General features: G+C 40.0%; 1 protein-coding gene and 1 pseudogene across 2 annotated transcripts; both read right to left on the reverse strand.

Moving 5' to 3' along the window:
• Nucleotides 1-15257: 15257 nt before the first annotated feature.
• LOC121138638 lies at nt 15258-17198 on the reverse strand (annotated as a pseudogene).
• A 3340-nt stretch (nt 17199-20538) lies between these two features.
• On the reverse strand, nt 20539-56702 carry Ripk2 (receptor interacting serine/threonine kinase 2). 2 transcript variants are annotated; one of them, XM_005066813.4, is made up of 11 exons: nt 56295-56702; nt 51367-51520; nt 48727-48882; nt 38013-38170; nt 34248-34297; nt 33209-33370; nt 29286-29371; nt 25952-26038; nt 24194-24287; nt 21443-21604; nt 20539-20898 (listed from the first exon to the last, which is right to left on the reverse strand). In XM_005066813.4, exons 1-11 carry the CDS (start codon nt 56465-56467, stop codon nt 20561-20563), a joined length of 1620 nt encoding a protein of 539 aa, XP_005066870.1. In that variant the 5' UTR covers nt 56468-56702; the 3' UTR covers nt 20539-20560. The 2 variants fall into 2 exon arrangements, with proteins under 2 accessions (XP_005066870.1, XP_021080944.1); XM_021225285.2 differs by lacking the exon at nt 56295-56702 and adding an exon at nt 50470-50546 and having other exon boundaries at nt 51367-51485.
• Nucleotides 56703-58557: the final 1855 nt, after the last annotated feature.

The raw sequence follows: 58557 nt of genomic DNA on the forward strand, positions 1-58557 counted from the left end.
TTTTGAAGGTAAACCTTTATTTTATTTGTTATTAATTATTACTATTATGATGATGTCTGTATGGCATGTGGGTGGACACATGTGGAGGTCGGAGGACAAATTTTTTTTTGGTTTTTCGAGACAGGGTTTCTCTGTGGCTTTGGAAGCTGTCCTGGAACTAGCTCTTGTAGACCAGGCTGGCCTCGAACTCACAGAGATCCACCTGCCTCTGCCTCCCAAATGTTGGGATTAAAGGCGTGCGCCACCAAAGCCCGGCTTAGGTATGTCCCTTGTATCCCTAATCTTTCCAAGACTTTTTATCGCGAAGGGGTGTTAGATTTTGTTAAAGGCCTTTTATGCATTTAATGAGATGATCATGCATTCTTTTCTTTCAGTATATTTATATGATGGATTATATTTATTGATTTTCATATATTGAACCATCCCTGCTCTCTGGAATGAAGTCTACTTGATCACAGTGGATGATTATTTTGATGTGTTTTTGAATTTGCTTTGCCAATATTTTATTGAGTATTTGTTTTTTTGCATCAACCAATGTTCATAAGAGAAATTGGTTTGTAATTCTTTTTTGTTGATTCTTTGTGTGTTTGGCTATCAGAGTAACTGTAGCTTCATAAAATGAATTGGGAAACATTCCTTCTGTTCTATTTTGTGGCATTATTTGAAGAGTATTGACATTGACTCTTCTTTAAAAATCTGGTAGAATTCTTCACTAAAACTATCTGCCCCTGGACTTTTTTGTTTGTTTGTTTGGGAGATTTTAATGACTATTTCTATTTCATTAGGGCTTATAGGTCTGTTTAAATTGTTTTTCTGGTCTTGATTTAGCTTTGATAAGTGGTATCTATTGAGAAAATTATGCATTTCTTTTGGATTTTCCAATTTGGTGGAGTATAAATTCCAGAAGTATGCCCTTTCGGTTCTCTGGTTTTCCTTGGTGCTGTTTTTATGTCCCTCCTTTTGTTTCTGATTTTGTTAATTTGGAAATTATTTCTCCACCTTTTTGTTAATTTGGATAAGGGTTTGTTGGTCTTAAAGATTTTCTCAAAGAACCAACTCTTTGTTTCATTGATTCTTTTGTATTTTGTTTCTATTATATTGATTTCTGACCTGAGTTTGATGACTTCCTGATATCTACTCCTTTTTGGTGTGATTTCTTGTTTTCATTCTAAAGCTTTCAGATGTACTCTTAAGTTGGTAGTATGAGCTCTCCCCCGGTTATTTTTCTTTTTCTTTCTTTTTTTTTTTTTTTGGTTTTACGAGACAGGATTTCTCTGTATTGTTTTGGAGGCTGTCGGTCCAGCCTGGCCTCGAACTCACAGAGATCCGCCTGTCTCTGCCTCCCGAGTGCTGGGATTAAAGGCATGAGCCACCACCGCCCAGCTCCCCCGGTTATTTTTCATGCAGGCACTTAATGCTACGAATGAACTTTCCTCTTAGGACTGCTTTCTTTGTGTCCCACAAATTTGGCTGTGTTGTGCTGTCATTTTCATTCAATTTTAGCAAGTCTTTAATGCCTTTCCTAATTTCTGTTTTTCATTCAGTAGAGAGTAGTTCAGCTTCCATGAGTTAACAAGTTTTCTGTTGTTTCTGCTGTTGTTGATATCCAGCTTTAATCTATGGTGGTCAGAATGTATGCAGGGAGTTATTTCAGTTTTCATGTATCTGTTGAGACTTGTTTTCTGATCCAAGAATGTGGTCAACTTTGGAGACAGTTCCACCAGGTCCAGAGAAGAAGATGTATTCTTTTGTGTCTATTTTACATTGTCTGTTTGGGCCTATGGCAAGATAGCACATTATGATGGGAACATGTAACAGAGGAAACCACTTGTGTCATTGTGGTCAGAAAGCAGACAGAACAGGACTGGGGACTCAATAATCCTTTCAAGGGCATACTGCATACTCTCTTGGAACTGAATTCCTTCCACAGGCTCCATGTCTTGGAGGTTCTACCAACACTGCTACTGTGTGCTGGGAATCAAGTCCTGCCACCCCAGGCCTTTGAGAAGCACCTATCCAAGCCAAATTCTAATGCATTCCCATGTGCAGTCTCATTCAGTTTTTATGAGACTCCCACCAACCCAACACAGAGAGGAACCAAATTTTTCACTTGCCAAAATTCTCTGTGGAGAGGATCAGTAGGATGTTTCAGACTTCACATGGCGTTACTTTCATGGAGAGGGGGCCTTTCTAGGATGGGGCCATAAGCCACACGTGCCAGTAAAACAGTGGCAGACAGTGGGGATGACTGAAGTAATGGCCAAAGGCACATTCCTCAGGAGAAAAAAATGTAAGAGATCTTGCATTGTTGGAAAATTTGATAAGTAGCTCAGGAATAATAACACATCCAAATGAAGAGTTTCTTGTGGGCAGAAGGGAAAGTCTCCCTAGAGTCCAGAGAAGCTTCCCTAGGGTTTCTGTCCCCCGACCCAACTTCTCTTTGAACTCCATTAAGAAATTGCCATCCCAAAATATGAAAAATTGGTATGGTCTTTATTTTGAAAAAGTCAACTATGTCCAGTTTCCTCAACTGGGATAGTTAGGGTAATTAATGAAAGAGATTCTGAAGCAAGTATAGTGCTGTGGGCAGGAGTTTGACACCTGTGATCTGTATCCTATTGTTAGGCCCATGGACATGAATTTGTCACATTATGGTGAATATGTTGAATTGGAAAAGTTAGGATTGCAGATGGATTAATGGTTGCTGAAATTAAAAGAAATTTCTCTGAGTTTTCTCAAGAAGAAACAGGAGAGATGGAAAGTGTGACAAGCATTGTATCTGGTTTTATTGACCTTGAACTTAGGGCATAAAGAGCCAACGAGTGTAGCCAGCACTTAGAAGTTGGCAAGAACACTCAGATGGTAGCAATGTAAAAAAAGGACCTTGGTCTGATGACTTTATGAAACTTCAAGAGTGAGCAAGCAGGCTCAGACTCTCCTTCATTCCTATGAAGGAATGCAGCCCTGCTACGTCTGCATTTTACCCCAATGAGATATCTGCAGGCTTCTGACCTACAGGAACCACGAGGTAACAAATTCATGTGTTACGCTGCTAAATATTGGTGATTCTCCAAGGGAAACTAATAACAGTCACAAAACTCAGCCTTTACCCTCCTATTCAAGGCTCCCTTAGTATATTCTTCCTGTCAAGGACATCAGTTCTTCCCCAGAAACCTAAAGCTACACAGTCATCAGCTAGCCCCTGTCCCTCCCAGAATTGGTTCAGCGTATACTGTGAAGCGACCCTGTGGCACGGCTTTGGGTTCTGGTGTTGAACAAAGTACTTGAGCTGATAGTTTCGATGAAACTTGAGACAAATGCATTAGAGAGTGACAGAGTGATACCTTAATCCAGAGGAGCAAGAAGAGAAGTTCCAGAGGCTCCAGGTTGTGGGCTCAGGAAATGTTTGTTAGAACTAGGGATGAAATAAGAACTTTATAGTATGTGTAAAGGCCCTGCGTGTGGATGTTGTGAGCCTTTGCCTGCTCACTCAACCTGTCTTCCTTCCTTCTCTCCCTCCCTCTCTTCCCTCCCTTCCTCCCTCCCTCCTTCCCTCCCTCCCTCCCCACTCCCTCCCTCCTCCCTTCCTTACTTTCCTTTTTTTTTCAAGACAGGGCTTCTCTGTGTAGCCCTGGCTGCCCTAGAACTCACTCTGTAAAGCAGGCTGGCCTGAAACTCAGAGATCTGCCAGCCTCTGTTTCCTGAGTTCTAGGATTAAAGGCATGTGCTCTGCTTAGTTGTCTTTCAATTTTTTTCTTTTAAGATTTTATTTATTTATTATTAAGTACACAGTGTTCTGCCCGTATGCCAGAAGAGGGCACCAGATCTCATTATAGGTGGTTGTGAGCCACCATATGGTCGCTGGGAATTGAACTCAGGACCTCTTGAAGAGCAGCCAGTGCTCTTAACCTCTGAAGCATCTCTCCAGCCCCGTTTTTTAATTTTTTAAATCCAGTGAACATACCAGAAAATGCATTTAAAAAACAACAAAACCAGCAAAATTGTATTTGATTCTGGTTTCTACTGACTACTCTGGTATCAGCTTTTAGCCCCTGAACCTCACTCACTAACTTGTGATAATAATGATCTCTTGTTGATCTATTAAACACATGAAGCTTATCTCCCTTTAAGCTCTTATTCCATTTTCTGAATTCCTTCTTCAACCCATCACCTGCTGTGAATAAATCCCTGAGGATTAATCATTAACCATTTTAAAATCTAAAGTAGGTCCACCTTCTCCTAATCCTTCTGAGATCCATCGTTGTGCTTTGGTTTATTTGTGTCATAGATCACTATCTGACAGCATCCTACTCTCTTAAATCCACCCATTCATTCCTTTTTATTATTATTGGCCTTTCACACTAGATCTTAAACCCCTTGAAGATGTCAAACTCACCTTTTTAATTGCAGTCCCACTCTGTAGAATTTTACCTGATCCATAGTTAGGTTTCACTAGCAATTTCAAGAATGAATGAGTCTAAATTTCATCATTTAATTCCCTGTAGGGTAAAGGGTACATGGAGAACAAGTCAAGAAATATAACAACGTAGACAAAGCTTTTGGAGGCAATTATATGTGGTTTTCTCTTTATTCTTATCAGAACGGGCCCAGGATGTCAGTAAAGCTACTTATGTTGAACTCTTTCTTCTTCTGCAATCCCATCTGGGATCTCTAAGGTGGTTTCATGTGAAAAATATTCAGTTTCAAAGAACAGGCTAGGTTGTGGTAGTTGTGGGACCCATAGTTATGATAACTCATGGCTGATGAAAAGAGTTTGCCATTAAAAATGACATAGTGATCCTATGATGGGGTTAAGAATGTCCATGCTAAATACCACAGTCTACCAAATATAAAGTCAGGAATGGTTTACTTCTATTGGAGTTGTCCAGTAAGATTCCATAGAAACCAAAATATTCTAAGCTATTTGCTGTTGCCCTTGGTTACCATGTAGAACTTGAGGTTAAACCCTATTGTAGAAGATACCATTTACTTGAATCATAGAACACGAAGAAACAAGCTGGTTTTCTCCTGGAAGCTTTATTCCTACTGGATAGCTTTCAGAATACTACACCACAATACCAGAGGAGACAAATAATCAGTAATGTTATTGAACTGTAAGTTCTGAAAGTTACAATGATGTTGGTGCTGACAAGGTATGTCCATTGTTACAATAGTGGCATGAACATTATGGGGGTAACCAACCATTTTCTGATTAGATTTAAATTCCATTCCATGATAAGAACCTGGGGCTTGACAGGTCATAGGCTCTGGGGGAAAACTTACTACTAATACTCTATTAAAGAGAAATAATATTAAATCAACTCTTAATGACTTATTGTCATGCCCAAAGATGGTGCTTTTTAGAAGCTTCTCTCTCTCTCTCTCTCTCTCTCTCTCTCTCTCTCTCTCTCTCTCTCTCTCTCTCTCTCTCTCTCTCTCTCTCTGTGTGTGTGTGTGTGTGTGTGTCTTGAAAGTAGAAACTAATTAACAGAGACTCACAACCAGTCATGGTGCAGAGAACAAGAGACTTTAGAGACCATGGAAGTCTATATCACATCCCACCATCCCAGTCTCAGGGATTGTTCAGAAGAGGGTAATTGTAAGTGCCAGGAGGAGTGGATGACCACAAGGAAACTGTTATCTGGACGCAACAACGCAATCATACACGAGCTCATAACTTGGTAGCACACACAAAATCTGTGCAAACTCAAGCCAGACAAAATCCTAGCATGGAGGAAGAATGGTGAGCATGAAGTTACACCCCTAAGAGAGGAGTGACTGGTGACTGACAGTTTTTGGAGGGAGAGAACCAGTTTTCTTTAAGGATGTGACCCCCCTCCCCCATCCCACAGGCTGACCCTGCTCCAGTGACTGGTCACAGACCCAAGAGTATATGGGCAACACAAATGGGATTCAATGGGTTTATAAAAAATGAAGACATGAGCCGGGCATTGGTGGCGCACACCTTTAATCCCAGCACTCGGGAGGCAGAGGCAGGCGGATCTCTGTGAGTTTGAGGCCAGCCTGGTCTACAAAGTGAGTTCCAGGACAGCCTCCAAAGCTACAGAGAAACCCTGTCTCGAAAAACCAAAAAAAAAAAAAATTGAAGACATGAAGCTGGGTGGTGGGAAATGGGAACTGAATCTGGGAGGACTTAGGGGAGGGGAGTGAATCTAACCAATATAAGTATATAAAATTCTCCAAGAATTAATAAAAATAAAAGTACATCCATTAGAATTCATTTTATTGCATTCTTTCTACACTAACACATTCAATAAATCTATTTTTGTTTTTAAAGTTCAAAAATATTTAAGAAGTATTTTTGTGTACTTTTCATGGAGTGGAAGTATAATCACAACAAAATGTAAATTTTCCTGGATGCAGACATATGAGAAGTTTCTCTGAGTCTGGAAGCAATCCGTATTTATCATGATTAAAAAAGTTTTTCATCCAGATCAGATTTTCTCTATGGATTGCCACTATAAGCACATTGGACAGGAGGTCGATGAAAATAAATTACAGCAGAAAAAAAAACACAAGAAAATCCAAAAAAATCAATATGGTTTAGAAAATGATATAGTTCTCATTCAATTTTATTAAGACAAAAACTAAGGTTTAACATCCTAGAAAATCATATTCCCCTTGTGAAAATCTAGGGCATGAGATTACTCACTTTATCTTAACAAGTCACATAAAAAATAAGGTCAAGACATGTAATATTATTTCTGATTACAAAAGTACAGAAAAAGAAATCAATATTTTACCAATGTGCTTATATCTTTTGTGACCAACCAGAGCTCCTGACCATTTAAGTCACACCCATATTATCTAACCACAGTATAAATCAGTAAAGCACCATGGTTTTGAAATATAGTCAAAGGAGCCAGGCATTGATGGTGCATGCCTTTAATCCCAGCACTTGGGCGGCAGGGGCAGAGGCAGGTGGATCTCTGTGAGTTGGAGACCAGCCTGATCTACAGAGTGAGTGCCAGGACAGACTCCAAGCAATATAGAGAAACCCTGTTTCGAAAAACCAAAACAAACAAACAAACAAACAAAAAAAAAAAAAAGAAAAAGAAAAAAGGAAAGAAACATAGCCTAAGTTTCATAGGTTGAAATTCTTTAGCTATGTATGGTTTGGAACTCCCAAAAGGAAAAGTGTGCTCCAGTTAAAGTTGTCTTGTGTGGTTTGAAACCCGTAGTTACAAACTTCCTCTTGGGGAAAACCCAATCATGCTTTTCTGTCCCTGCTAATTTGAGTAGGGCATGAGCTGAGTCAGATGACAGTCTGTGACCTAGGCAGAGCAATTCGACTAATTAACAAAGACTTGTCTTATCAACATGATGTCAGCATAAGGGGTGATCCTGATGCCACTCGGAAGCACTGATGGAAGCAGTGTCGGTTGCTCCGTGTTGTTTTACAATGTAACACAATGGGGGCACAAAGAGCACCGAACCTTTTGTTTGTATACCTGTGAAATGTTACTGGTTAACAACTTATCTCTGGCATGGGCTTTTTGTTTATCTTTGGTGTCTCTTAGGAGTATTGCTACTCTGTTATAAGGTAATCCATTTGACTCTTTTTAATAAATGCTTATGTATTTATTTTAAGAAGCTTTTATAGTAGTTTGTTTCTATAGGACTCTGTCTTTCTCTTTCAGTGTCCGTCTCTCTCCCTTCCTCCCAGACAGTTTCTCTGTGTAGCATAGGCTGTCCTGGAGCTTGCTCTATTGACCAGGCTGGCTTTGACCTCAGAGCTCGGCTTGCTGGGTCAAAGGCATGCAGCAGCACCACCTGACTCCACAGGACTTTTTCAAAAGGTCTTTAGTCATCCATCCATATATTCCCTCCTCCACTGTTCAGTCACATCCCCACCCCATTTAACCCTTCTGTTCAGTCACTCTCCTTTCATCCTTTATACCACCCCGTTCTCTCTTTTTCCCCTCAGAAGTGACATCCCACAGCCTCTTACTAAATTCCTTACCACTGTGGGCAATGCAAATGAATTATACATATGTAGAGATTCAAAGTTAACACCCCAAGAGGAGAAAGCATGCAACCTTTGTCTTTCTGAGTCTGGGATACTTTACTTCTGAATTTCATAATTTTGTTTTCTTGACAACTGGATAATACTCCATTGTGTGAATATACCACATTTTCTTTATTGCCAATACCCATGCTTGCCCTCCAGAATTTGACAGCTAGACCCAACTGCCAAATACACTTCATAAATGAGTCATAGAACATGGAGAACTTAACCTGTTGCTGTCCTGGAAATTTTAATCCTACTAGCTAGCTTTCACAGTGCTGAATTGCTATGCATGATACCAGAGAAGAAAGATAATCATTAATCTTATCTAGCTCTAAACTATAAATGCTACAATAATGACTGTTCTAGCAGACATGCGCATCGGTGCAATGGTGGCATGAACATTGTGGGGTAACCAATGACTTTCTGACTGTGTGGTACCAATACTTGGCATCATTATCAGGGCCAAGAACCCACTGCTAGTCATGTCACAGGAACTGGGTGAGAACTTAACTGAACCCAAGGAACCCAGTGACAGAGAGAGAGGAGTGATGAGCAAATTGGCAAAGAATGGGCTGGCAAAACCAGCAGAGACAGCTGAACTGAACAGGGGAGAGCTCTTGGACCCCAGACTGACAGCGGGGAGCAGCATGGGACTGATCTGGACCCCCCAAATGTGAGAGTCAGTGAGGAGGCCTGGGCAACCTATAGGGCCCTGAGCTGTGGATCAGTGTCTATCCCTGGTATACAAACTGTCTTCGTGTGCCTATAGCACAAAGAGAGATGCTCTCTCAGCCTGGACTCTTAGGGGAGTGCCTGGACCCTACCAAGAGTAAAATGACAGACTCTAGATATCCCCTATGTGGAAGGATTTGGCAATAGGGTGGGAGGGAGGGGGGGAAGGGGAGTGCGGGAGGAGGGGAGGGAGAGGGAACTGGGATTGACATGTAAAACAAGCTATTTAAAATTAAAATAAAAAATGATAAAAAAGAAAAAAAGAGAAATAATAATAAACCTACTCTTGATTACTTATTGTCATGCCCATAGATAGCGCTTCTCTCAAACCTCATCAAAGAAACTTCTTTTTACAGTAGAAGGAGATTAACAGGGACTCATAACTGGCCAAGGTGCAGACAATAAGAGACTGTGAAGTGCTTAGCTCTAAATGGAACACCGATGATCACATTCCTTCTCCTAAGAGTCAGAGACCATTGTAAGAGGGAGGTAGAAAGACTGTAAGATCCAGAGATGGTGGATAATTAAAAGGAATATCTATTTATGGAGAACAGTCATAGTTTGGGTCAGAAAATGAAAAAAAAAAACCAGAAGAGGAGACATGATTTTTAAAATTGTATATTATGTATTATTATTAGTGTGTGCATAAGTATCTTTATGTGTGGTATAATTGTGTGTGTATGTGTGTGTGTGTGTGATGTGGGTGAGGGCACACACGTGCCACAATGGGCAGGTGAAAATCAGGATATAATTTTGAGTTGATTGTCCGAATTGTTGAGGTAGGGTCCCTCTTCTTGTTTCTGCTACATTAAATACTCAACTACAGTCGGCCCGCTAGCTTTCAGTTGTTTCTCTTCACTCTGTCTCCCATCTCCCTGTAAGAGATTCAGGAGTATAGTGCAAGCCACCTCATCTGGCTTTTTACATTGGATTCAGGAATAGAGCTCAGATCGTCAGTCTTGCATAGCAAAACTTTTACTCATAGCTGGGGTTTTCATAAGCCAGCTTGTCAGTCACAGTCGATTTTTCAGATTGAAAATGGTCAACGTAATGAAGGACTTTCTTTTTCAATGTAAATAAAGCTATATTAGTTTCCTTGGAAATCTACAAACTTTTCTTACTAGGAAAATGATGCACTGGCCTTCTTGTCTTGATGGGAGCTTTTTGCTCTGTCTTAGTCTTACTTTTCTGACTTGACTCTTGATCAGGAAATCAAATGCTTATGTTGGGGAGTGGTGGTGGCAGTGGTGAAAAAGTATATATGGTAATAGGGGAGGGACAATCTTTTGGTTCTTCTGTTTATTGGCTTTTGGATAGTCACCATCATCTACAGTATCTCAGTAAAATATAAAAAAAATGGTCCCTCTAGTCTTATCACCGGCAACCCCATTCATTTTCATGATATTAGATAATAGTTATCAATAGATCGATGGCTTAGATTTATTTACTTGTCTGATGAGTCTTGTGCTTTTCACAGTTTGGACTTTTCATTGCAATTTCATGCTCTGCACATCCCAATCTAAACTCTTGACGTTTTCACCTCACACTGGTTGGTCCCACTTTTTTCTATCTCAAAAAATAGAAGCAGTATTTAGCCACATTTTACAGCTAAAACCTGTTGACAGAGCACCTTCTCTCTCACTCTATATTTTCACAGGCAACACAAAGAAAAACTTTTGCTGTTCTGTTCCCAAAATGTACATGGGCTCTGCCAGTTGACTCTTCACCATCAAGAAGGCCCTCCTTTGTGTTCAGCATGGATTCCCAGCTGGGCTTCCTCAGTGGCTCCTCCCTTACTTTCCACTGTTACTCCACAGGCACACACATGGCTCTTGCAATTTTTCCAAATCATCAACCTTCTCTAAAAGCACTCCAAGAGGCTCCTTTTTAAAGATGGGGATTATGTAAAAGACCCTTTACTGTTCTGTAAAGCCCCTTGTCTTCTTTCTCCACTACCTCTTCTTATTTTCTATCTTTCCTACTTATATTCTCCCTCCTATATATTGTGAGACAGCATCTCATTATATACACTAGCCTTGAACTCACAGAGGACCACCTTCCTCTGCCACCTGAGTGCTGGGATTCCACTGGCCTTCATTTTCAGTAATTATTATTGTTTTAAAGGTTTTCTTATTTAAGATTATATTCCTGATTCTCTCAGGATGACTAGCCGGTCATATCATAAGAAAGTTGCTTCTCATTTAGGATTCAGTTTCAGTGACTTGCCGTTATGAGGCTTTCCCCCATTACTCTGTTTAATGCAAATCTCTCAATTAGTCACATCACCATTCCCACCTCACTGACCATCAGTACTCTAATAACAAGTTACATTTAGTTTATATGTTGACTGTGGTCACTATTTACCTCACTACAATGAAAGTTCCTAAAGGCAGAGATGTCTTTCCTGGTGGCCACTGAAGCTCATGACTCAGCAATAAAGAAGAGGTGCTCACCTGTTAAAATACCAATAACAACTTTATATAACTGTTATATAACTTATTTTTTAGCACAGTAAATTTGACTTTCCCAATGTCTGCACATTGTCACCATGCTGTCCTTATACAAGAAAGATGTATCCCTTGCTTTATTATGAAAATAAAAGCCTTATATAACTATATAAAATTTTAACAAACACAGAGACATTTTAACTAGCACCACTGGCTGGTGAATAATACTGATTTGAATTTGAACATACAGACTGCTCTTACTCTCACACCCTGTGTAAGAGTCTGCCTTGCTAGGTGCAGTAATGTGGCGGGGGACATAGCTTGATAGTCAAGCACTTGCCTGGGGTGTATGAAAATCTGGGTTTCAACACTTAAAAAAAAAAGCAGGACTATGACTATGGCCATGACTATGATATTGACTCTAGGACAACTTAAATGTTTCTCTTTTGGTTAAATAGTATATTTTTCTATTACAAAATAAGTACTTGTTTGTTGTAGAAAAAATTTCAAGATAGTTTAAAATGTTAAAATAAAATGATCGCCGGGTGGTGGTGGCGCACGCCTTTAATCCCAGCACTCGGGAGGCAGAGGCAGGCAGATCTCTGTGAGTTCGAGGCTGTGAGTTCGAGGCTGGGCTGGACCAATAGCCTCCAAAACAATACACAGAAACCCTGTCTCGTAAAAAAAAAAAAAAAAAGATCATTAGCCCATCACATAGAGATAACTGTTATTAAATATTTTATATGTTCTATACCATAGTACATTCATAATCTAATTTTTTTACTAAATATAGTAGCTGTATAGCAGATGTTCTACTCAAATTTTAATGACACTAGGCATTTTTTCTATAATTCATGCTGGTTTTAAATACATGTTCTGTTGTTCATTCCTGCCATAACTTAACAATAGTTGAGAAATCATATTTGCACATTTGAGGCAAACGCTATACTAACCTTTAAATTTTAAAATATTTGTAAGGTGTGTGTGTGTGTGTGTGTGTGTGTGTGTGTGTGTGTGTGTGTTCAGGGACCCACAGAAGCCAGAAGAGAGTGACAGATTTCCCAGAGCTCCAGCCACAGACAGTTGGGAGTCTTCCCATATAGTACTGGTAACTGAACCCCCATCCTCTGCAAGAGCAGGAAGCTTTATTAACTGCCGAGCGGCCTCTCCAGCAGCCCTGCTAGGTCTTTTAACATTACTGTAAATAAGAAATACTTTTTGTTCTGGAGGTTTACTGAGGGATATAGACCCATAGGAGGCATCTGTAAGGTAAACAGTTAAAACTGTAACTGGGCAATTTTACTCTGTTTCTTGGTGCTGTGACAGGTTACTATGAATTCGGTGACTTAAAATGGTACAGGCTTATTTCTGTCCATTTCTGGAGGTTGAAAGCACCAAGATAATTTCCCTGGGCTAATGTCAAGGTGTCTGCTGGGATCACCGGTTCCTTCCATCATGATTTAGTGGACGTCAGTTTCTCTCTCTCTCAACTTCCAGAGCTGAATTCCTTGACTCTTTCAGTCTTAAAGATATCAGTGTAGCCTGGCGTTGGTGGTACACACCTCTAACCCCAGTGCTTGGGAGGCAGAGGCAGGCAGATTTCTGGCAGTTCGAGGACAGCATGGTCTACAGAGTGAGCTCCAGGACAGGCACCAAAACAATACAGAGAAACACTGTCTCAAAAAACCACTGTGATTCCATTAATGTCCACTCCTGAGATCCTAGATAACCTCCCTGTCTCCAGATCCTACACTTGATCTATAAAATCTCTTTGGTCATCTGTGGTGAACTTCACAGGTTCCCAGGGTTAGACAGATACTCTGGCTGTCATCAGTGAGGAAAGGGACCTAGAGGCACATGGACTTATAACCCAGGGTCAGTGTGGCTGGCATAACGATAGATTTAAAAGGGAGAGATCTTCCAGAGAGGTTTAGTATAACTTGAAGAGAAAAAGAGAATATTAAAGTAGTAGAACTCCCCAGGGCACAGCGGACAGCCTGAGTGAATCAAATGAAATTGAAGCCTTTACAGAAGTGAGAATACCAGGAAAGCAGAAGCTGGAACTTGGAGGTCTTTGGTCTTTATGTTTGGGGCAAAGTAGCCATGAAAGGATGGTAATAAGGGGAGAAAAAGATGTCCCACATTGTCACCGGATCTAGTGGCTGAACTTTACTGGGGAAGCATGCATTCTAATTCAACAAATAATTTTTGAGCTACTAGGAAACGCTAAATTATAAAAGTACCTAGACTAAGCTAGACATGGCTCTCACCTACTTTTATGGAATGTGTTTACTGAGAATAAGGCCAATAGATAATAAATAATCAAACCAAATATTTACATCTTAAGGTTTAGTATTGAAAGAACACGTAGAGTGATGTCAGCTGGAAACTGTGCTTTAGACGTTGCTCAGGGACAGTCTTCAAGAGGACACAAGGGTTCAGTTGAGAACTGGAGAGTGAGAAGCCAGGAAACGATTGTCACAAAGATCCATTTATGAAAGGAAGAAAAAGGATGCCAGCAAGCCTTAGAGGAGCAAGCGAGGAGGTGGTGTGCCTGAGCTTGGAGAGATCTGCACACTCAGAGTTCACAGATGTATGTAGTCAGACTTTCTTCAGACCATCAGCTCCAAATAATGATGCTTAGACTTACTATTAATTATAAAAGCGTGGCCTCGCTCAGCCAACTTAATTTTACCTGTTTATATTAATTTATGCTTTGCCACAGGACTTGTCACTTCTCCTTTACACTATACATCCAACTTCCTCTGTGTCTTGCTGGTAAATCTTGCCTCTCTGATTCCTTCCCAAAGTGATTATCTCTGCCCGGAAGTGTGGTTTATCCTCTCCTGCTTAAACAATCGGCCACTTCACTAACCAATCTTCACTAAACCAATCAGAAGGTGCCATGGAAGAGCCACATCTTCACAGTCTACAAAGAGTTTATACCACAACACACAGACTTAAAAATAAAATGATGAGAAACCACTAAACTGTTACGCTAGTGCATGGCTTGGATGGATTTACTTTTCAAATTCCCGATAGTCAGAAAAGAGATACTGTCTATCAGAAAATCGAAAGCGCAGCAGGTATGGAAAAAGCTGTTAGAATAAAGACATATTTTGGAGATAGAATGGACAGTACTTGGGATTGTTTGGTATGAATGATGGGGGTTTGAAAGTAGAGGGAAAAGAAGGCAGAGGTTCAGAAGAGACAAAGTTGGCAATAGATGCTGATATTATTCTCTGGGAAAGGAAACATGAGCAGCAAGTTGTTTTGGGTGTATGTGGCTGTGAGGAATGCCAAGGTCAGCTTTGGAATGCGGAGTTTCCTGTGGAGCAGTCACATGGGCAGGTCTAAAGGGAAGTGAGTCTGGAGTACAAGACAAAGGGCTGATTTGGGGAGTCATGGGTATCTGGGTGATAATTAAGACCTTCGAAGGGACTGAGGTATGAGGTTGCTCATGGGAATGGTATAGATAACCAAAAAAGGAAGGCTCCTACTGAACTTGGAGTAGGGAGAAGACCTAAAGTCCTTGACCAGGAGACGACCACACTGAAGGAGGAAAGGACAGGGGGTTGTGGTGCTGTCCATCCCAGAGAAACCACTAGTTAAGGAGGGCATGTTCAGCCACATCACAGGGAGCAGGTCTGGAAAGCTTCCTATGTTTAGGAACAAAGAGGACGTGTTAGTCATTTGGGGCAAGAGCAGTTTCAGGGGAGTGGTTCAGAAAGAAGGCAGATTAAATGATTGAGGACTGAATAAGGGAGGGACCAGGGACATGCAAAGGTGAGAACTGCCATAGACAGCTTCCCCATGGTGCCTGGGCCACAATTCATGGAGGTACCAGTAAGACAGTACCTGTGCAAGAAAATCTGCTAAGATTCACTGACATTTAAAATGTTCTTACTGTTGGACCCAAAAAGTTCAATTCCTAGACATGCTTCCTAATATTTTAAGTTTTCCAATGTCTAGTCATATTTTTAATGTATTAGTTTTTAAGATAATTTTTGTTTCTAGAAATTTTACATATGCATATTGACCTCCCTCACATAGATCTCCCACCTCCCTATCACCTCTGTTAACCTTCCCTCATGTTCACAGATCTCTTTCTCATGTTTATGCCTGTTCATTTCATTTTATATCCTACCAAGATCAATCAAAGCCATCTATGTGACTGTGGGTTTGGAGCTGTTCACCAGAGCCTAGTAGGTTCAGCACTGGGTACACAACTGAAGACAGTGACTCTAACTTCCCAGAATTTATTGATAGCCAGAAGTTCAGAGGGGAAAGGTAGAGCTTCACGAACTCTTCTCCATTCCTTTACTAATTGTTAATAGAGTTGGTTGTGGGGCCCAGCTCAGGTAACTACAGTTCATGTTACTAATTATAGTAGCTACACCCAGTCTAGGGAATGATGTTTTGTAGCCTTTTACCTATAGTCTAGTTCTTACATATTTCCTGTCTCCTGTGCTGAGATGTTTCCTGGGCTTTAGAGGGGGGTTATAAGTGACTTTTTTAGGACTGTGCTCCATTTGGGGTAGTACTGTTTTGTTTTCTCGTTTGTTTGTTTTTTGACAGCTTATATTTTATTCTGATAGCAGTCTCATTACACATGGTCCAAGAACATTTAAATAAGAACTCAAATAAAATCAGATGTTAAAGACTGGTCTTTAAACATCATAGCCAGTGATGCCACATTTGCCTATGATCTTTTCCAATGTAAAAACTATATGCACACCTCAGTGGCCACCAAACCATTCAGCATAACTTCTTTAACTGTGAGGGTTTGAAGCTGCCAGTTTTAGCTCTTTGATTTTTTTTTTCATATTCTGAATAGGTGGAGGGATCTAAGCAGGGGTTGAGGGAATCAGGTCAAACTTGACATTGTGTAAAAATGTGACCAATCCAGGCTTTGAGTAAGTCACAGCGGTATTTACCAGTGCTAGGACATTCTCTGAAAAGCTATAGATGAATTTGGCCATGGTCTACATTGGAAGGACAGTATTGTTTCTAATAGCAGAAACTTGTAAAAATTAGAATACCCATTAACAGGAAATAAGGTAAACATTGGTGCATCTATACAATGGAATAAACTAATGGTTTAAAATAACCTAGTTCTAGAGTTGTTTATGGAGTAAGAGTACAGAAAAAAATGTCCTGGCTGTCCATTTTAATTCATTCATTAACTACATGACATTAAATTTTAAGTAACAAGGCTCTTTAGACTTTAAACAATTTAGAAAGGGATTGTTAGGAGTCGATAGAGTTATTCTTCAGGGAAAAGATCAATAGACATACACACACAGGCCAAGTGAAGGAATTTTGCTTTTGCAAGGAATATGGGTGCTTGAGATGAAAAAGAAACAATTTATTTGAGGGAGGGGAAAAGTAAGACAATTTGGAAACTGGTCTCTATGATATACAGAAGGAATACCATTATAGAGATGATAGGATATTCTAAAAATTGAGAGATGTTTATGAGCATGGCTCAACATAAATGGTTATTAATTCTTTTCCCATTGATCATAACTTTTCTTCATAAATTAGAAAATGTAGTATGTCATAAGTATGCTGCTGGTGTTTAGATTAATGAAGAAAAATGAAAATCAGCTTGAGGGAGAATATTTCTTGGAGGATGCAGCCAGTGTTAGAAACAACTCCAATGCTGTTTCCCATTAAGTCCACACCTACACACCATGGGCTGCCCTAATCATTTTTAGGGGGAAACAAAAAACAAGACAAGAGGCTAACAGATTGGAAGTTTGGGGTTATGGTGGGAACTGGAGAGGGGAAACTGGGACTAAGGGATCATACGTATTTTATTGTGTATGTGTGAAATGCTCAGAGAATAAAAATATGTAAATAAAATATGTAAATAAAAAAGCTTTACTTCTATCAAAAAAAGAAAAAAAGACACAGACAAAACCTCCCTTATGCTGCTCTTCCTGTATCAACATGGTTCCTTTGCTTCCAGGACTGAAGTGTTTGTCCCTTTTGTAGCTCTTCTTAAAGAGCTGAGTCATGGAAATGAATGTGGTCTGGATGCTATGGTTTAAGTGATCTTTCCAAACTGCATCATGTCCAGTGGGAATGTAAGGTGAGTGCATTAGTTAAAGTTTTCCATCCAAGTCTTACTTCAGAGACTACACATTCTCAAGACAAATGTGGCAAAAAGATGTCATGAAGAGATCTGTGAGCCTAAGGAGAAATTATTTTATAGCTTGTTCCATATAAACAACAGCCTTGCATGTTAGCCATAAGAACTGCTTACATGGTTTGTTAAAACTGATTCCTGGACCTCAGCTCCACACACAGAGGTCATGAAGTCATGTTTTTTATAACCCATGTGATGCAGTCTCTGGATTATATTTGTAGGTAGCAGGGTACAAAAAGCATCACAAAGACACCACCTCCATCTAGCTCTGTCTAGTTAGAGAGACCATCACTGCTCCTTTAGAGTGACTGGATCCTAACATTTTCTTCTGCAATTTCAGTGATGGATGGCATGTTCAAGAATTGTCTTTATTATAATTTACTTAATGCTTTACACTGTCATTTTGCTTGGATATTATAAACCTTTATTATTATATCATAGAGAAAAACCAGTACCTTCCTCCCTATGTAGAAATTCTTTTTTCAAGATAAAAGTTACAAATAATTATAAAATTCTCGCTGCATATTGTTTGTGAAGTTCTGTGCTCAAATTCTATTAATCTTTAGTGAGCCTGATTAAAATTAAGAGCACAGAGAATTGACACAGAAATAAGCCATTGTCCTTTACTTAACGAGAAGGTTAAAAACCAACAGGAGTCGGGTGACACACGCCTTTAATCCCAGCACTTGGGAGGCAGAGGCAGAGGCAGGCAGATAGATCTCTGTGAGTTTGAGACCAGCCTGGTCTACAAGAGCTAGTTCCAGGACAGCCTCAAAGCCACAGAGAAACCCTATCTCAAAAGACCAAAACAAAAAAACAACCCCCCCAAACCAAACAGTACAAAACCCTACTATGTGACTCAAATGAGACAAAATTTTGACTTAGAAAGAACTCTACTTAGCATTATCTGTATTTGCATAGGTTTTGGGAAGTAGGACTTACAGGGAGGGAGCATCTTGTCCCTTCTACAGCTTTCATTTCATCATTCATTATTTAAAAAGTGCCTGCCTACTTTACGCCAGGCCTTGTTCTGTGCTGACTAGTTATACTCAGTAGCCTTGCCCCTCCCCTCCAAACACAGACAGGCAAAGATCAAGTTCAGGTCACAGTGGAAATCATCTGCTGAGATGAGGATTCTATGAAAGGAGGAGCCCATGGCAGATCCATCTTAATCCTTGACACCACTGTCTCATTGGTCAGTACGTATGTTATTGCAGAGTTTGTAAGGCTGTGACAATGGGTGACATTACAGGTGTCTTCCTTACAGTAAATCACGGGGGGGGGGTATGGGTGGGTGGTAAGCATGTAACTACAGACAGGGGCTCACACACTATGAGTTATAGACAGTAGCAAATAGTGAGCCCAGAGCAAAATTCAACTTCTCTACATATATCAGTACAAAAGTCCATTTGAGGACATCAGTATCCCTTTGTTTCTTTCCTAAACAGGGTTTCTCTGTGTAGCCTTGGCTGTCCTGGAACTCATTCTGTATACCAGGCTGGCCTCGAACTCACAGAGATCCACCTGCCTCTGCTTCCCAAGTGCTGGGATTAAAGGCATGTGCCACAACTGAGGGTATCACTAGTCTAAAAGGTAACTTTAAGTACACACACATAGGAGAGGGAGACGGGGAAGCTGAAGAGTAAAACCGATCTTTAAAAAAAAAAACCCTATCTCCCCCCCGCAATTAAATCTTTTTTTATTGTTTGTTTTTATTTCAGACAGTCCATGCTGGCTTTGCACTTGTTAGGAAGTTGAGGTTGACTCTGAACTCCTCTGTCTCTTTCAATTTCCAAAGTTTTAGGATACAAGGTATGTGCCATCGTACCTAAGTTTTTATTTTAAAAAGAATTTAACAGACAACTCATGACTCCAATTAATTTTTATTTTTTCTTATAAGGTTATGTGTTAATGCCATCTTAAAATGGAATCCAAATTGTTTAATTTTTTCCTTTTATTTTATGGGTATGAGTTTTGCCTGCATGTAAGTGTACTGTATATGTGCCTGGTGCCTGTAGAGGCCAGAAGAGGGTTTAGATACCCGAACTGGAATTACTGATGGTTGTGAGCTGTCATATGGGTGCTGGGAACCGAACCTTTGTCCTATACAAGAGCAGCTAGTGCTGAGACATCTGTCCAACCCTGGTGCTTAAATTCTTATTTCAAATGGGAATATTTCATTGCCTAAATGCCATCTAAGTCCTTTTATTCTTTATTCATATTTTTCAGGTTCTGAGTGTAGTGCATCTCGCAAGTTTTGCTTTCAGATTTATGCTGCTTCTCACTTTTTTGCTAACGTTGTTAAACAGTTTTCAGAAAAAGGTATCACTTCTTATAGGTTTCCTTGAGTGACATAAGCTAGCAGCCAAAAGAAAAGGGACTCATGTTGCATTGTATCTTTATTGTTTGTAGTGAAGTTGGTGTGAACAGCTTAGAAAATGAAAAAAAAAAAAAAAAAAAAAGAGCAGCGCGGCTACAGTGTGCTAACCAACCAGAACGAGGCAGATGTGCGCGACGGAAGCTGAACCCTCAGCACCCTCAGTGCCGAAAACACGCTGGGCTACAGAGAAAACAGCAGCACCAAGGAAGGGCCTCTACCCAGTCAGCATATGCTCTAGACAGGAGCAGGAAGCAGGCCGTCAGGGGCACAGGGGATGTTCACTCTGCTCACACAGCAGAGGCTAAACAGAGGCGGACAGTTGGCCAGGGTTAACAAGACTGCTCCTTTCTTCTTGAAACAACCCAACAATTTGTAAATACAATGTTAAAATGAGTAAATCTCTCTGGAGATCTGAACTCGGGATTTCAGGGTGGGACTACTGTGTCGCTGCTATGTAAAGTCAAACTGCATTTCAGAGGAATAATGAAGACTGCAGATAAAGTGAGTTTGGAAATGTCTTCCATCAGAAACAAAGGCTACCTTAAGGCACTGGTATATCCGAGAAAAATGTAATTATTACATAAGAAAGGTTCAAGTAATGAAACTGACATAAAAAAACTACACGGCATAATGCAAAAGTTTTACTTATATTAATTTAAAAAAATACTGCAATGTTATGGAAGGAGACATACTTATCTCTTCCAAAAAACCTTCAGGGAAGTGACTAATACTCATGCTTTTATACAAATATTATCCAGGTAACAGACATATAAATAACCATTTGTAAACTGACTTTCCTCTCAGAAAGGACTCACTCAGAAGCTTTTATTTTGAAGGAAATTTGAAGATGGTATTCTGGAAACCACAGGCACTTCTGGGTAAGGCTGAAGTCCCATTTGCTTGTTATCTTTCAACTTCTGTACTATAACTTTGGCAAATTCTTCTCCTTGGATGTCAGTGATGTCTAGTAACTGTCTGACTTTTGAGGTCCTTGTTGGTTTGGTGCTAACGAGTTCATAGTCCTCCTTCATGATCAAGTCCCGGGACAAAAGGGCATCCAGAGACTGGTTAAGGCAGGCTTCAGTCATCTGGCTCACAATGTCCTCCCTCTTGCTCTGGATCCACTGCTGGGCTATTCCAGGTTGCAGGCGTTCTGTGGAAGAGCAAAGCATGGACAATTTACAACACTGAGGATGGACACAAGCAATGAGTATAATTCTGTATAAAAATGAATAAGCAGAGTGGACATTTCCACATGACGGTGACAGTATAAAAAGTATTTTTTGAAAATGCTTATATTTTCTAGGAGTATTCAGAGGCTTGAGTGTTATCTCCCATCCACCTTCCTGAGAGAACACTGTATTTTTTATATGCTATGTTGTGGGGCAAAATGACTTTACTTTCTGTTTCCTTTTAAACATAAAGGATACTGACACAGTTGATAAACAAAAATAGCTTCACCTTGACTAAGATAGTAAGTGAGGCTTCCTCTTAATACTTCTTTCCTAGTTAGATTCCTGGAGTGCACCTGGCCCTGTTAAGATATGGCAGCACTAGGTTGGAAATGCTTTCCTACTTAAATGTTTACTGGGATAGGGAATGAAAACTAAGAAAGCTCATTATATGGTGAATTCCCTCAGTGTGTATGTGTAAAGCCAATACCAGCATTTGCAGTGTATCTCACAGCATATACTTACCTGAACTTTTCTCAACGAAGAGTGGGTTTATTATAGCCAAAGAGCACAGGGTGGGTCTGTGATCACAGAGGGCTGCCCTGTGGGATTCTGAAACGGCGCCATCCCAGCTGTGGTTTCCAGGACAGTGATGCAACTTTATTGAAGAGTCATCTTGAGGTCCTCCTACAGAACATTTCATTACAGTATTCATTAGACATTCCTAGTAAAATAGCAACGGGTGGCTCACACAGAAGGTAGGCTCCAATGGCCTAGGTTTTTCTCTGTCATTGAAGCTACTTCAGAAATTCAATTCTGCAAGTAAGTTACATATTTTGAATTACGTGTGTGTGTGTGTGTGTGTGTGTGTGTGTGTGCGCGCGCGCGCGCGTGCGTGCGTGTGTGTCTGAAGGTCAGAGCAGGAAGCTCTCCTTTCTACCACATGAATCCTGATGATCAAACTCAGGTTGTAGGCTTGGCTGAAATCACTTGGCCCACAGCCATCTCTCCAGCTCTACAAACACTTTTTAGAGTAACATGCATTTACAGAGAATAGTTTTTTTTTCCTAACCACTGTTAGTGCTTGTTACTCTATACTTATTATAAGTCATAAAATTTCCTTTCTTCTCATAGCCCAATACTTCTTCTCTGTGAACTCTTCCTTTTTCCAGTTTAAGTGTGTTTTATGTATGTTTGTCAGAAAAATAGAATTTTAAGTGTAGCAAATCTATATTTGACATGTTTTCTTTGTCCTCTAGAAAAAAATTCCAGGGCTCCAACTGTTTACCTCTCCTTTCAAGTAATTTATGTAATTGTCTTTCTGTCATTATTGAACACACTGTCTCTTCAGCACTCTGCACATCACCCCAACAAGCACTAATGGTATCTTAGACAAACAAAAAATAAAAACATTTAAATCGTAATCATCATGCAACTTAATGCTAACGGCCACTTCAGTTCTTGGTTGTGGCAGCTGTGCTGGTTTCCTGGCTCAACAACTATGCGGCTCCATCTGTTCTCTTAGCTCGAGTGAGAAGTCAGAACATCTGTGCATTGCCTAATGTCTCACACCGCCCTCCCGTTTCACTGCGCACTGTCTTTCTTACTCCACGTCTCCTGGCCATTTCCACGTAGCTTCCACGGGGCCAGCACGATGGCTCAGTGGGTCATAGCACTTGCTGCACCTGAACTGGATTCCCAGAACCCACAGAGGAAGGAGATGACTGACTCCCAAAAGCTGTCTTCTGACCTCTACATGTGCACTGTGACGTGTGTGGCTCTCCGTGTGCTGCCCTGTCACCCCACACACATACAAACAATACATAGAAATACATTTCAAAATATCCTATATATTCCAGACAGGATGAGCTAAAATTCTTATTTTATACCCTTCTCCAAGAATCAATTCCTACTGAATTTAAAAGCCTGAATTAGCTTAGCTGAGTGCAGAAATTCTTTTTCTTAAAAAAGCAAAAGCACATGGAGGGCCTCACCCTCCCTGGGGAATGGAATGGGGATTGGATGGGGGGCAGGGGAGGAGGGGAGAGAGAGGGAGCTGGGATTGACATGTGAAGCAAGCTTGTTTCTAATTTAAATAAAAGAAAATAAAAAGAAAAAACCCTAAAAACCCAAAAACCAAACCAAAAACAAAGCTGCTTAAGTGTTTTGTTGTGAGTATACATCAGTGCACTGTGTATGCTTGGTGCTTACGGAGGCCAGAATAGAGTGGCACATCCTTTGGAACTGGAATTGTGACAGTTCTGAGACACTGTGTGGGTGCTGGGAATAGAATCTAGGTCCTCTGGAAGAGCAATAAGTGCTCTTTTTTTGTTTTGTTTTTGTTTTTGTTTTTTTTTTCGAGACAGGGTTTCTCTGTGTAGTTCTGGAGGCTGTCCTGGCACTCGCTCTGTAGACCAGGCTGGCCTCGAACTCACAGAGATCCGCCTGCCTCTGCCTCCCAAGTGCTGGGATTAAAGGCGTGCGCCACCAACGCCCGGCTTCTTCTTCTTCTTCTTCTTCTTCTTCTTCTTCTTCTTCTTCTTCTTCTTCTTCTTCTTCTTCTTCTTCTTCTTCTTTTTTTGTTTAATAAGTGCTCTTTACCACTGAGCCGTCTCTCCAGTTCCTAGGCATTCTTGATACGACTGTGATCTTCCTTATTTTTAATCTCTTCTTATTCACTCTAATTACCGAACAAACTAAATTGCTCACTGTTGTTTGTTTCTTTGTTCTGGACTCATAATCTTCTTTTTTGTGGGATGTCTATCTGTCATAACTAGAGGTGAGCCTCTAACCAGAAGTAAGTTTTCCATGCTGACATTGTACGGCAGAGTGACATGAAAGTGTTCAACAGCGAGCCTGGCTTTCATCGAGTCTTGGATCAGCGAGCTACTTGCTGTGTGATCCAGAGAGTTCAGAATCTGTGAAAGGAGGACTGGCTCCCTCACACAGCTATAAAAGTCCTAGGTAAAGACTGTGTCTTATTCCCTGTAGTTAAAATATAGTTACCATGGCAACTTAGAAACATTACTCTTTGTTCTTGTGAGATTAAGAAAAAAAAAACCTTTCCATCATGATCACAGAATGACTTCAATATAAATGTACTTGCTCATTATCCCACTGCTACTTTCACATATATAGACTTGTTACTTAGAAAAAAGTAAATGAACATGAATGCAAATGAAAAAATGTGTTTCATGCATACCAATTTGCCAATGACATGACCTTGAAAGAAAGTGGAAAAGTTGTGTAACCGTTCTGATTAGGAAACTGGCATACCAGATAAAAAATCTTTGTCTTGAGGAGCTGACAGGGACCTGGAGGTTCCAGGAGAACCGGTATTTCTGGAGAGCAGAGAGGAGCCACACGATTCCTGAAGTAAACAGAGGACCAGGTTGAGGAGAGTTGTATACATACAAGTTTATATAAAGGTAGCATCCTTAAAGTTACATAGCTACAGCTTTTAAACTGTACCTGCCTTTGGCTTATTAAAAAACAAGACCCAGAACTACTATAAATTATAGTTTTCAGAACCAAAGAAGTAGCATAAAAAGCCATCACAAATGCCTCCATTTCTACTAGGGATTAAACCTAGGGTCTCATACATGCTGAGCACTCTATCATTAAGCTTTATCTCCAACCTCTAAATTTCATTTCTTTTTAAAAATATATATTTTATTTTTAAAATTCATTTTACATACCAACCACAGTTACCCCAGCTGCAGGGCCCTCCTACCCCCCAACTCCTCCCCTTCCATGAGGAGTCAATAAGGTACCCCCCAACCCCCAGCATCCAGGCTGAGCAAGGCATCCCACCGTATGGAATGGTCTTGAAAAAGCCAACTAACTCATTTACTAGGGATAGATCCTGGTCTCACTGCCAGGGGTCCCACAACCAGACGAGGTTACTAAACTGTTGCCCTCATGCAGAGGGTCTGGGTAAACTGGGGGTGGGGGTCGGTAAAGGTGAGGGGATGGAGTAGTAGAACATAAATTTCTTTATCAACTCGAGTGGAAGGGCTAGGGTAATAGTATGTACTGGAAATAACTATAGACCCTACACGATCCAAGGATCTGTTCAGTGGCTATAATAGTGAATTTGAAATGTGGTAATCTTCTGACTTGGAGCAAATGCTTGCTCTTAGATTCTTTCACCCTGAAGGGATGAAAAATCCTTGGGAAAAGCCATGGAGATCTTCACTCCTAGCTCTGTCATGGAATAGCTTACTTACTGCCCTTCAACAATGCATTGAAACACTCTGGCTTGCAGGTTCCATCAAAAATTAGCATGTAGTCAAGATCAAATTAGATAGTTTATATAAAAGTGATCTGAAACTATGTATTGGGCCAGTGAGGTGTTTCAGTGTAAAGGGGCTTCTTCCTCAATTGGATCCTTGGGAACCATATAGCAACAGAGAGAATGATTCCTGCAAGCTATCCTTTGGTACACACCCATATACACACGTGCACAACACACACTGTAAACAAATGTAAACCCCCTATGTGCTGTGCCTTCGCCTTCATGCTCCTTTTTTTAAAAAAAAGATTTTTACGTATTTATTAATTATGTATACAGCACTCTGCTTCCATGTATGCCTGTAGGCCAGAAGAGGGCACGAGATCTTATTACAGATGGTTGTGAGCCACTGTGTGGTTGCTGGGAATTGAACTGGGGACCTCCCGAAGAGCAACCAGTGTTCTTAACCTCTGAGCCATCTCTCCAGCCCCTTTCATGCTCTCTTGAATGTATTAGTATGTTAATTAAACATACTAGGAGAACAACAGGAATTTCTCTTATTTACTATGAGGTGGAGGGGTGGTATGAAACAGCGGTGACATTATCACCAATGGTTTACCTGCGTACTGCCCTAGAGCATGTGAGGAGAATGCAGAGTGGGGTTAGAGACAGTCATGGCTACCTAACAAAGTAGAAATGCTCCCTGGACTTTTGTTTCCCATCTGTAGAAAAGGGTCAGACTTCATGGTTTTTTAAAGATTCTGCTCAGTCAATTTGCTATAACAGATGTATATTTGTACCTCTTGTGGAGGGTGGCTTGCAGGTACGTTCATTGATAAGTCCACTTTCTTATCACATAAGTGAATAGTACTGGACGCACTCTGAATCTGGAGAGAACACACACATGTATGTGCTTTAATAGAAAGTGACTTAGACATTATAGAAGTAAAGCATAATCTACTTCACATGTTTTCTGTTCACCCAAAAATCAGTGAAAACAAATCTAAATCATTTGTGAATATATAACTTAATTGGGTAGAGACAGTATACAACAAGAAATGTTTAGGGAACAGACTTCATCCCGCCTCATATTAATTGGTTGATTTCAGTAAATTTTATCTCTCAAGAGTCTTGCAGCGTCACCTTTGAAGCAATACCTACAAACAGGAGTGTTTAAAGATTGAGATAATAAGGTCTTTGGTTAAAAGCAGGTGATTCATTTTGCTGTATCTTCTAGCTATCCATAATTGCTATTAAGCAAAAGTATATGTCAAGCACTATGCTCTAAGTCCTATTACTATTTTTACTGTATGATAAGAACCCAAGGTTGGGACAATGGAAAGGTGGTGGTGTGTTACATGGATGGGGAGGAGTCATGGTCAGTTTTAGCGTGCCAGGATATGAAACTATCTTATCCCTACATGTACATAATGTATTTGGGTCGCAGTCATCACTCCATGCCCCTCTTTTATGTTCCTCCTACTCCCCTTTGACCTCTGTTCTCATCTTGCCCCCTGTCCTACTTCCATGTCTTAAAAATTTCCAAAACAAACAAACAAAAAGTCTACTGAGTTTAATTGGGGTTGCTTGCATGTGCATTGGGGAGGCGGACATTATTTTTTTTCCTATTTATATATTACAGATAAGGATACCCATTTTGTAGGGTTACTGTAAGGAGAATTACATGTAACACATGTAAAAGGGCCCTAAGACTACCTGCAGGTATTCAATACAAGATAGCTGCTAAATAGGTGATTTGTTTATTTCAATACTGTAACTTTATGCTAATGCGATTTACTTTTGGCTCCACAAACTAGGCTTAGATAAGTTGTGTCATCACTACTATGCCATTTAAAAACAGATTTGGAAGTCTAGCCCCTGCCTCAACCCATGATCAGTCAGCGTCATGTTGGCCTGAATTTACTATGCAGACCATGTTGGCTTCAAACTCAGAGCAATCCACCGGCCTCAGCTTCTGGAATGATGTGATTATAAGTGCAAACTTCCACAGATGGCTAAGTCTAATTTTCCTGTCTAAAGTAGAATAATATTAATTGTTCTTCAGAGCTTTAGAAACTATTGAGCTCTGCACCCTGATGCATGTATAATTTTATCTGAATCTTCAAATTATTTTTTGGCTATGTGTGTTATGTAAAGTCTTCCTTACCTGTACTGAAATGTTTACAATATATTGTTTAATTAATGAATGATGCTTTATTTTTTAATAACTAATGAGGTATGATAATTCAAATTGTTTATGAACTAATAAACTATACCCAAAGAAGAAACACAAGAGGTATTAAAGAAAACTTTTATGGTTCAGTTTTTATTTTTCAAGATATAGGAAACATTTATTTGGAAAAACTCAAATAGTAAGAGTTGGTTAAAAGAATTTAAAAAATATAGAAAATGCAAATAAAACAAGCCATTATAAATAGAAAAATATTAAATGTGTATGTGTGTGTTTGTATAAGACAGGATCTCATTAAGTTGCTCATGTTTCTCAGGCTGGCCTGGCTTCAAACTCAACTCTAGTGCCCCATCTCTAGAGTAGCTGGGACTAGAGGCACACCATCATGATTGGCTTTTAAATTTCTATTTTATTGTTTCACTGTTATGTAAGTTACTAATTTTTCTATGTTGCAATAATCTCATCTAAAGAAACTAGAATTTCAAAAACCTCCAACTGCAACTTCATGTGAAAATTAATCCTGTGACATAAAAACAATGATGAATCTATCCTGGGCTTACTAAACTATCTGAAAACATATACTTAGGAAGATAAACTTTTAAACATTAAGTTGTATATATAGGACTCTAGTGTTTCAACTGGAGACAAAAAAGGGATGTGGGGTGGTTCTCTTTCTCTTCATATCCAAGGCAGCAGGCTTTGTATCCCCCTCCTTTCCTGTTTCTTTTCTTCTTCTTCTTTTTGAATTTAATGATCAACCACTGAACTATACCCCTAGTTCCCGCCCTCCTTTTATTTTTTATTTTGAGACAGGTCTAGCTAACTTACCCATGCTGGCTCTGAGCTCACACTGTAGCCCAGGCACACCTTGAATCTGCAATCCTTCTCTCTTAGCCTATCCAAATAGATGGGATTACAGGATGGTACCACCAGGTCCCTACTCATCTAGTTTTGCTTAGGAAGAGATGAGAAAAAGAGAAACGTGTAAGGAGAAAATATGAAAAGAAAGGACAAAAGGAAACAGTCTCAGAAGTTGTATCTCTGGAAAAGGCTGTATGCTACCCCAAAAATGGGGAAGTTGGAGAAGTTATGAAAAGAAGTCATAGAATTCATTTTTAGATCCTCCTAAACTTGTGTATAATATTGCTATGATGCATCTTTAAGTTTGATTATGAGTGGTTGTTTCTTTTACATACTAATCTTTCAATGAAAGGTTATGCTAGCAAGCCCAGCAAACCTGGAGGGGAAAGCTAACTGTAAGTTAACAAGGAACTACAAGTTAGCTAGCTGGCAGTTTTATTATCATATATGAAGTGCAACTTAAGGAAACCTAGCAAGTGCTAGCCTATGCTGACTGTGTTCTAAGGAACTACAGCTTCTGCGTAAATCCTCAGCTGTGCTGATCCATGCAGGCTACACTGATCACACAACTGCCCTCGGTCATTCTCATGAACATCTCAGACAGTTTAGTCTCTGCAATGTAAAGTATTTGAGTGGGAGAACAAAATAAAAGTACAGAAGTACAATTTGGGGGCTTAAATATAACATAAATGCTACTGTTTTACTTGACAATAAATTTCAGAAAAGTCACGTAAGTTAAGGAAGAGCAAGAAGTCATCTCCTGCAGGCACTAACACTTAGCAGAAGTAAATATAGACGAGCACATATCACATGTACCTACAGTGAGTGACTCAAGGGGCTGAGCACACATTCTAAATTCAAATCTGACATGCCGAGAGTTCTGAAATTGATAAATCTGAAGGTGGCTCATTTGAATAAAATGGAAATGCCTATCAGTGACAAAGAAACGGTAGTAATCATGGCCCTTGTAAATTCTCCCACCTCCCACCTCTAGCCTGTAACTGGAAAACTAAGTTAAAACTTCATGAGTAACATGCAGCTGTTTATAATTCTAAGTTACAAAATGTCAAAGGGAGATGTACCTTTGTTTTTTTTAGCTGAATAACAGCTTCAAGAAAAGTTATGTCTTCAAATGTTCTCAGAACCGGTTCAAGTTCTATTAAGCATTCTAAATAAGAAAAAACAAACAACAAAAACTCAACAATTTTAAATTCAGATTACTTCTAATAATTACATTGAAATGTTAACATAAGGCTCCATGTCAATTATTCACTAAAGTGATGACATCCAATTGTCTTAAGGATTCTTATTGCTGGCATAAACAGACATGATGGTCAGAAGAGCAGAGTCAGTAGCTTAAAAATGAACCATTACAATTCTGGTAAGCTGATGTTCAAAAGAGGGCTTAAGTTCCACAAGGTGAAGACAGTCTTTTAAAATAAACTATATTAGGAAATTTAGATAGCCAAAAAAAACCAGGTCATTTCCATCCTTACCAAATACCATACATAAAAATTAGCTCAAAATAGATCATTCACTTAAATATAAACAGGAGAAAATGTTCAAAACCTTGAGCCAGGGAAATTTCTTAGACATGATATCAAAAAGATTCATAAAAACCTGACAACTGGACTTCCAAAAACAATTCTGAAATTTGTACTCTAGAGAAAAGTCACTTTTAAGAAAAAAAGAAAAGAAAAGCCACAGAATAGGGGTAGGAGAAATGGACTTTTATCTGACATACATTAAGAATTCTTACAGGAAAAAAAAAAAGAATTCTTACAGGTTGGGCCAGCAAGATAGCTCAGTGAGTAAAAGTACTCGCTGTGCAAATCTAACTGCTTTAGTTTGACCCCCATCACCATGGTGGAAGGAAAGAACCAAATCTTGAAAGCTGCCCAGTGATTACTAATAACTAATGGATTATGATTGTACACACACATACAGACACACACACAGACACACACAGACACACACACACACACACACACACACGGGAAGAGGGAGGGAGGGAAAAGGAAGGGAGGGAAAAATAAGAATAGAAAGAATACATGTAAAAGTGAACTGTCCTTGCCTGCACCTCTAATTAACTTTATACACATCAGCATCAGTCTTCTGTTCTCACGTCTCCATTGACACCGCATGTGGGGGCTGCGGAGACGCTCAGTGGTTAAGAGCACATACTGGCTGGGTGGTGGTGGCCGCGATGGCAGCGTGCACGCCTTTAATCCCAGCACAGCCAGGCAGATCTCTGTGAGCTGGAGACCAGCCAGGTCTACAAGAACTAGTTCCAGGACAGCCTCCAAAGCCACACAGAAACCCTGTCTCGAACTTCCCCCTCCCCAAAAAAAGAGCACATACTGTTCCTGCACCCAAGTTTGGTTCCTAGGACCCATATCCAGCAGCTTACAACTACCTGCAACTCCAGTTCCAGAGACATGCAATGCCTCTGGTCTCAGCAGGCACCTGTACTCACACGTCCACATATAACACAAAATTAAATACAAAATCTTTCAAATGAAGCTACGTTTGTATGGGTTAGCAATGACGCCAGTGTGAGAAAAATCTTTCATTCAGGGACTTGAACATTTATTCCTGAGGTTGGCCTCAAACTCGAGTTCAACAGATGCTCCCACTTTAACCTCTCACTGCCGCGCTAGCTGAAGTCTTGCTTTCATGACTGATAGTAAGGCACGACTGACCACTTCCTCCTTGAAGCACTCCTGCTGGTTCCTTCCTACACGTAAGAGGCCACACCGTGTATTTCTTTCCCTTGCAATCTATTTTCCTGTTCCTTTGTACAATTTCTAAGAAATGCCTCACAGGTCTAAAATGGATATTTTAAGTCTTTGCTGCCAGGCTAAATTCTCTATCTAGGGTGACCTAATCTAGATTACTTGTGAGTTAGTGACACTTGATTTTATATCATAAATCCTAGATTCTTCCCTGGATAAAAACATTTATATTCTATTATGGTAGTAGCAGTAATTGTAATTCCTTCTACTTGTTGGCTACATGAATCATGCCCATATGATACACTCAGCAGTATTGGAGGATTTCATTATTTTAGGGGCCAATGTTATTATCCATCTTTTTTTTTTAATTGTAGCTGTCTTAACAGGCTTGGGTTGGTATCTCAGTGTTGGTATTTCCCAGTGACATGAAACCCCTTTCACATGCTTTTTAGCCAATTGTATATTGTCTTTGATTGAAGAAATTCTAATATCCTACAATTTTCAAAATTATTTTCCTGTTATTGAATTAGTCAGAATTCTTTTGATTTCCAGACACAAGTCTTTTCAATAGGTATATGGTATGAAAATATATTCTCACCATCTGTGTCCTGCCGTTTCACGTTTTAGTACTTTATTTATTCTTGCAAGTGTGAGTACGTGTGATGTGAACATACTGCATGCGTGCTTGTATGTATGTGTGAGTACGTGTGATGTGAGCATACTGTATGCATGCTTGTATGTATGTGTGAGTACGTGTGATGTGAGCATACTGTATGCATGCTTGTATGTATGTGTGAGTACGTGTGATGTGAGCATACTGTATGCATGCTTGTATGTATGTGTGAGTACGTGTGATGTGAGCATACTGTATGCATGCTTGTATGTATGTGTGAGTACGTGTGATGTGAGCATACTGTATGCATGCTTGTATGTATGTGTGAGTACGTGTGATGTGAGCATACTGTATGCATGCTTGTATGCATGTGTGATGGCAAAGGCCTTGGTCGCCCTCCACGTTACATACGGAGGCCGGGTCTCTCACTTGCACCCAGGGCTCTCCATTTCGTCTACTCCAGCTGGTCAGCTTGTTCTGGGGACCGCGTCTCCACCTCCCAAGTGCTGCAATTATAGGCAGGCCGCATACCTGCAGGACAGACGGGATAAACAGCACAGGTGGCAGGAATACAAACGGGTCCCCAGGCCTGTATGGCAAGCACGTTCTCTGTGCCAGCTCCACAGCCTGGTACTCTACAGTTCGGAGGTCTAAGCTTTTTAAGTTTATTCTCCAGGTTTATTTATTTGTGAAAACTTTTTTAGATCCTTTGGATTCAAATCTAAGAACTCTGCCTCACCGAGGTCTTAAGATTTTCTCCTGTTTCTATTTTGAGGCGCCATCCGCTCTTCCTCTGAAATGTATCTTAATTCTGGGTAATTTTTCTCTGACCAGAATTATCACCTTAATTAGATAGTTACTGAGGGAGTTTCCTAACTGCTTTTTTGTTCTTCTCTGGCCTGCCCTAGTCACTTCCCCATACAGCAGTCACGAGTGGTTTTGACCTAAGCTTAAATTAGATCACACTGCTTCCAGAAGAGGCCGTGCCAATGAATGGCTTTGCACTGCCCTAGGGATACAGGTCTGAGAGCGGTGAGCAGCGGCTCCCTTCTTTGAGGAATCTTTACCGTCATCTTGGTTCACTATGCTCTAGCTACATGGCTGTGTCTTTGTTCCTTGAAAACACAAAGCACTTTCTTCTTCTGGTCTCAGAATCTTTACTCTGGATGTTTCTTTGCTGGACTGCTCTCCTTAGTCTGTGAATGAGGGGCTCTGCTTCAAGCGTCAAACAGCAGCACAAACGCAAGCTCCCGAAAGCCCACCCGCACCGTCCGCTCAGTCCATCACTGCACTTGCTTCCTGACAGGACCGACTTCACAGTCGGGTCGCACTTATTTACTCGTCTGCTCAGTCAGTGCTTTCTCTAGAAGAGCGTCGAACTGAAATGCAGTGCTTCTCTGCTCCCGTGCTCACGGATGAGGAGCGGGCACAAGGCCAGGTGAGCACTACGTGAACAGAGCGTTACACCTACCGAACAACTTCACTTTTCGGTTAGGAAGTCTTTTCTAGAAGCCATTATCTATATATGAGGGCAACGAGTAACAAGAGCAAAATAATTTACACGACAGTCTCACGATAGGATAGTTTTTCAAGGAATATTTATAGTATACTAACAATTTCTACAATTCAAAGGCCCAGATTAAAACTGTTTACTCACTCAAGAAAGACGGTCTTTCATCTGGGTTTTGTGCCCACCCACTTTGTATCAGAGAGATCATGAGACCTCGATGAGGTATGTCAAATGGCAAATTCTCTTCACTGGTGTCAGGCCGATGTCCCTGTGACACACTGTACATGATCTGCAAAGGATTGGTGACCTCTGTCAAAACAAATACATTTTATTAACTGGAAAGATGTTACACTAACCAAATAAAAATGAGGCTATGGTAAAATATGAGCCCAATTCATAATACTCTTTTCTGTAAGAGGACATATCTCCCAGCCCGTGTCAGACTTGTACACCTTTCATGGGATGTGAGAAGAGCTGAGCCAGGCAGGGATAGCAGTAATAGTTAATACGAATGAGAGATAAAAGTTATCTGCTAACTATTGAAATGTTGAGGACATTCATTACAGGACAAGTTGAACACAAATTAAAAGAAGTCCCAATATTAACCTGGGAATGACAAAGATTATTTTTCAACCTTTGTTGGTACTTATAGAAGGAATAGTAGTTAAATTTTCATACAGCTTTATAGCTAGTATGGGTCTTGAAAATAGCAATAAAGCCTGGTGTGATGGCACAGGCCTTTAATCTTGGCACTTGTGAGGCAGAGGCAGGCAGATCTGTGAATTCAAGGCTATCCTGGTCTACATTCTACATAACAGGGCTACATAGTAAGACCCTGTCACTCACACACACACACACACACACACACACACACACACACACAGTAATATATCTCATTTTGCAAAGAACAAAAATGAGGACTTGAGATTTTTGTGACTTGACCCCAAAAGAACCAGAATTTAGATTTTTTCTGATCCTTAAGCCAAGTAGCCTCTTCATAGCTGATCCTTAACCAGCATGTTTTGTAGCATGTAGTAGATGCTGGCAAACTGCTACATTTTTACAGTGTGGTTTGTGCACCAAATGAATGGCAGGTATGTTTAGAATCTGATGAGCTTTAGATAGTTCTGAATGTGCACCAACAACACAATGTGTTCTGGGATAAGGAAATCAAGAGCATACGTACCTTCAAAAGGCTGTTTTCTTGATAACACTTCCCACATGATAATTGCATAGCTGTTTAAGTTAAAAAGTTATATATCATCAGCAAACTTTGTACAATAAACTAGCGAAGCATTATTTAAAAATGAAACAATTTTTTAAGATGACAAAGTAGTAAAATGTTCTATGAGGATAGTGAATGCTCATGTATGTCTGAAAGGAAATTAATCTTTGTTTTAAAATTTGAATTTTAATTAAAATGGCTTAGTGCTACATACCAGGATAAATATTTGTGATAACTAAGTTATCCTGAACATCCAGATAAAATATACCCTTTAAACTGATGTCCCTATTTTTCACACAAAAACTGAGAGCAATAACAGAAAATTGCCTAATATAGCGTCATTTTTCTGACTTTTTTCTGGTTTTAATACAGTCTTTTCATAGTGAAAATATTTTGACAACAATTACATTTTTGGTTACAAATCACCTAGTTAAGCTGATTAGTTTATATTTGAAATAAATGAGTAGAAAATAGAAATTCTGCAGTATTTTCAAGTGAATTACATACTCAAAAAGGATACCTGAACTTGATTAGGTACCAGCACATTATCTTTGAGGAAAGTGAAGATTACAGAGAAAATCCCACCCAAACCAAGGAAAATCATTCTCATTCCCCCTCCCCCTTACAGGGAATATAGAGCTTGAACATAAAAACATAATTTATGTGAGTATAGTGAAATTAATCTGTTTTCAAATCCCTGATACTAATACTAAGGGGAGAAAATAAAGAACAAACAATAATCCAAGTCACCAGAAAAACATCCAGCAAAAGTACAGGAATTAATCAGTACTTGTGAATTGTAACCTTCAATGAAAATGGCCGTAATTCATCAATAAGGAGGCAGAGTTGACTGGATTAAGAAATCTCTCTCTCTCTCACTTTAATATTCTTAGAGGTGAAAATTGTCTTTATGTAGCATGGTGACATAATCTTATCCTCATATTCTTAGCAAGCTCTTTTCATATTGTGAAGGGAAGGAAAGTGAGTGAGATTGAAACTGTGCAGCAAGACCTTTGTTATGCAGCCCTAGGGCTCGAATTCACAGCCTTGTGACTGTTACACAAGCGCTCTACCGCTATGTTACATGCCCAGCCATGACCTCCTGAGGGAAATACAAAGACAATTTAAAAAAAAAAGGAAAGAAAAGAAACAAGATCCTACTTTATGTTGTATCTAAGAATCGTACCTTATTGGTAAAGATAAAGGAATCTATTAAAAACCAGCTGAGTAGTTATTTTGATGATAGAGCTAACTTCTATGCAGTTAGAAGAAAGGATGAATTCACAGAACTAACAGCTGTAAATGAATATGCAGTAAACTCTGGCACTCCCAATTTCATAAAATAGACTCATGGACACAAAAGGTTTGATTTTTGAAACAATAATAATGGGTGATTTCAATCAGCCAATAGATATGCCAACTAAGCTAAAAACCAATAAAGAAAACTCAGAGTTAAAGTCAATCATAGGTCATTGGATTGAGAAGACATGTACTGAATATTCCATCAAATTGAAACAGAATATACATTCTTTTAAGCAGCCCCCAAAACCATCTCTAAAACAGATCACATTCTAGGCTACAAATTAAGTCTAAGCAAATACAAAGGAATCAACATCACCTCTTGTATCCATTCAGCTCCTAGTGCAATAAAACAATAAATAAAAACATGGAAAGAAAATCTACAGAAACTATACAGATGCATAGAGACTGAAGAATAAATTCTTGAATTACCAGTGAGTCATTCAAGAAGTCAGAGAGGAAATTTTAAAGTTCCTAGAATCAAACGAAAATGAAAGCACAGCTTCAAGGTAAGAGGAACATTTGTAGCTGTGAGTGCTTTAAAAATCAGAAAGATACTAAATAAAATGAACAACCTAGCTGGACGGTGGTTGTGCGTGCCTTTTAACCCTTGCACTTTGGAGGCAGGGGCGGGTGGATCTCTGAGTTTGAGGCCAGCCTGGGGTACAGAGTGAATTCCGGACTACACAGAGAAATCCTGTCTGGAAAAAACAAAAACAAAACAAAACACAAGAACAATTCAAACTCAGAAGCACTGAATGGCAAGTAATAATAAAGATCAGGGCAGAAATCACTGAAATGGAGACAAAAACAAGAATACATATTTGGTTGTAAGTCTACCCATAACAGCTGAGCCATCTTTCCAGCCTGAGAACTACACATAAAATCAATCAAAGAGTTGGTTCTTTGAAAACATAAATAAGATGGACAAACTTTTAGCTAAATAGCTAAAAGAAGAAGAGTCAAATTAATAAAATCAGAGATGAAAAGGGAAGGCTACTTTTTTTTTTCCAATAAAATACTCAGGAAGGACATAGGAAACTCATTAAAAAAACTGGAAGATACAGAAGACATGGTAAATTCTTAGATATATATGACCACCAAAATTAAATCAAGACATACACATATACAAACACACACACACACACACACACACACAATGATATCACAGCAATGTCTCAGGACCAGGTAGATTCATCATCAAAGTCTATCAAGCTTTTTTGCTTTTTTTTTTTTTTTTTTAGACAGACTCTCTCTAGGGATCACTGGCTGTCCTGAAACTTACTCTGTAGAAGAGCTGGTTTGAACTCACAAAGATACACTGGCCTTTACCTCCTGGATGCTGGGATTAAAGGCGTGCACCACCAGGCCTGGCTTTCTATCAAGGTTTTAAAAGAGGTAAGGCCAGTCTTCTTGCAACTGTTTCATAAGATGGAAAGGAAAGTAACACTACCAAACTCATGCCATGAAGACAGCATTGCACTGATACCAACACTGGATAGGAACACGATAGAAAAAGAAAATTATTGTCCAGTTTCCTTCCTTCATGAACATATATGTATAAACTCTAAATAAAACTCTTGCAAATCAAATTCAGAAACACATTAAGAAACCACCTTAACCAAGCTGGTTTCATCTCAGGTATGCAAGGTTGGTTTAACACTTGCAAATTAGTCAGTGTATGTAGTTCAGCGTGTAAACGGACACAATGACAGAAACCACAGGATCTCTCAGTCCAGGGGGAAAAAAACCACAAACCAGTCTGTCTTTATAGATTCAAACCATCTGAACTTCATGTAGCAGAAACAAATCCCCTCTGTTCCTTCTTACTGGGCACCTTATTTAAATGAATTAAGGATATTTGGGAACAACGGAAGAAGAAATATTCTTCTCCATAAAATGACATGAATGTGACAGATACTTGTCCTGGGTGCTTACAGACATAAACTGGTTGCCACAAATTTAAAAAAGGAGTAAAAAAGCCTTTTTTTTTAATAAAAGGGTTATATAAACTGATTATGCAATTTTCTAGTCAAGGCATATAATTTACTACTAAAACCATCTTCATTTTTATGTTAATTCATTGAAGATAGCAAAAGTTGTTCGTAAGCGCTATAGCATGAATTTAAGAGACAGATGTGACTAAATGTTATGGACTCCTGTTTCCCCATGCTTTCCCAAGTAACTTACGCTGAAAACCTTTGAGCATTGTTACATATTCATAGGACAAAACATACACCTTCATATCTTTAAACAATGTTGAAATTGCTTAAGGCAAAAATATTTAATTTGAAAAATATCAGCCATTGTGGTCTCTAATTTATTTTCACTGTAAGTTACTAGAAGAAAATCTCATTATAAAATGCAGTTGGAAAAATCTTTGCTGATTAATCTTATGTTTCTGATTAAAAAAGCAATGCCCAGTACCTGTATATATCATGCTTCACACTGGCCCTGGATTTCTGTCCAGGTTCATAGTTCTCAGGTGGCATATAGATGATCGTTCCTCCTTCGGGGGCAGATTTGCTATTTCGTGATTGAGAGAGTGACATCATGCGCCATTTTGATAAACCAAAATCTGCAATCTAGAAGAGGAAAGAGTTGAATTAAAATTATCGTTTTTTTCATTTAAATGTCCAAGTTTACTGCCTTTGTTTTCACATATTGTATTTATAATGGCTATCAGATCCAAGAAAAGCTATATACTATTAATATTCCACAGCCTCTTAACAAATTAAATACTATAGTGCTCTGCCCAGTAACTCTTGATGCATTATACATTGATCACATTTTTTAAGGGAAACTGTCTCCAGAATCTGAATAAGTATGGACACTGAGTAATGTTTTTTAGGGTGTGCTTCCCAATCTCCCTACCATTGACTCTTGCTCCCCCTATGCCATACCCTAGACTGAATGTTGCTTACAAGCGATCCTTGAATAATTCTTTTGGCTAAGCTTATTCATTTGTGTGTGGGCGTGGAGGGCGTGGCCATGGGAGGTCAGAGGACAGCTTCGGGATCCAGATCTCTCCTTCCATCCTGGGGCTTCCGGGGATGGAGCTTCAGTCAACAGACTTGGCAGCTAGCACTTGTATAGCTGAGACAGTTTGCTGGCCCAGGTCTATATGGTATTATTCTTATTCTAAAAGTGGTGTCATTAAGTTTTAAAGTATGTAAAATCTTCTAATAGTAAAAATCACCATTCTATGCTTTATGTTCACTTTTAAGAGTCACATATTACTTATTGGATGGCACATATCACACCGTGCATGTCCCTCACAAGAATGTACAGCTAAAGAACTGACCAATGGTACATAAGCATTCTTGATTTTCAGTATGTCTTTTACAGTTTTTTTTGTTGAAATTTACATAGGTTATATAGCTTTCTTAATGTTAAAAGGTACCTTTTTAAAATGAAAACATAAAATGTATGACCTGAAATATTATTTAATAGGCAATGAGTACGAGAAAACTTTAAAGACATTTAAATTACTTGGACTTATACTATATACTGAAGAGGTTAACAGAGTAGAATGGGCTCTATCTAGGAAAACTGGTATTTTGAGTATTTATCTCTTGTGTTTTTGTATTTTTTTATATTTTATTTTCCAGTTTAAATTTAGATAAGAAACGAGGTTGCTTCACAAGTCAGTTCCAGGTCCCTCTCCCATTCCCTCCCCTCCTCCCGTGCCCTCCCCCCAACCCCCTCCCCCCGTTATCCCCTCATTCCCCCAGGGAGGGTGAGGCCCTCCATGGGGGTGTCCATAGTCTGTCATTTCATATAGGGCAGGGCCTAGACCCTTCCCCAAGAGTTCAGGGTGAGAGTGCACCTCACATTGTTCTATGGGAGTCCAAAGTCCGTGTGTATACTTAGGATGGGTACTGATCTGCTGCCCAAGGTTCAATAGATTCCCTAGGCCTCCTCACTGACACCCAGATTCAGGGGGTCTTGGATCAGTCCCATGCTGGATTCCCAGGCTGATGCCTGGGATTCAAGAGTTAACCTTTGTCTGGTCAGCTGTTTCTGGGGGATAAACCAGCCCAGTCTTAATCCCTTTGATCATCAGTCCTCCCTCTCTGTTACTGGCTTTCTTGAGTTCAGCTCAGTACTTAACCAAGGGAGTCTGCCTCTTCTTCGATCAGCCACCAAATGAAGTTTCTGTTTCCCAGACTCTCTGGCCATAGGATTGTAGGCTGGCACTCCCCAGATCTATGTCTAAAATCCATATATGAGAGAGTACATGCCCTGTTTCTCTTTTTGTGACTGGGTTACCTCACTCAGGATGGTTTCTTCTAGTGTCATCCATTTGCCTGCGAATCTCATGATTCCATTATTTTTTCTGCTGAATAGTACTCCATTGTGTAGATGTACCACATTTTCTCTATCCACTCTTCGGGTGAGGGACATCTAGGTTGCTTCCAAGTTCTGGCTATTACAAATAAAGCTGCTATGAACATAGTGGAACAGACATCTTTGTTGTATGAATGGGCATCTTTTGGATATATGCCTAAGAGTGGAGTTGCTGGGTCTTGTGGTAGGTTTATTCCCATTTTTCTGAGGAATCTCCATACTGCTTTCCAAAGTGGCTGAACCAGTTGGCACTCCCACCAGCAATGGAGGAGTGTCCCCCTTTCACCGCATCCTCTCCAGCATAAATTGTCATTGGTGTTTTTGATTTTAGCCATTCTGACAGGAGTGAGATGGTATTTCAGAGTTGTTTTGATTTGCATTTCCCGGATGGCTAAGGATGTTGAGCACTTTCTCAAGTGCCTCTCAGCCATTTTAGACTCCTCTATTGAAAACTCTCTTTTTAGTTCTGCAGCCCACTTTTTAATAGGGTCCTTTGGTGTTTTGGAGACTTGCTTCTTGAGTTCTTTGTAAATTTTGGAGATCAACCCTCTGTCAGATGTGGGATTAGTGAATATTTTTTTCCCATTCTGTGGGCTGCCTTTTTGTCTTGCTGACTGTGTCCTTTGCCTTACAGAAGCTTCTCAATTTCAGTAGGTCCCATTTATTAATTGTTGATCTCACTGTCTGTGCTACTGGTGTTATGTTCAGGAAGCTGTCTCCTGTACCGATTCATTCAAGGGTACCACCCACTTTCTCTTCTAAGAGGTTCAGTGTGGCTGGATTTATGTTGAGGTCTTTGATTCATTTGGACTTAAGTTTTGTGCATGGCGATAAACATGGATCGATCCACATTCTTCTACATGCCAGTCTCCAATTATGCCAGCACCATTTGTTGAAGATGCTTTCTTTATTCCATTGTATATTTTTAGCTTCTTTGTCAAAGATCAGATGTTCGTACGTGTGTGGGTTAATACCCGGGTTTTCAATTCGATTCCATTGGTCTACCTGTTTATTTTTGTGCCAATACCAAGCTGTTTTCAGGACTATAGCTCTGAAATAGAGCTTGAGGTCAGGGATGGTGATGCCTCCGGACGTTGCCTTGTTGAACAGGGTTGTTTTGGCTATCCTGGGTCTTTTGTTTTTCCATACAAAATTGATTATTGTTCTTTCAAGGTCTGTGAAGAATTGTGCTGGGATTTTAATGGGGATTGCATTGAATCTGTAGATTGCTTTTGGCAGGATTGCCATTTTTACTACATTGATCCTACCTATCCAAGAGCATGGGAGATCTTTCCATTTTTTGAGGGCTTCTTTAATTTCTTTCTTTAAAGATTCAAAGTTCTTACGATACAGGTCTTTCACTTGTTTGGTTAACGTTACCCCAAGGTATTTTATGTTGTTTGTGGCAATTGTAAAGGGTGATGCTTCTCTGATTTCTCTTTCAGCCCTTTTATCATCTGTATATAGTAGGGCTACTGATTTTCTTGAGTTGATCTTGTAGCCTGCCACTTTGCTGAAGGTGTTAATCAGCTGTAAGAGTTCCCTGGTAGAGTTCTTTGGGTCATTGATGTAAACTATCATATCGTCTGTAAACAGTGAAAGTTTGACCTCTTCCTTCCCAATTTGTATCCCCTTGATCCCCCTTTGTTGTCGTATGGCAATAGCTAGAACTTCAAGTACCATGTTGAAAAGGTATGGAGAGAGTGGACAGCCTTGTTTTGTTCCTGATTTTAGAGGAATTGTGTTGAGTTTCTGTCCATTTAGTTTGATGTTGGCTGTTGGTTTACTGTATATAGCTTTTATTATGTTTATAGAATAATTAATTTATATCTGTGTTTAGATGAATGAAGTAAACCTTGCAGCCCCCAGACCACCAAAAATAGAATGTTCAAACCTTTCATAGATTTACTATAAGAGATAACAAATGAGAACAAAGGAATAATTAGACCTGGCTAGTTCCAAAGGCAACGAAACTACAGTTATGAACACTGGGTTCTAGAGTTGAGGTTATTTTAATTTAGAGTGTAATTTACAGTGTAAAACTTAATTGGTTGTGTGGCCCTGAGGAAATAGTTTAATTTCTCTGTCGAACTAGTCCTCCTAGTCACACTATCCATGTGAGCTAGTAGCTATTACTAATTTATATGCATACTGAATTAGCATACTGTATTCCATTTATAGGTATAGAAATTACTTATAAACTGAAAACAAAAACATTTAAAAAGTAATGTCAGTCTGGGTTAAAAAAAAGAAGAAAACAGTGTTGACTTTGTAAGTCTATATCCTATTAAGAGCCTATTCTTTAACTCTAATGAAAAAGCCTTTAGGAGATTTGTAAAGGGGTACTTTAAGTTATCAAAAGGGAAACTTTAAAAGGGATTAGAAAATGCAGAAGTAAGTGTGAATTTATAAAATACAAATTATAAAGACCAGTACTTGCCAGGCTGTGGTGGTGCATGCCTTTAATCCCAGCACTCGGGAGGCAGAGGCAAGCCTGGTGGTCTACAGATGGAGTACCATGGCAGTCAGGGTTACACAGAGAAACCCTGTCTGGAAAAACCAAAAAACCAAAACAGAACAACAACAGCAACAAAAAAACCAACAAAAAAGATCAATGCCCAGTTTCACATTTCTAGATACAATAAAAGTAGATAAATTTCTCTGGTAGCACTGCTTCCATACCACCAATTTAGAAGTTTGTATCTACAAAAAATATTTTGCTTTATTTACACAATAATATATTTGACTATTAGCTGAGCAGATGCATTTATTATATGCAGAAGATCTGAAATCAATCTATTAGCTCACTTAATTTAATTATGGGATGCTTCTATATGGCATGTGGTAGATAATCCAGGTTAAATTGTTTTCTTCATGAAGCTTAAGTCTAACTGACCAGCTGGACTGGGCTGCAGGAGACTCTTTCACAAGAAAAGGAAATAGGTGTGACCAGGCAGTCACACTATTCAAACAGGACTACTCAGATTCATCATGTTAATTAAGAGAGTCATGTCAGCTGGTGAGAAATGTTGTGGGGAAGCATAAGGTATCGGACACAGAGAAGACCTAGGTGCAATGTGATAGAAAGACTAGCTGTTCTTGATGGAGTAAACCGTGAGGACACTGGGAGAAGCAGTCGAGCAAGTATTCCTCTAGGAGTCTTGAGAAAGAATAATGGTATCCACCAGAACATCCCTAAGAATCCGAAGGATGGTTTTCCAAAAGCATGGATTAGCAAAAGGACTGACACTCATGTTCAGGAGGTTCTTAGGGCTATGCTGTGCTGCTCTGATAAGGGAGGCTGAAATCTTATTCCCACACTAATCAGATATTGTCTGAAAGGAATTCTAAAAAGTACACAATAAGGAGAGGTAGCTTAAGTGACGTTTCATGAAAACATCAAGAATGACAACAAAAACATCAAAAAAGAAACCTCTGGCTGACAGTCTGCTTTGAGTAGCATGATTGCTTGTGGCATCTGGTTAATTACTAAAATCTTGCTTTTTTTCTCTTTTCTTGTGACAGACTCTCATGCAGTCAGATTGGTCTCAAACTCAATATGTAACCTAGGCTGGCCTTGAATGCTTGATTCCCCAACCTGCACCTCACAGGTGCTGGAATTACAGGCAGCATTCGACTACCATGCATGGCCAAGAAAGAAGCTTATTAATAAGTATCTAGGACTCCAAAAGTCATCCTGTGAGTCAGCTCTGCATTCCTCAGATTATGTCGGTGAGCTTTGTTCAGTTCTCAGGATCAGATGTTGCAACTGACACTAAAGCATGCATTCGAGTAACACAAGGGACTAAAATTCCCATTAACAGGGAACCGAACGAAGACCGAAGAACATAAAGTCATTTAGTGGAGAAAAGGAAAAGTCCCTAGTGAATACAAGAAGCAGGGGCTATCTCCAAATATTAGAATGGCTGTTGTGTTGAACAATTGAATTTATTAAGTTTGTCAATAAAATGTGAGGTAGAACTTATGGGTGAGAGCAACAAGGAAGGAAGTCTGATTGTTTTGGAAAGCCTCAGCTATTCACGTAAAGATGCTGTGTCCTCTGCTATGGAGTAACTACTCTAAGGAGAGAGTTCCAGCTGACCTGACCATAAGGTCTTGTGGGCTACCTCGGTCAGTCCCTCTCTCCCCCTGAGGAGTACGGGACCACAAGCTTGACCTTTCCTTCTTGGTTGTCAGGAGTGGGATTGAATTTCCACGTAGAATGACAACAGCTTAAAAGGAATTTTAGAAAAAAAAAGAATGGACAGAAGCACAGCTTCTTGGTAGCAGCATTTTTTCTCAGGTGGGCTCTGTTTTGCTAGAGACAAGCAGAGACTCACGCGGCTCACTTAAGGGAGTCTTCCTGACTCAGCGTAAGAAAAAAAAACAAAAACAAAAAAACAAAAACCAGCAAGGTTCTTTTAAGAGGCTCTGCTAACAATTGAAAGGTGTGTACATACAGCTGGAAGTGGCAGTGACCACATCTCCAAGCAGGCAGCTTTTGCTGGATGTCATCATAGACTGAGGTAGTAAGCTGGAGTCAAACTTATGCCCGCCATCTTGGAAAAACTCCAGTTTAAACAGCCATGGTTTTTTGTAGATAAGACACATGGCCAGAAAAACATAAAGATTTACTGTAAAGTCAGATTCAGATGAAGAAAAACCTCTAAAGGTTTACAGTGTGTTCAAAAATATACATAAGATTGAGAGAGAAAAAGAAACGACATAGTGCTAAATAAACAGAGAAGCCGGCTGTGGTGGCGCACGCTGGTAGGATTTGCTGCAGAAGCAGAGGCAGGCGTATTTCCAGAGAAACCCCATCTCAGAGAAATGAATAAATAAATAAAAGTAAAAGAAATAGAGTAATAATAATAGATAAATAAATAAGCCATGTAAAGATGGAAAATACACAGTGTCTGGATACTGTATGCTATTGTGTTTTTCAGTTTTTTAATTGCTAAAGAAGAAAAAAAACTGCTAAAGTATACTTGATTATAAATGCTGCTGAATTAATCCAACTTATATATTTCAAAAATGCTTTGACTTCTACCTTTAAATATAAGGACTGGTTTTGGGGAAGTCCTTTGTCAATAAAGTACTGTTGAGCCAATAGGAATCTAGATAGGTGGGACTAGGAGTCCAGGAGGATTCTGGGAAGGAGTCAACATGTAACACCATGGGTTAGGAGCCTGGAACTATTCTCCGGTAAGAGACATGCTTAGATTAACAATTATGGGGTAATTACTTAAAGCAGAGCTAGCCAGTAAGAGACAAGCAAGGCCAACAGCTTCATAACTAATATAGCCTCCTGTGTGTTTATTTGGGACTGATGCGGCTCTAGAACCAGGCTGGCGGAACGGCTCCTCTGAAAGAAAAAGCTTCCCTTTACAGACTGGTTACTTGGGAAAAGAGTTTTTGTTTATGTTTCCACAGAAAATGGAAAGCTGTGGATTTCTTCCAGGCTTCTGTGGTTTGATGAACCAAGACCCCCGGAAGCAGTGGCCCAAGTGATTCAACATCTAGAACAGCTAAGATGATGCAGCCTTACAGAACCCGAAAATAAGGACTTATACAGGTTTCTGAGTTTTGTCATGATCCCCATGGTATGAACAGCGCCCACATCCAGCAGGAAGCAGTTTGCAATGAGCGACGTCCAAATTCCCATATTGTTTAAAAATCTTTGTTTTCATTTAAATGGGGTTGCTTATAATTGGTTAATGTCACAGCCAATCTCTTTTTAATGGTAAATGGGGTATTATGGTATGGACATGAATACTTGGTATGGGTATGGTTTTTCATTTATTGATACAAATTCAAGGTCAATTTTGTCATATGTATATTTCTCTTGATTAAGTATTGCGTTTATTCTAATCTTTTAAAACATAATGCATAATTAAATCAGACTATAGATAGTTACTTATAATAGAACTTATAGTTAGGTAAGTTAGGTTTTCTAGATATATATAGATGTATTTGAGATAGATAGATAGTCTTCAAACCTTTCAAAGACCTTCAGAATATGGCATTTAAAATGGCTTAGGGTTTTTCTTGACAATGAGAAATGTCTGCTCCTGGCAGCACCAATTACGTCTGAGAGGAAGATGGGCATCGAAGAAACTCATTATGGAGTTTGCTTTCAACATGGCAAGATTAGCCATTTGGGCAAGAAACTGCTCTTGCCTGGACTGCTTGACTGTTGCTGTATAAACTGGACATGCAGGACCCACAGGAAAGTGACTGCTGAACTCAAACAGTCCTTCAGGGTTCCTGGTTCATGGAAGAGTCTGCCAGATTTTCTGCAGGACACAGAAAATGACTGACGAACTGCTATTCTAGATGGACAGCTTAAAATTTCCTGCTTTGCTGAGAAGTCTTCCAGACACACTGTGCCTATGGGCTGAAGATGGATGCCCCAAAGTTACAGAGGAACTTCGGGTGACTGTCCAGGCAGCAAGATATCTCTGCCAATCCTAGTGTTTATATATTATCCTTCTGTGGTCTTTGATGGAGTTGAAGGCAGATAGTTATCATCATAGTTTTCCTTAGTTTTGATAAAAGATAAGCTACATATAAGACTTTAGATTCACACAGATAGGATAGATAATAAAATACTTTCTTTAAATCTTACTAAATGTTAATGGACAAAATATTGTAACCATGCTCTTATATGATAACTGTTCTGTTATATATAATTTGACTATGTTAAAGTTAAAACCTTTTATTTAGACAGAAAAGAGGAGATGATGGGAGATGCCATTCTGTAAATCCGTCTCTTATTGGTTGTTGAGTAAAGCACTGTTGGCCAATAAGGAAGCAAGATAGGTGGGACTAGGAGTGGAAGAGGATTCTGGGAAAGAGAAACACAGGGAGTCATGATGTAGCCACCATAGGAATAAGAGGTTCGGACCCCTCTCTCCAGTAAGAGAAATACTTAGATTAACAATTATGGAGTAAATTCTTAAGTCAGAGATAGCCAGGAAGAAACCAAGCAAACTGCCAACAGCTTCATAATTAATAGAGCCTCCTGTGTGTTCATTTGGGACTGATGTGGCTCTGGAACCAGGCTGGCAGGAAGGCTGCACACTACACCTTCTCTTCCCAAACTACCATTTTATTTCAAGAAAAAGGACGTGTATTTAGTACATTTTTAACTTACTTTGTCTCATACTTCTGTGTTATATTTTCCTACTGTTACAATTTCAACTTCTCTATTAAATAATGGAGAAACAGGTATTTCTTTGAACATTTTTCGAATATTTAAAATTATCTTCTATGCATACTATGGAAATAGGAATATAAAATATATAGGAATAAAGTGAGTTGCATTTAGTACTAATTATTCAGCAGTCCCTTCTCATTTGAGTTCCCCCAATGTATACAGGGACACAGTATTCCTTGCCCTTTACACAAAGACAACTTCAAAGCACGAGATGTCAGTATAACACTAAGCATAATACTAAGAAACCTTAGAGGTAACACAGAGTTCAGGGATCAGTGCTTACAAACGACAGCAAAAGCATGATACATAAGGAACAAAAGCGATAAATTGGACTTCATCAAAGATAAGTTTTTTCTTGGTGGACAGGCTTTGTTGAAAGGATAAAAATAGGCCTAGGAAATGGCCCAGTGGTAAAGCCCTGCTGGTCAAACATGATATAATCTGAGTTTAATGTCTCAGAACCAACATAAAACATCCAGGCGTGGCAGGATGTAATCCAAGCACTGGAGAATTGGAGACAGGAGGATCCCCGTCACTAGCCAGCCATAAGGCCAATGATTACACACACGTGCACACACCAGGACATACACATTCTTCATGATTCAGTACGAACACAAACACACGGATAACAATACAAGTTGTGGAGAAGCATGGAAAAGAAATATTTGAAGATTATTATCTGATGAATGAAGGACTCATATTTAAAAGATATAAATACTGCATTCTTAAAACTGAGTGGTAAAAATGAAAAACCCAATTAGAAAATAGGCTCATTCAAGAAGTTTTTTCACTGAAAAGGCTATATGGATGGCAAGGAGGCATACAACAAGCTGTTCAAAATCACCCATTCCTGTCCTGTTTCCGGTCTGAAGGCTGCATCTGGTGGATTAGGTAGGGAACTGGGTAAAGGGTACATGGAACCACTTTGTATCATCTTTATAACATCCTGTGACTCCACACAAATTTCGAAATAGACAATAGAACAGGGAAAACTGTTATGACAATTTTAACTAAGAAACATAACGAATTGCTATTTTGTTTCAAATTCTAAAGCTCAAGAATAGCCTAGCCTTAAACCAGGTGTGGTGGCCTACACCTTTAATCCCAGTACTGAGAAGGCAGAGACAGGAGGATTTCTGTGAGTTCCAGAACAGCCAGGGATACACAGTGAGACCCTTCGTCATACAAACCAACAACAAAGAATAACTGGACCACTGCAAGAAAGGGCTGGAATGTCGAGCCGAGGAAGCCCTGGGTGAATGAATACTGCTGACGTAGGCAAGGCCATGTCAAGGAACAAATGCCTCAGACCCAGAGGAGTGGCAGAGCTCCCCCCCCCCCCCCCGTCCCAGGGCAAATGTGGGCAGTGTGCTCAAAACCCAGAAGTGGAGCTTCCTCGCCAGGATCTTCATAGCCTGAGATACGTCATCCCTTCACCTAGCTAGCCAGGTTTCCCAGCCCCAAGCTGCACGAGAGCTGGCACTGAAGAGAGAAATTAAGACACTACTAAAACTATTTTTCAGAATTATTAAGAACGAAGACCCAGAGGAAGTTTTTTACCGAAGCCATTACCTTAACATGAAATTCATTATCCAACAAGATATTCTGAGTCTTTAAGTCATGATGCAGTAGAGGAGGGTTCATATTGTGCAGGTAATTTACACCAAGAGCGATTTCATGCAGGATGCGGAATCTCAATGGCCATGCAAGATCAGGATATTCTGTTTTCTTTGTATGTGTAAAAGAAACAAAAATAAGAATTACTACTGCCTTAATTTCATAGTTAAAAACTAAGAATCCATGAGGACATAGATTATAAACTGGGATAAAAATATGCTCAATTTTATAACAGTATCAAATGCTATTGTTTGGTATTCTTATATTTGACTTTCTTTAATTGTTAATGATGTGATGGTAACCATGGCAGTGGAATTTCTCTTTTTATACTGGTCATGCAATTGCATGGTATTACTGCCTCATTCTGTAGCAGACACAACTCTCAGTTATTTGTATGCATGTAAAGTCAGACACATGTATTTACACCCCAATCCACAGATCACGTCTATGTCTTTATCAAATAACTTATACACACAAACACACATACATACAGAAAAAATATAACATGCTTCTGACATATCAAACCATTCATTCAAAATTTTAACTTTTTAATATTAATTTAAAGCTGCAATTATCACTGTAATCTCTATGTCAGTTAAAATTGAGATTATATTACTTGTAGTGTCTCATACCTGAAAACGTTTGTTACTATAGTCTGTATGTATGTATGCATGTATTTACGATGTGATGGGGGTACATGTGCCACGTTGGGAGTGTGGATGTCAGAGGACAACTCTGTGAAGCCAGTTTCTTCCACCTTTACATGGGCTTTGGGGTCAAACTCAGGTCATCAGGCTTGTTTTGTTGGGTGGCAAGTGCCTGACCTTCTCACCCATCTCCCTGACCCGTATCTCATACTTTATTTTCTAGGTTACTTCTTGAAACATCAACCTTTGAGAGTTTTCTTCTTGTGGAACAAAGATCATTATTTTTATTTTGTTTTTTAAACAAAGACTCACTTAAGTTTCTTTAAATGTTTTCTGAATATAAAAGTTAATGCACTTTCCCAGGAGGATATATACACTCAGAAAAATCAGACATTTTGAAATGGCTCATCAGAGCCCAAAACAAATACTATGTAAAAGTCACCTTTTTTTGAAGTGCCAAAATTGCCTTAGGATTCTTTTTGAAATCAAGTCTGCTTAAATTTCAGTGACCAATTGATAGGAGGTGGTTCAAAATGCTGTAGGCGGTTTATAGCACATCTCTATTTTATTCAGTGATCTTTTATGATGTTGGGGGTGAGTGCTTCAGTGTATTATTTAGGGTTAACATACCAAGGAAACCAAAAATAACACAAGACATTAACATGGAGCATTACCTCCTGGGAAACACATGCAGCTCAATACCTTGGAGCAACTGAATCTTTTGTTGGTCTGTAAAGAGGCAACTTTTCAAAGTATTGTGAAGTATAAAGTAACTACGGGGCCTCTGAATGGCAGTGTCATATGGAGGCTTTTCCTCATGGAGTCAAGGGTAGAGTGACACTCTATACTTTATGGTTACATCTAAGAGTTAGGAAAAATCCTAGAGAAGGCTACAGAATTTCAGTGGGCTCCAAATCTGGGTGCCAGAGTATCTATAACGATGTGGAAAGAAAACATTAGAATTTCTGCTTCAATTTCATTTCTCAGACAACAAAAAAGAAACTGCTTTATGGAATCTTTGTAACTTGATTGCTGGAGCAGGTACACAAACCTTACAGACTGACACCAGTTACTTCAGTCCATCTTTGTTTCAGATGGTCACAAGCCATGAATAGAATGCGATGTATTCTGAAACAAAGAGGAAGTCACTCCATGAGTGGCTGACAGTGGTGCCCACTTTCCCTTGCTTGTGTAGAAAACAATGTGATCTACTATAATGTGGGAGTGCCATAGGCATCCACAGGTATTATGCATTGTAATTAGCCCCAATCTTCATAAATTGGAGCGTCTGACCTAAAAAGATGTGAAAGCAAATGCAGACTGGAAAGAATCAAGGTGTCAGATCAAGCCAAAATAGAAACAGAATACATGTATTTTGAGAATGAGGACTCCGAGTTTGTTTGTTGATAGGATTCACAAATAAAAGCCAGAGTAACTTATACCTTGAGAAATGCTTCAAACTTCTATAGATAAAAAAATGTCATGTATCTTGTCAACTTCTATAGATAGAAAAATGTCAAGTATCTTGTCATTGAAGATTGTTTACTTGGTCCATTAACTAATAATACTTAATTTGGATCCTAAATAGTCACTAATAAAAAATATCGATTAACCATGGATTATATAGTGTATGGAACTCATCTCATCTATTTCCCATGCCTATTTGTGTATGAATATATATGGATACTGGGGTTTAGTAGGAATGTCAGAGTTACCAATGAGAAATATTCTAGGACCTTTGAATTCAAGCCCAGTTCCAGCCACAGTACTTTGTACCAACACAAACAAAGGCACAACAGGTAAAGTTCATCAGTTCATAGTGCTTCATATTCTTACTCGATTCATTTATATACTACAAAGTAATGCGACTGAATGAAGAACAAAATATGATATATAGTTTGAGCAGACTAACTAGTAATTGTAGTTACTGGAAACAAACAGTACTTACTCTATGTAGAAGTTCATTTAATGATCCATTTGGCATGTATTCAGTAACTATGCCCAAAAATTCAGGCTCATTGCAAATTCCCAAAATTGGAAGAATGTAACTAAATCTAGCTTTATGTAGTATTTCAGCTTCTCGTAAGATATCATTTCTTTCACTAAGGGGAAAAAAAAGGATAATTATTTCAGATAATGAAAAAAACATACAATGACCATACCCACAGATTAATTAAGCTTGGATTTTTCTCATTAATTAACTATGTAGCCTCATATGAGTTTTCATCTTCTGTGTCCCTTAGTTTTGTCCTATTTAAACTATAGATAATACCCACTTTATGTATTCTACTGGTCTGTTTAGAGAACAGCCAAAGTAACGTCTATAAACCACTGGTGGTAAATGTGCTGCACATGGTTATTACTGTACTTTCCTCTGATGGCAGAAGTGCTACACATGGCTATTACTGTACCTTTCCCAGGAAAGAGTAGGGACAGTGTGAGAGGAGGCTCCAAAAGTTGACCTATGTTAGAATGACGGGTGCTTGAACTAATCATTAAGATTAAATGGAGTAACCAAATATATTTTACAGCCATAGGTTTTATGGTTATAGACATGCAAAAGTTTTCCAAACATGAACCCTAAAAATATTGCAGATGTATTTGCTTAGATCAATGGTTCTCCAGCTTCCTAATGCTGAAACCTTTTAACACTTGTGGTGGTGAGCCCCAGCCATAAAATTATTTTCATTACTACTTTGTAACTGTAACTTTGGCTACTGTTATGAATCATAGTGGAAATATCTGTGTTTTCCAGTGTTCTTAAGGGACCCCTGTGAAAGGGTCATTTGACCTCAATAGGGGATGTAATCCAAAGGTTGAGAACTTCTGGCGTAGATGATGATGGCTATACATCAAAGTCAGTAAGGCTTAGAAGTCACATACCAAACTCAGGAAAAGAACAGAGAACAGGGAAGCACTCACAGCCTATCTCTGGTATACCACATGCCTTGAGCATGAATAAAATAGGTAAATGGTTAACTTTTAGTACAAATCGAGTTATGGTCAGTATTTCAGAGCCTACAAAGACAAAAAGGCATCTTTGTCTGTAAAGGCCCATAATTCACATAAGAAAGTAAATAATACAAGGAAGAATGTGATAAGTATCATATATTTTACATGATACACACACACACACACACACACACACACACACACACACACACAAAGAAAAAAAGAAAAGCAAACTATGGGGCATTCAGAGGAAAGAGAATTTTGAGCAAGTCACCACAGTCTTCAAAGACACAGGCTTTCAGTGCAACCTGAAGTATGACCAGAATTCAGCACCAGAGAGAAGCCATATAAAGTGAATGAGGCCTCCATGAAAGGTCAGACCTTGCTTCTCTTTTGCGCATGTGTACCCATCCCCGAGACTTACAACAATGCCTCCTATCCAGTAACACAGCAGATGCTCAACATACATGGTCAAATGAATTACAGAAGTGAAAGTAAAACTGGCTGCTTAATATGAACTAGGATATGCCACATGTAAAAGAAGTGATGGCCAATCAAACATGCCAGGGTCCCAAGACTCCCAAGGAGGTTGACCACCAGCTGTGACTGAAGGTTCTAAGCAAGAGAAATGGGTAAAATTCAGTTGGAAGATAATTATGTTGGTACAGTATATGGAATTAACAGAAAGAGGGACAGTTTTGAAGATTGTAATAACTTCGATACAAAGCAGGGGGAGCCTGAAACTATACAGTAGTAAGTAGTGAAAGAAAAAAGAAACCACTGGCTGAAAAGCGTGGTAGATGTTGAGACTGACTGGCTGTGAAAGACTTTAGAGAATATACAAAGGAAGAGAAATTATATTGATGCCATCTTCATTTTTTAACACCCTAGATGCATGGGTGTTGGTAGCAATGACATAAATAGAAACGCTTCCAGGAGAAGCCTATTGGGTAAGTGCAGATGATTAGTTGGCTCTTAAGAAATGTTGAAATGAGACTAGCAACAGACATTCCTGACCAGACTGCTCAAAACACACAAACACACACACACACACACACACACACACACACACACACACACACACAGACAGACACACACCCAACCATGGTTAGAAGTTATTTATTCTTTGAGTAGGCAACACATTTTATGTTTTAAATTCAGGAGTTGGCAAGAAAACATAAAGCAAAAAGTTTCTCTATTCTCTGTCCATGACCTTGATGGTAAGGAAACCAGTTATATCAACCTGTGAGTTCCATTTAATTAAATTTCAGTTTCTCAAGTTCTATATTTGTCCAAGAGATATGGGTCAACAAGACAGTTGCTGTGTTTTCCTTATGGGATGAGCCTGAAGATTCCTGGATACTGAGGAACATCCACAGAGAGGGTGCACTGTGAAGTTCCAGAGACACACACATACAAGATCCTCTTTCCTCCTTCTCTTCACAGTATGAAACAAGGGGTTGGCAGACAGCACAGCTGATAAAGTGGTTGTTACACAAACAGGAGGATCTGAGTTTGATTCCTCAGAATCCATATAAAAAAGCCGACAACAATAAAACACTCTGGAAACATTAACCTTCTGTCGAGATAAATGGTGGCTCTGAGGAACAATACCTGAAGTTGACCCCTGGCCTCCATATCATGCACATAAACCAGCACATACAACATGTGTATACATGAACAGAAACACACGTGTACACACATATGAAAAAGTCTGATGTATTCTTCCTTCGTGTCAGCCACTTTATAAACACTCCAACCATTGAATCACCTAAGGCTGGTTCCATCACCCCCACTTTACATACAGGGGCACCCAGAGTCAGAGAAATGAACGATCCTCTGGTGACCACAACCATACAAAGTCACAGGATAAAAGTCAGACTCAAATTGTAGTCCTGGTACTCCAAGCTCTGTGTTTTTCCTAGTTTATTGTTTGACCAGGAAAGCAAGTTGGACAGTTTGTAAGGTTAGATTTCAACAAGACTGAGGGGGGAAATAATATTAACAGATTAAGAAAGCTAAAAATGTAAAAGACAGTTTCAATCAATCATATCACCAAAATTACCCAACTCAAAATTTCAATAGGAAACAGTTACCCCATCTCTAAGGTACCAAGAGGAGTCATCTATCCATTCAGGTAGGAAGACTGCTATGTTAGGCCCACTCATTGGCTACAGAGAATGACTCATTAATCATTAAAATAATATGCAACGTCACATAAATTTATTTTCCTTTCAGGTCATCTTAAAGAACAATGGACACTTTATCTATACTAGATAGAGCACAACAAATATATGTATGTTTATTATTCATATTTTATAAGTGAGGAAATAAGACACCCAAAGTCAATTGCACAAGCCTAGGCCTATGCACTTGTTAAGATCTTAGGCAATAAGAGAAAAGAGTGCAATACAGTACGGCTACAGGGTTTTGTTGGTCTTAGGAAGATAATTTTCTATCCAAGTCAATGAAATTATACGATGATGTGGTTGGTGAATACCAGAAAGCTACTCCGTCTTTACCACTTGGCCCACAAAAAGCACAACACTTAGGTAAATAAAAACCTTGGAAAGCAGAATCCAAAGAGAGAAATCACTTTGGTATACTCAGTGGTCTACTAGTGCTACATATCCATAGAATATTTGTTTACCTCGCTTCTAACCAAATCTCCCTTTAAAGTTGATCACAGACTACCACACTTTACCCAGCACTGGCTCCACTGACTAAAAGGCCCAGTATAAACAGGCATTATATCTTATATATTACTGAATCTGGATCATGGTGCACAGAAAGTTTTAGTGTTCCAAACTACAACATGATCTAGCCCATGAAAGTCCAATATTTCAGTAGGGCTGAAGCCAAAAGAGGTCCCTGATGCTGAATATGACCTTACACCAGACATTGACAGCCTGTGGCCAATAGGGCGGCTATGATTCCTGTGTTTTCACAGGAGATGCAGGAGAAGAGAATGCATTAAGAACTGAATGAGGGTCTTGTTTAATTCCTGAAGAAAGGAAAACACACAAGAGTACTGACTAGACTCTTTGACTAACAATACAGTCCACAGACCCACGGTATTTAGTTGTAATGCTTTCCTGGAAACAGAAACCAAGGCTATTTTTTTTTCTTCCTGATGTGGAAACTGGACCCAAATAATATCAGAATGTGAGGCAGTCAAATTTTTTTTATATTCCCAATTTTTGACCATTTAACAATGTTTGAATTCAATTTACTGTTACAAAAACAGCGCACACTTCCTTTGAGGACTTCCAAAGTAAGATCTTGAATAACAAGGGCTAAAGCAGAGTTTGCTATCTGAACTTGACAACTGCATGACCAGTCGTGAAGTTCAGATATCAAACTCTGCATTTGCCACAAACAAGACAAAACCAATCAGATCAAACCAAAGCAAAATATGCAGGCTCTGGAGCAGCGCTGATGAATAAAAATATGGAGTGAAACATATAGAACCCTAGAAAAATGTTTTGACATGTACTCAATATAAAGACACTGGTACACTTTTTAAAAATATTCAAAATCAGGTGTGCATTTTGCACTCCCTGCATATTTCATTTCCAAGAGCCCGGTTTAAGGAGCTCCACAGCTCTTGTGGCTAACAGCTAGCTAAAAATAGAGCTAAGCCCACATGCACTGTATCAACACACGTCGGGTTCAATAAACAGGCTTTTAGAGGTGGCTGTGATTGCAGGTTTTTGGAGGAGAGAGCGGACACCTCGGATGGGAGGAGAGGCGAGTTGGAAACTCTGACGCACGTCCAGGGCAGTTTCTCCCTTGGACCAGGATAGCCCCAGGGCTAAGGACTCGCAGCGGCGGGGAGCTGGGCGCGTCAGCATCAGGGTCAGGGTGGCCTGACTGTGGCCGTGCGGGTCCGCGTCGGCGTGCGTCCCCGCGTCTGCACCCTACCTGTCGAGCAGCGGCGTGTGGATGTGCAGGTGCTTCACGGCCACCCGCACGCGCCAGTCCGCGTGGCGTGCCGACGACACGGTGCCCGAGGCGCCGCGGCTGAGGTAGTGCAGATCGGCGAGCTTGTGGTAGGGGATGGGAGGCAGCGCGCTGCAGATGGCGTCCCCGTTCATGGCTCCGGCTGAGCGGCGGCTCCGCTCGACGCTGGCCGCGGTCGGGGCAGTGCGGCGTCAGGTCGCGGGGCGGCCCATTCCCGCGTGGCCGCTGCAGTTCCGGCCGGGCCGGCTGTCCCTGGGAGTCCGTCCGTCTGCGGCCGCGCCAGGGAGGACCTTCCTCCGCCCTCCGCGCTCCTCCCTCGCTTCTCTTTCTGCGGTTTCCTCCCTCCACCCAACTCCTCAACCTTCTTCTTCTACCCCTTGGCCGCTCCCACTGCAGGCTCCTCCCTCCGCGGATTCCTCCCCCCGCAGACTCCTCCCTCTGCAGTCTCCTCTCTCCGCAGACTCCTCCCTCCGCAGGCTCCTCCCTCCGCAGGGTCCACTCTGCAGGCTCCTCCCTCTTCAGACTCCTCCCTCTGCAGTCTCCTCTCTCCGCAGGCTCCTCCCTCCGCAGACTCCTCCCTCCGCAGGCTCCTCCCTCCGCAGGGTCCACTCTGCAGGCTCCTCCCTCTTCAGACTCCTCTCTCCGCAGGCTCCTCCCTCTGTTCCCTCCTCCCTCCGCAGACTCCTCCCTCTGCAGTCTCCTCTCTCCGCAGGCTCCTCCCTCTGTTCCCTCCTCCCTCCGCAGACTCCTCCCTCTGCAGGCTCCTCCCTCTGCAGGCTCCTCCCTCCCCAGGCTCCTCCCTCCCCAGGCTCCTCCCTCCCCAGGCTCCCGGTAGCGTCAGCAGGAGGGGTGCTCAGCTCCCCCCCACCCACCCCAGCCCTGTGGCTCCGCTCGGGCCTGGAGCACTTTTCCTCTGGGGAAAGTCCCTGCAGTGGCGTCCACGCCGGATTTTCCTTTGGCCCAGGTGTCTGCCTTAGCTTCCAAACCCGGGGGTGAAGGGGCAGGGATGACTCCTGCTGGGGAGCTAGGTGACTTTGATGTCGTCCCACTTCCTGAAAGCAACCATCAGCTGGTCTCCACTCCAGTCTTTACTCAGTGACTGCCACTTCAGGAGTGAGGTCGAGAGGTAAGCGCTGTCAGCTGTCATAGTGTGACAAATCGAGGTGTTTAGCTCCTGCGACGTGCTCCTCTACCAGGAAACTTGCTGTTTTTATTCCCCTACTGGCAAATTGAAAACAACCATTTCTGTTGTTTGGGGAGGCTGCTATCCAAAACAAAACAAAAAACTCCAAAACAATAACAACAAAAACTCACACAAGCAAAAAGACTACCAAACCCCAATCACCATTCCATCTTTTTACTTTAAACACCTTTCTACTTAGATGACTGTTCAGTAGGATGTTTGGCACAAATATGATCACATTTGTGTGCCGTTTAGTTCCGTGATCCTAAACCCACCTAGATACTAAACTCTGTAATTGTGTCCCTTATATGAATAGTGTATATATATATATATACATATATATATATGTGTATGTATTCAACACATCGTTTCCTAAACTTTAGTTCTTCATAGTTTTACAAGTCTGTACTTTAGAAGTATGTGTTCTTGGGCTGGAGACATGGCCCAGCCATTTAGAGGCTTTGCAGTTCTTGCAGAGGATGGAGTTTTGTTATTGGCCTCACATCTGGTGACCCACAGTGACCTGTACCTCCAGCTCCAGGGTCTCTGACCCCCTCTTCTGGCTTTTGCAGTTAACTCATAGACACATAAATAAAAATAAAACTTTAAGCCAGGTGGTGGGAGTGCACACTTTTAACCCTGCACTCTGGCAGGCAGGGGCATCTTTGAGCTAGATGCCATCCTGGTCTTCAGAGTGAATTTCAGGACAGCCAAGACTGCACAGAGAAACCCTGTCTCAAAGAAACAAACAAAACAACCTAAACAAATAGATACACAAATAAAAGTAAAACTTTAAAAATATGTATTTACATATGAAATTGAGCTGTATATGTATAGATTCTCAACTAAGAATAAATGATATGGATGGAAAATATTTTGGGCATTTATACATTAAATTTCCATCATCAACTAATTAAATATAAAGCTTAATATGAAAGTAAGGTCTATTAAGGAAGAAACAAAAACTTAGATGAAATGGACAAATTAGCCTAAAAAATAGACATCACATCCATATGTTGAACTCATTTATTCAAAATTCCA

This window comes from Mesocricetus auratus, unplaced genomic scaffold, assembly GCF_017639785.1.
Source record: "Mesocricetus auratus isolate SY011 unplaced genomic scaffold, BCM_Maur_2.0 Super-Scaffold_6730, whole genome shotgun sequence".
Taxonomy (NCBI): Eukaryota; Metazoa; Chordata; class Mammalia; order Rodentia; family Cricetidae; genus Mesocricetus; species Mesocricetus auratus.

Bases quoted from the DNA above. Each gene is read 5' to 3' on its own strand.
- Ripk2 (XM_005066813.4), bottom strand. From the start codon at position 56,467: ATGAACGGGGACGCCATCTGCAGCGCGCTGCCTCCCATCCCCTACCAC. The intron at 26,039-29,285 runs GTACATCTCCCT...TGTTCTCTCCAG, and splicing joins TTCAGCTAAAAAAAACAAAG to ATTCAGAGTGCGTCCAGTAC. The intron at 20,899-21,442 runs GTAAGTATATGC...GCTCTTCCACAG, and splicing joins CTTCGTTGAGAAAAGTTCAG to AACGCCTGCAACCTGGAATA.